Source organism: Oncorhynchus gorbuscha, linkage group LG11 (genome assembly GCF_021184085.1).
Source record: "Oncorhynchus gorbuscha isolate QuinsamMale2020 ecotype Even-year linkage group LG11, OgorEven_v1.0, whole genome shotgun sequence".
Classification (NCBI taxonomy): Eukaryota; Metazoa; Chordata; class Actinopteri; order Salmoniformes; family Salmonidae; genus Oncorhynchus; species Oncorhynchus gorbuscha.
Window position 1 is genome coordinate 76319684 of NC_060183.1, and position 72089 is coordinate 76391772.

Here is a 72089-nt window from a genome sequence, read left to right on the forward strand (position 1 = left end):
GTAGCAGAGAGAACAGTATATGACTTGGGTGGCTGGAGTCTTTGACACCACCTGGTATAGAGGTTCTAGATGGCAGGGAGCTTGGTCCCAGTGATGTACTGGGCCACACACACTTCCCTCTGTAGCGCCTTACGGTCAGATTCCAAGCCGTTGCCATGCCAAGCAGTGACGCAGCCAGTCAAGATGCTCTCAATGGTGCAGCTGTAGAACTTGTGCTCCTTTCATTCAGAACCTAAAATGAACTTCAACGTCTGGAAAATACGTATTTTAGACGTTATTTTGCTTACTGGGCATCCAACTCTCCCCTCCTCTCCAGCGGCGAAATCCCACAGATAAAGCGACAGACAACCTAGTTTGAGATGAACAATTTTATTTGACACAGCAAGTTAATTTACTGCAAATAACTGCCTTTAGGACAGGATAGAATAGCTGCAATAACGTTAGCCGTCACCATCGATATAGATGCTGCAACATATAAAGGCCTACCCATTTTTTTTTAATGCGAATCAGGAACAAACATGATCATTGATTGAGAAAATATCGTATTGGCTACCGGAATCAAGTGATGTTTAAACGCGTTATATGCTAAATGTTCCATCCAGTTTTCCCCGCGACTTAAAAAAAGAACATTCTGAATTCAACAACGCAACTGGTTTCGAACAGATGATAAAATAGGTAAGAGATAATCAACGATGTGTTCTATGGAAAATGCGCGTCATGGAACACACAATCCATAGAGTTGCATTATTTTCTAGCGAACGCATAGAGCCCCGGGTTGATTATTTATGCCATGGCTATAATTTAACATATTTGCCGCATGAAATGTATTGATTTACTGGTAGAAATGTGTTCTGCATCCACTGAAGTAGCTAGCACGTTTACTAGATAGTTAGAGTAGTTTCCGTGGTAACCAAACAAACATACTTGCTAGTTTATCTAACAAAACAATCAGTACTAACTTGCCATTATGACAAATCGAATCCATTTTATATTTAGCAGATGCTCTTATCCAGAGCGACTCGCAGTAGTGAGTGAATACAGCACCAGTCAAAAGTTTGGACACACCTACTCATTCAAGGGGTTTTCTTTATTTTTACTGTTTTCTACATTGTAGAATAAAACTATTTTAAAGAACTATAAATAACACATATGGAATCATGTAGTAACTAAAAAAAGTGTTAAACAAAGTAGCCACCCTTTGCTTTGACGACAGCTTTGCACACTCTTGGCATTCTCTTAACCAACTTCACCTGGAATGCTTTTCCTGGAATGCTTTTCCAACAGTGTTGAAGGAGTTCCCACATATGCTAAGCACTTGTTGGCTGCTTTTCCTTCACTCTGTGGCCCAACTCAACCCAACTCATCCCAAAGCACCCCTACCCCATCACAAATCCTCCTCCATGCTTCTCGGTGGGAACCACACATGCGGAGATCATCCGTTCACCTACTCTGCGTCTGGAACAAAAATGACAGATTTACACCTGTCTAATGTCCATTGCTCGTGTTTCTTGGGCCAAGGAAGTGTCTTCTTATTGGTGTCATTTAATGGGTCTGCAGGTAGCCTAGAGGTTAGTTACCGAAAGGTTGCTGGATCAAATCCCCCGAGCTGACAACGTAAAAATCTGTCGTTCTGCTCCCGAACAAGGCAGTTAACCCACTGTTTCCCGGTAGGCCGTCATTGTAAATAAGAATTTGTACTGACTTGCCTAAAGTTAATTTAAAAAAATTGGTACACACACTTCACCACAGTGTTCTCCACTCTATATAATAGATGTGATGTTGTTTATTTGATTTATTGCTAAAATAAAGGTTCAATAAAATAAGTAATAAACTTGAGTTCTTACCGATTAAAAAAACAAATAATCTTCTGACTGACTTCAAAGAGACCACATTCAAGTCCTTCATCCCCCACTAAGTCTGACTGCTGCTCTCTCTGGCTCCACAACAAACCCCCGCTAGGCCATCTAGAGGTGTGAATACCCAGCCAGCCTACAAGTAGAGGATGGTAAATGCTTTACAGCAGAAAGAGACTTGGGACCAGTAGCACAATCTTGTGTAGAGGGTGTTCTAAATAGTGTAATTGTAAATAGTGTGTACATTTATTTATTTATATATTTTTACTTTGTGTGTGGTTTGTTCAATTATGACATTAAATCAGTGTTGGCTGCTAACTTTGCCCATAAATATTTCACTTCTGTGTTTGGAGACATTGGATCAGCATTCTTGATGCGTCTCCTGTTAGTACATTTTATGTAGGGAAGCTAATGATCCATCATGTATGAAATTGCTGGGAGTGTGTAAACTTGTATTTTTTATTAGCATAGCATTTTTGTATGTTTTCTATAATTATGTTCTTGAAAATGTATCAATTTACCATTTCGGCCACTTGGGTACATTTGGGAAAATCGTGAAGTACACCTGGGTGACTTCATCCTAAATGCTGGAGACTCATATCTCTCTCACTAGCTTTAAGCACCAGCTGTCAGAGCAGCTCACAGATCACTGCACCTGTACATAGCCCATCTGTAACTAGCCCATCTAACTACCTCATCCCCATACTGTATTTATTTCTTTTTTTATCTTGCTCCTTTCCACCCAAGTATCTCTACTTGCACATTCATCTTCTGCACAGCTACCATTCCAGTGTTTAATTGCTATATTGTAGATACTTTGCCACCATGGCCTATTTATTGCCTTACCTCCCTTATCCTACCTCATTTGCACATGCTGTATATAGACTTTCTACTGTATGTTTGTTTATTCCATGTGTAACTCTGTGTTGTTGTATGTGTCAAACTGCTTTACTTGATCTTGGCCAGGTCTCAGTTGCAAATGAGAACTTGTTCTCAACTAGCCTACCTGGTTAAATGAAGGTTAAATAAAATAAATAAATAAACATAAAAAATGTAATGAAGCTTGTGTAACGGATGTGAAACGGCTAGCTTAGTTAGCGGTGCGCGCTAAATAGCGTTTCAATCGGTTACGTCACTTGCTCTGAGACCTTGAAGTAGTAGTTCCCCTTGCTCTGCAAGGGCCGCGGCTTTTGTGGAGCGATGGGTAACGATGCTTTGTGGGTGACTGTTGTTGATGGTGTAGAAGGTCCCTGGTTCGTCCCCGGGTATGGGCGAGGGGACGGACGTAAAAGTTATACTGTTACACTTGCTCATTCTTGAAGTTATCAGTGTGAACATTTGCACATACACTGTTGCCCTCTTGTGGACACCATGTAAACAGCTTCCTAGCTGAATGTGTGACCTTTCTCTTGCATTTCAAAGATAATGGTACAACAAAAATAAAATAAAACATGTTTTTGTATTTTCTTTTCCCATATCTAATCTACAATGTAGAAAATAGTAAAAATAAAGAAAAACCCTGTAATGAGTAGGTGTGTCCAAACGTTTGACTGGCACTGTATATTTTCATATTTGTTGTAATGGTCCCTGTGGGAATCAAACATACACCGCTGGTTTTGCAAGTGCCACGCGCTACCAACTGAGCCACATAATTCAACAATGTCAATAATGTTTTCAATTCGACTTCCGCTTTCAATAGCAGCACAAACATAGAACATGTAAGAATGAACTTTAGCCATTTCATTCTACCATGTAAATGCACTGTCTATTATAGTGAAATGATACATAACAAAATTTCCTTCAAGCAAATCAGAAACAAGTATTCATCAATACCATGGTATAATTAAGCAATAAGGAATGAGGGGGTGTGGTAATATGGCCAATATACCACGGCTAAGGGCTGTTCTTAATCAAATCAAATTTATTTTACAGTGAAATGCTTAGTTACAAGCCCTTAACCAACAATGCAGTTAAGGGGAAAAAAAAGTAAGAGATAAGAATAACAAATAATTAAAGAGCAGCAGTAAATAACAATAGTGGGGCTATATACAGCGGGTACCGGTACAGAGTCAATATGCGGGGGCACCGGTGTCGAGGTAATTGGGGTAATATGTAGTTGTTAAAGTGACTATGCATAGATAATAACAGAGAGTAGCAGCAGCATAGAAGGGGGGGGGGGGGGGGGGTAATGCAAATAGCCTGGGTAGCTATTTGATTAGCGGTTTAGGAGTCTTATGGCTTGGGAGTAGAAGCTGTTTAGAAGCCTCTTGGACTTAGACTTGGCGCTCCGGTACCGCTTACCGTGAGGTAGCAGAGAGAACAGTCTATGACTAGGATAGCTGGAGTCTTTGACAATTTTTAGGGCCTTCTTCGGACACCGCCTGGTATAGAGGTCCTGGATGGCAGGCAGCTTGGTCCCGGTGATGTACTGAGCCATATGCACTACCCTCTGCAATGCCTTGCGGTCGTTGGCCGAGCAGTTGCCATACCAGGCAGTGATGCAACACGTCAGGATGCTCTCGATGGTACAGCTGTAAAACCTTTTGAGGATCTGAGGACCCATGCCAAATCTTTTCAGTCTTCTGAGGGGGAATGGGTTTTGTCATGCCCTCTTCACAACTGTCTTGGTGTGTTTGGACCATGTTAGTTTGTTGGTGATGTGGACGCCAAGGAACTTGAAGCTCTCAACCTGCTCCACTACAGCCCTGTCGATGGGAATGGGAGAGTGCTCGGTCATCCTTTTCCTGTAGTCCACAATCATCTCCTTTGTCTTGATTCACGTTGAGGGAGAGGTTGTTGTCCTTGCACCACACAGTCAGGTCTCTGACCTCCTCCCTATAGGCTGTCTCATCGTTGTTGGTGATCAGGCCTACCACTGTTGTGTCATCAGCAAACTTAATGATGGTGTTGGAGTCGTGCCTGGCCGTGTAGTCATGAGTGAACAGGGAGTACAGGAGGGGACTGAGCACGCACCCCTGAAGGGCCCCCGTGTTGAGGACCAGCATGGCGGATGTGTTGTTACCTAACCTTACCACCTGGGGTCGACCCGTCAGGAAGTCCAGGATCCAGTTGCAGAGGGAGGTGTTTAGTCCCAGGGTCCTTAGCGATCAGCTTTTAGGGCACTATGGTGTTGAACGCTGACTGTAGTCAATGAATAGCAATCTCACATAGGTGTTCATTTTGTCCAGGTGGGAAAGGGCAGTGTGGAGTGCAATAGAGATTGCATCATCTGTGGATCTGTTGGTGTGGTATGCAAATTGGAGTGGGTCTAGGGTTTCTGAGATAATGGTGTTGATGTGAGCCATGACCAGCCTTTCAAAGCATTTCATGGCTATAGACGTGAGTGATGCGGGTCGGTAATCATTTAGGCAGGTTACCTTAGTGATGCTCACAATGCAACGCAGAGTGCCTGGATACATCCCATCGCCGTGGTATATTGGCCATATACCACAAACCCCAGAGGTGCCTTATTGCTATTATAAACTGGTTCTGAACGTAATTAGTGCAGTAAAAGTAAATGTTTTGTTATACCCGTAGTATATGTTTTGATATACCACGGCTGTCAGCCAATCAGCATTCAGGGCTCGAACCACACAGTTTCTTATTAAGTGATAATGCCAGAGAAGCCGGTGTTTGGAGGACATATTGGCACAGGTGTTGTTATATCCTCCAAACATCGGCTTTGATGGCATTATGACTTTTATACAATGGGTTACCAAAATATTCAAATATTGGTTGAAATGTTATTTTGATGAATTTATTCATAATATTTCTTCCTTCCACAAGATATAGTCCCGACACAAATCTAGGGATGCTACCCAAGCCGGCTGGTCGTTCGTTCTATCAGTTCGGTTGCTAGAGACGCGACCCATTTGTACGTGCTAAATGTTCTTATCCTAATGTTCTTATCCCTTGCTTGATAGCTAGCCAACTGCGGCTAACTTACAGTCACATCAAAAAGTCCAGCCAGAATAACAGCAAAGTAGCTGCATTTGCATTTGTTTTAGCTGTTTCTAGTGACATTTATTTGGATACATCCATAACAATGAGCTGAAGATGGGCAATCTTGCCGGTGATAGAAAATGTGCTCACTTGTCAGGACACTGTTGTTCAGAGGAGCGAAAAAAGACTCCAAACTAGCTGCACTTAGTTTTGTTTGACCTTTTTAAAATGTACATTTCTTTGTATAGATCCATAAAAAGGATGCCAGCTGATTAATGATGTCGACTGGCTGAGAAAAGCTGCCTGCCTGTCTGTCTCGTCCCGACCCCCGACACGTTCATTACTATGGGAAAAGCTGGAGATCTAATTTGAATATTGAAACAATTTTGCAAATGTCAGAGACAGATAGCAATGTTTATACAAATCTCCGCTGTTGGAAACTAAATGTTAGTCTAAAAGAAATGTGAGATAATGTCTAGACGCTTTTTATAGTGGAGATCAAGTTTAGAAATTGCCTGGCTGGACTGATGAGACAGTGGATTGCGCAGTCAGATGGAACAGAGTAAATAGGCATTTTAACGTCATAGATTTAGCCGGTGGTAACTTGTGGAATAGACGCTGGCTGGAATGTGGTTGTAACCAATCACAATTCAGAATTAGACCCACCCGTTATATAATTAAGAAATAAGGCTCGATGGGGTGTGGTATATGGCCTGTATACCATGGCTAAGGGCTGTTCTTAGCCACAACGCCACGCGAATGCATTATAAGCTGATTAGGTTCGAGCCCTGAATGCTGATTGGCTGACAGCCATGGTATATCAGACCGTATACCACGGGTATGACGGAACATTTATTTTTGCGTTGTTTATAAGAACAGCCCTTAGCCATGGTATATTGGCCATATACAACAACCCCTTGGGCCTTATTGCTTAATTATAAACCGGTGGTTCTAGCCCTGAATGCTGATTGGCTGACAGCTGTGGTATATCATACCAATATACCACGGGTATGACAAAATCTAGATGTTTTTTACTGCTCTAATTACATTGGTAACTAGTTTCTAATAGCGATAAGGCACCTTGGGGGTTTGTGGTATATGTCCAATATAGGGAAAGGGGGATACCTAGTCAGTTGTACAACTGAATTCATTAAACTGAAATGTCTCTTCTGCATTTAGCCCAACCCCCCTGAATCAGAGAGGTGCAGACGGCTGCCTTAATCGACATCCATGTATTTGGCACCCAGGGAACAGCTCATGAGAAGAATGACAGATTTTTACCTTGTCAGCTCAGGGATTCGATCCAGCAACCTTTTGGTTGCTGGCCCAATGCTCCTACCCGCCAAGCTACCTGCCGCCTCACGGCTAAGGGCTGTATCCAGGCACTCTGTGTTGCTTCGTGCATATGAACAGCCCTTAGCCATGGTATTGGCCATATAACACAGCCCCTCAGGCCTTATGGCTTAAATAACTCCAGGAGTGATTGTATGCTATAATTAAGTAATAAGGCCAGAGGGGGTGTGTTATATGGCCAATATACCACGGCTAAGGGCTGTCCATATGCACGACACAATGCAGAGGCCATATACCACAAACCCCCGAGTTGCCTTATCGCTATTATAAACGGGTTACCAACGGTCTGTTATAAACTGGGTGGTTTGAGCCCTGAATGCTGATTGGCTGACAGCCGTGGTATATCATACCGTATACCACTGGTAAGACAAAACATTTATTTGAGCTGCTCTAATTACGCTGGTAGCCAGTTTATTATAATAGCAATAACAAACCTCAGGGGTTTGTGGTATAGGGCCAATATACCTCCACGTTACATTGTGCCTAAGAACAGCCCTTAGCTGTGGTATATTGGCCATATACCACACCCCCTCGTGTCTTATTGTTTAATTAATAACTGGGTGGTTCGAACCCTGAATGCTGAATAGCTGAAAGCCGTGGTATATTTAAGCAATAAGGTTCGAGGGGGTATGGTACATTGGCAATATACCACAAACCCCTGACATGCCTTTGTAACGGATGTGAAACGGCTAGCTTAGTTAGCGGTGTGCGCTAAATAGCGTTTCAATCGGTTACGTCACTTGCTCTGAGACCTTGAAGTAGTAGTTCCCCTTGCTCTGCAAGGGCCGCGGCTTTTGTGGAGCGATGGGTAACGATGCTTCGAGGGTGACTGTTGTTGATGTGTGCAGAAGGTCCCTGGTTTGCGCCCGGGTATGGGCGAGGGGACGGTTTAAAATTATACTGTTACACCTTATTGCTATTATAAACTGGCTACTAATGTTATTAGAGCAGTTAAAATACATGTTTTGTCATAACTATGGTATATGGTCTGATATACCACGGCTGTCAGCTAATCAGCATTCAGGGCTCAAACCACCCAGTTTATCATTTGTAATAATAACTAAATTAATGTTGTCTTAACATACATCCTTAAAATAAACCATTATATAATTATTTATTCATCAGGTTAGATTAAATTTGTTTAACCGAAATCGGGAACTGTTTAATGACGCTGTTAAAACGCTCAGAAAAGGGTTAGGATATGATGACTGATATATGACTGCGATTTTGTTTCACAAGTGCAGCTAAATGTAGGATCATATTATTATTATTATTCGTTGGCGACTGTAACCAAAGTAGTAATACAAATAGGTGCTGTAATGTTACGTAGATGCAACTCATCTTCCAAAACAGTACGTGGCAGCAACTCTCGAGTATATTGAATAAAACATGTCTACAAATCAAGACGAAGAAGAATACGGCGGGAGTTGTTAGCACGTTTGGCAGCTAACGTTAACTACGCGTTAGATACTAGCTAGCAAAGAATAGACGTGAACCGTCTCTGGAGTTAGCTCATCACCGTGAGTGAGTATGGAAACACATGAACGTAGACAACCATAGCTATCTAGCTAATGCAGCCAGCATAGCATAACATAACATGACGAGTAAACAGTCGAGCAAGTCAACTACCAACGTTTGTTTGCGTTGAATTCAGCAAACGAGCACGGATTCTTGACATTTTTTAAATTTTTATTTTACCTTTATTTTACTAGGCAAGTCAGTTAAGAACAAATTCTTATTTTCAATGACGGCCTAGGAACAGTGGGTTAACTGCCTGTTCAGGGGCAGAACGACAGATTTTGTACCTTGTCAAAGCTCTAACCACTAACCACTAGGCTGAACCCTTGATGTGACAGAGAACCTTATAGTCAGACAGACAGACACAGACAGCCACCTAGCCGACAAAATTGGCAGCTGTTGGATTAACGATGGAAAGTTGGAAATATCTGCTATGACAGGTATCAGCGCATGCACATGTGTTTTAGCCAATGCTAAACAATTTCAGACTGATATGCAAACGTTAGCCTATAATAAAGATGGAAACACGACACGAGCCATGAAAACAGCTGTCATTGTAAAGCGATTTATTTTACACCAGCAACATATTTTGCTGTGTATTTGGCTTGCCAAGGAATACAATCTGATTTTTAAACTGTATTTGCAAAAGAGGAAAATGTTGGAAACAAGGAAGGACTCATGCCACAGTGTTGTATTCTACACCGTAGATGCTGTAACTATTATTAACGCTTATAAAACTCTTTCCCTCTGACAGATTCAAACATGACGGACAGGAATTTACCTGAGTGGATGTCGAAGATAGAAACTACTGAAAAAGATGCACTTAAACAGGTAATTGAAGTTGAGTAAACAGTACTCACATGTATGGTCCAAGATAGTGAACGACGAAACTGATATGGTTAGTAAGCCAGAAGTAGTTCCTGGTTCGTTAACAGATGGAAATATCACCAGCACAGTGTGTAGACAATCCCAGTAGTACAGGCCTACTTGGCCTCCAAATGCCTGCCAACAGCTGTCTGAGGTTGGCTATCAAGGTGTGGTTAATTTTCAATTCAGTGAGACTCTCTAATTTGCTTATGTTTACCTATCCACCTGAGCTGTGCAGGGTCATATGTAAATAAAACCATCACACTGTTTCTCTCAACCCATTTCAATATTCAGTATTGTTAGTGCATGTCATATTTCCTTTGACCACCATCGTTAATTAGTTATAGTTAGAACATTTGAATTAATACCGATTTTGAGTTTAATTCAACCAGTTTATTGATACACCATGCGTTGTATAGAGGTCTATGAGACGAGTCCTGCATCATGCTGTCATTCTTCAACATTTGCATAGGTGATATATGTACTGGAAATGTAAATTTCTGTACATGGAGTAAGAACACATGTGCACGATGGACAATAGTGAATGGCCTTTCATTTGCATATTTCCTTAGACACAGAGCAAACCCAATATGCCCAGTTCTGTGGAGAATAGCTGGTAATATAGTCTCTCTGTGGGGGTAATAAGTAACACTTTTGTTTTTCTCAACAGTTTCAAACAGGACTCTATAAAAGAAATGTCATAGAGGATGACCTTCCTTATCTAGAGTTCACTGGCACAGTCATATTCAGCCAGGAGAAAAATGACTGCTCTTTTCTGTCTGACGAGTTAAGGTAATCAAGACTATCACCAGTCTGAGTCTCATAGTACATTCAGTGTACATGTGATAACACAGAGATTGAGCAGTCAATCGAGTCAGTTGTACAGTGGTAAGCAGGTAGGCCTAGCATGTGGAGTCATAGGTTTAGCGTGCTGTGGCTTTATTCACCACTTTGAGTAGTTGCTTACCTGTTTCCTCAGAATGCATCACGTCTCTGAAGGCGTATCTATAATCTGGAACTCGTTGTCGGTTCGTCTTGATTGTAAAAATGTGTTCACCGCTGTAAAATAAATGTCTGAATCCAAATTTTGGGGCAAACAACATCTCAAAAGTGTTACAACTGCATTGTATGTTAATTATAGTGGGCAATAATAGTTTTTTTACTTTGATTTTGCACCTCATTTACACATCAGTCCCTCTCTTGTTTTTTTTCTTCGTAGGTCTAGTCTTTCACCTGGCTCTGCTGTGGGGTTTGACATAGAATGGCCTCCTTCGTTCACCAAAGGCCAGAAGAAGAAAGTTGCCTTGGTCCAGCTGTGTGCTTCTGTAGAGAAGTGTTACCTTTTTTCACCTCTCCCCCATGTCAAGTAAAGTTCACAGGGGAAATGTTTCGAACATTGACTTATCATTGTATGAATCATTTTCTGCTTATCACTTCTGTTATGCCTATAGTTTATCGGTATTTCGACACACGAGAAACACGTTTAGACCTGTTCTGCAATGGTTTTCTGTATTGCATATCTCTGACTTCTTGCAGGATTTCCAACTGGCTTGAAGATATTTTTGGAGGATGAGACAATCCGAAAAGTTGGAGTGGGCATCGAAGGAGACATGTGGAAGCTTCTCTCTGACTTTGATGTCAAACTGAAGAATTTTGTGGAGCTTGGAGATTTGGCAAATGGAAGAGTAAGATCACAGAATTGTACCCTCATTTTACAGCAATTACACAACTACCAATGTGTTTACTCATGGGCTAATGTATCAAACACTTCCACTTGTTGGTGTGTAACCATATAGTCAAGTCCTAAACAAAATGTCAAGTTAAAAAGGTATCGTTCCAACTACAGCAAAAATACTGGCCTTCTCGAATATTTCACCCAAAATCCATCTGCTAACATGCTATGAGGAATAGCAATAGGACTGTTTGATTGCTCTAAAGCTACTTGCAGTATTATATCCTCACTGACTAGAATTCTCTGTGACTTACAGCTGCGATGCGGTGAGAGGTGGAGTCTGGATGGGCTCGTCAAGCACCTGTTCAAGAAGAGGCTGTTCAAACAGCAGGATGTGCGCTGTAGCAATTGGGATGACTTTGAACTCTCCCAGGAACAGAAAAGATACGCAGCTACAGATGCTTATGTGAGTGGGGGAAAACCTACTGTATCATATTGTGTAATTGGAAGAATAGAGTACTGGTTTTGTGGGAGAGTTGTGCGAGAGATTCTGTATTGGTTTATCAGCCATGTTTTTATTTGTTTTTGTCTTACCTAGGCTGGCCTGATCATTCATAACAAACTGAATACTATGGACCCTGGTGAGTATTGTGTAGATTTCTTTGATGTGTTATGTTTCTCAAATCCCAGTTATTTTATTGGTTTCCTTCATTAAAACCCCCAAAGGTCCATGTCCACGCCCCCGCGGAAATAAAATTAGAAAAATGTTTTTTTTTTTTAAATAAGATTTTTTATAATAAAAATATCCCAATGGAAATCTGTCAGTTTAAGATATCTGCGTCTCAATCCACCGGTTCCGCCTGTGTCGCTCTTCTGCATTTGTGGTGAAAGTAGACCGGTGTTTATCAGACCGTGAGACATCCTGAAAATTGGTCTTCTCACAAAATTGTTGGTAGCGTCTGAACGGTTTGGCCTACAAACTATTATGACCCCTCTATGAAAAGACGAGAATCTCATGAACTCTCTCTTATGCTCTACAACCTCCACAAGTGTCAGGAGACTTGTCTGAAGTCAGTACAGCCAATCTGCCTTCTGTCTGTATTGTCCATACTGTTTGGGTTAACCCTCTGTGCAAAGGTGAGATTCTCACAAACATGTACAGTACCATTCAAAAGTTTGGACACATTATTCATTCCAAGGTTTTTCTTTATTTTTATACACATACTAAGCAGCTCATGTTATAGACAGAAGCGTGCACATGGCATACCAATCCGAACTAGTCTCTTGGTATGTCCAGCCCATCCATTATCTCAGCCAGTCATGGCTAGCTTGAAGGTTCCTGTCTGTTTCTCTGACTAAACCAACTAGGCTCGTAATTTAACAATTGTATTCATAATTACAGATGGTATGCAAGTTTGTTATTAAGGCACATGAAAGTTCTCATGTTCCAGAAGGCATTTCTGCAAAAAAAATCATTTTGATAAAAATGTACGTTCAAATGGCTCTCCTGTGAATTAGTGACGCGCGACATACAACTAGTTTCCAGAAATGAGTCGGATATTTTTTTTACATCTCTCAGATATAGGAGAGACACTTCAGAACACACTTCCTTTTGTTTTATTTGGGGGGAGGGTGGGGCTGGGGCTATCTGGTCCATGTAGTGAATAAGCTAATAGCAGTAAGGACCCCCCCAATAATTATTTATTATAAATAGGGGTCTTAAATGGAGAGATTATCTTTGGTATGACCTTCATAAAATAAGTCCGTATAGTTAGTAGAACCCCCCCCTCCCCCCGACTTAGACTGGTTGGTTAATAGCGGTATTTTTAAACAAAATATATGTCTCTTTGTGCTCCAATAAAGGAGTGAATTCTCAGTCTGGCCTCAAGGACAAGCTGTCTCAAATGGCCAATGAAATTGAGGAATTAGCTGGCAGCATCCCAGAAGAAGTCAATGACATCCAGAGGTCCAGTATACAGACATTACTATTCCAACATCAAGATTGTTGTTCACTCTTTTGTCTGATTCATAAGTACAGTACAGACAAGGTCAGAAATGTAACCAGTCTCAAATGTATTTATTTATTTTCTTTTGTCATTGTAGCGTTGCAACGCTAGTGGAGGACCTGTATGTTAGTCTTACTGCTCTGAGAGATTTGCTGTCAAAGAACAATACCTCAGCTTCTACTATAGATCCAGAACCTTTGTCTCACGACCTCCCAGAGAACAAGCCCCTCAGTCCTGACGGAACAGACACAACCAATGGAACACAGAAGGATCAGGGCTCACCCAGAGAAGATGAGGACCTCAATCACTCCAACATAGATCTCTTTAAGGTTCCTGAACCCATGGAAGAGGCCAGCAAACCCATAGACTATCAAGGAGACTGCATCATGTCCCTGGATATCTCAGAGTATGAGCTTCAAATGCTGGAGAGGCAAGCTAAGCAGGAGGATCTGGAGGAGCAGTCCACTTTGGAGTTCCAGGTGAAGAGCAAATCTATTTCCCCTGATCCAAGACCTGTTTGTGCTGTAATGCGAATGTCTATGGTCATAGTCACACCAATAACCAATAAGACGGGACTAACAGATCTGGAACCAGGCTATATACATTTGTTTTAATGTGGAGGATTCTACATTAGAAGTCATTGTTTAGGAAACAAGCTAAGGATAGAGAGTCCTTGGTTGACCTCTGTTCATTTTGCATTATGCCACCTTCATGCAAATGTCGTAAAAGTTTGTTGGCAGCCATTTATTGTTCCACTGGTGTGGGCCAGAACAACTAATACATTTAGCCCTTATTCAAAAGGGATGGAAGTTTGAACAACTGGTAGTATTTGTGTCACTAGTTTCAATAGAATGTCTTAAGTCTGCATATCATAATATGGCCGGTGTCAGTAAACTTCAGGGGGGAAAAACGTAAATAAATTGTTGCCAGCAGCATTGTTAGTCACCAACACTATGGATAACATAACAACAGCCTAACCAGCTCGGCTATGGCGAGTAAAATGGTCAGAGTGAGCTGTTCTCTCATGTGTCTTGAAGTAGCTACCAACTCTCTGAGTTTACGAGTGCCCAGGGCACACTCTGGCAATCCAGATTGAATTTACGAATACACCCGTAATATAAACCAGCCTTTAGTCTTAATCTTTGGTTGTTTAGTACATTACATGCCCTCACACGTGAATCCTTAAAGTGATGGGTTTAAGAGTGTGTGAACTATGCTGAATGAGTGTCGACCAGGGTTTAAGAGTGTGTGAACTATGCAGAATAAGTGTAGACCAGGGGTTAAGAGTGTGAACTATGCTGAATGAGTGTAGACCAGGGGTTAAGAGTGTGAACTATGCTGAATGAGTGTAGACCAGGGGTTAAGAGTGTGAACTATGCTGAATGAGTGTCGACCCAGGGGTTAAGAGTGTGTGAACTATGCTGAATGAGTGTAGACCAGTGTTTCCCAAACTCAGATCTCTGGACCCCAAGTGGTGCATGTTTTAGTTTTTGACTTAGCAAAACAAACTAATCATCAAGCTTTGATTATTTAAATCAGCTGTGTCGTGTTAGGGCAAAAACCAAAAGTGCACCCCTCCAGAGGACTGAGTTTGGGAAACGCTAGTGTAGATGAAGAAGAGCTCTCCAGTAGGTTTACCAAAACATTCAAGGGCCATTTTCTCAAAAGTGGGGTTACAAGTTTATCAACTTTCAAAGCAGAATTACTTTCCTATTGTTCAACTGTAGTGTATGATATACCATTTTCTAGCTCTGAGTCTCTACTTTTATCCAATGTGGGAAAAAAACACTATTTCAAATGTTGCTTCATAAGATCGAGCTGAGTAGTCACATATAATAATATATTTAGCAGGTGCTTTTATCCAAAGCAACTTAGTCAATATATTTAGCAGGTGCTTTTTTCCAAAGCGACTTAGTCATGCATGCATACATTTTACGCACGGGTGGTGCCGGGAATCAATCCCACTATCCTGCCGTTGTAAGTTGGGCTGTGGCGATACAAGTATCACAATATTTCTTCCATAGCAACAATAAAAACAAGCAGACCAAACTATTTTGGTCCTTTAATAACCTGCTGTATGTAAAATATTGTGTGCTATAGCTTGGGAAATAAATTGGACTGGATGACAATATAATGATGATTGTTTCCAACATTTGGGATGTTTTCCTAAAGAAGTTAAATCCGCTTCGTGTTTTGTTTCCTTGCCACAATACTAAGGAGTATCGCGATACTGGTTTCGTCCCAGCACAAGTTGCAAGAGCCTTGCTCTAACAATTGAGCTACAGTAGACCTCATTCATTATCTTCACCAATCAACTTCACCCACCATATTAGGTTCTTAATGCTTTGCTCTTTTCTATTGAAGGAGAAGAATGCACTGGATGACTCTGCAGACCTTTTGTACAAAGTGGAGCTGGAGAGCGAGATGCTACAGGTAATAGTCTAGATGTCATCAGAGAGAACAATGGATTTCCCCTCTTACGATACATTATCCTTACAGATGTTATCCAAACCTCTCATCAGTCAGTATGCCCATTCTCAATAAGCCAGTTTTACACATTCAAGCACATCTGAGGTGTGGATTTCTCTCATTAACCTTCTTATAGCAGGCCTGGGTCAAAATATGTCAATACCGCGAGTTTCTTAGCCTGATTTTTTTAAATCAAATATGTCAAAACCATGAGTTTGTTAGCTTGGTTTTTTGTTTGCCTTGTACAATTGAACCAATGGATGTATTTATGTTCTGCTTTTATTTAACTAGGTAAGTTATTGAACATATTTTATTTTACAATAACTACCTGACAATGGATTAGTCCCGAAAGTACGAGCTCCAAACTAACGTATTATATTTTCAAGTGTACAAAAGTATATGTGACATAAGCATTTGCCCCAGGTCTGCTATTGGTTAAGAACCAGTGCCTTGTGTGATGATGTGGTCTGGATGTTTCTCACCTCAGTGTGTGGAGGAAGTGGAGAGGTTGACTCAACAGAAACAACCCCAACCTGAGGAAATGCCCTCTGGCCCTGGCAATGAGGAGGATGACATAGAGGAGCTGGAGGAAGAAGAAGAATTTGGTACTGATGGAGCTATTTCTTAGCTGTTTTAGGTTTCAAAGATTGTTGTGTAGAAATACTAATGGACTGACTGACATAGGTAGCCTTATTAGAATCTATTGTGTGTAAAAGGAGGATGCTCTCAGTCTACTGTGTGTTGATTGAAGTAGAGTGATGGTACATTTTAATCAAAGGAGCTAATAATAGCTATAATTTTTTGCTGAAGTCAGTGGTAATAGTGGTGAGCCTTTACACGAATCCCATGACCTATATAGCCAGCATTATAATTAAATCATGCTCTACTCTGTTAAAAATCAATACCAACACAGAAACCTATTCAAAATCACATGTCACAATAGATTTAAGCAATAAGGCCCAACCGGGTGTGTTATATGGCAATATACCACGGCTAAGGACTGTTCTTATGTACGACCCAACGCGGAGTGCCTGGACACAGCCCTTAGCCGTGGCATATTGGCTATATACCACAAACTACTTATTAATCCAATTCCCTCTAGGAGTTTCGCTCGTTGCCAACAGCAGGGTTTTAGAATAGCAGTTTAGGATTAATCTCCAGCTTTGTGTACTCGGGCAGATGTTAACCTCCAGTGTCAAATGTACTCAGGCAGATGTGAGTGTATTTCTGTGTCAGTCTATTGAGGCCTCCTTCCCGTTCTCCACATGCAGATCCATCTCTTCCAGAGCCACTCCCTGAACAAATCAAATGTCTAAAGATGTATTTTGGACATAGTCGCTTCAAGCCGTAAGTCACCCCCTCCCCCCCATATGTTCATATTATAATTTGTCCTTTCTGTCATTTGTACATGAAAGACAAATCCCCTCTGTTTCAGAGTACAATGGAAAGTAATTCACTCTGTTCTGAAGGAGAGGCGAGATAACCTTGTTGTCATGGCAACAGGTAAGTTCCACCCCCCCACTCGCCATCGTGTTAAGTTAATTATGATTGACTAAGTCATCACGGTAATATGAGCATCCATATGGATGGCATCGTATAGTTTAGTTCGTAAATGAATATTCCCCGAAGAGGTACATGAAAAAGAAAAAATGATTGGGCTTTCATCCTTTTGTTCAAATCTGATGTATTTGCACTTATACTACTGCTATTGCACTGCCACCTAGTGGATGGTTTCTTTATGACTGAAATTTTTATGCACATTCCTCAATGCACATGATTTAATCAGACCTGTATGACAAGTAGTGTAAGTTAGTTGTGCTGCGGGATATTCAAGGGTACTGCAAATACATTTGTAGTTAGTCACACAAAGAAACTCACAAAAGCTCTAAGGAAGGTCGTGTGGTCGATACGTAAAGCTTAATAAAGAACAGTGTGCGGGTTTCTTAGTTTTAATCATTTTATTCAACTGCTACTGTGCACCTGCAAAAAAGATAGCTCAGATGTGCGAGTGCCTTTTTGAATTATAGTTACAGATGACAACATCCTTTAATTAGTATGTGACAGAAACAGGCTGAATGAGTATAGTCACGAACCGGCTCGTAACAGAAAGGGAGACGACGCAGAGATCAAGGGATAACAAAAAATACATTTCTTAACTAAAGTAAACTATATTTTAATTAACAATGGTGTGTAGTTGCGTGCAAATATGGTAATAATATGGAGCCAAAATAAACAAACCACAAAATGCCACAACCAAACCAACCTACATTGTGTTTGCATGGAGAGAGTCTCCTCAATGAATGGAGAGGGGAGGTGTATTTATCCCCGGGACACACCTGGGCTTGGGTGTGTTTCGCTGACGACCCTCCCGGCACCGCCTACCAACTTCATATTAAGGGAAACGAGCAAAGAGAAAGAAATTGTGTAGACAGAGTGGGAGGGTCATCACAGTATAGTTGCTATCACTTATTCAACTCACTATTTTCTGTAATGGAACATCTTATGTTAGTAGGTGAGATATGCAACGTGATGTAAAATCAATGAGGATGTCAGCCATTGGTATTCTACTAGCTAAACTGAAGTGTTTGTCTATGTCTCCCTGAAGGGTATGGGAAAAGCCTGTGCTTCCAGTTCCCCCCAGTGTACTGTGTTGGCGTCAGCATTGTTATCTGTCCTCTCATCGCTCTCATGGAGGACCAAGTGCTCCAGCTCGAGTGAGTAGCAACATTTTAGCACCCGTAACCTTTTAAAAATACCATACCTACCAATGTCATCTTCTACTTTGAACATATTTTGATTGTCGTACGCCATTAATAGAAATAATCACATTAGTTTGATTGCTTGTTTTTCCCCATATATATTGAAAAATGTGAAAATGACATGTTTTGCAGGAATAGAAGTATCTGGTAACCAGTAGAGCTCATCAATGTTGATATTCTTCTGAGTGAAACATGTCGTTTTGGGTTATACGTGACACCTAGTCAGCCAGGGGTGCGTTCATCAGGACATAACGTTGTGCAATGTGCAGATAGAAAAACAGCATGTAGAACTAACGCCCCTCTAACATGTAGAATAAGGAATCATGTCGGCTCTATTCATGATCTTTCTATCTGCAACGTTCCACAACCTGAACGGCGTCCAGGTGGGATCATGGTGATGTTCCCCTGCAACAACGTAGCATTTTCTATTTATTTTCCAGAATGTCCAACATTCCAGCTTGTTTTCTTGGCTCTGCTCAGACCAAAAATGTTTTAGCCGGCTTGAAACAGTAAGCTCCTTTTCAAAAAAAATAAATCATGTGATATGTGCCTAAAGGGATATTTACATGCACCCTCTCCTCTGTTCTGTCATGATGTGTAATCTACTCATTTACACTTTTTACAGTCAAGGGGCATTGTAGTTTACCAGCTGTATGGACTGTAAATTGATCAATTAAAGTCGCAATATGTAACTTCTTGGGTGACTCAAATTCACATAGAAATGTAAGTTATAGATCTATCATTCTACTCGAAAGCAAATGTAAGAGGTAGATATGTTCTAGGTGCACTATTTCTATGCTTCCAGTTCTTAAGTTTTGTTTTTGCCTCTTTTTGTACACCAGCTGAAACAACCATATGTTTGGTTATTAAATATATTTCAGTGGTTTGGATGGTACAATGATAGTATAGACAATCTTATTTTGTCACAAACTGAAATTAGGCAAACTTAGTTTTAGCAACCAGGAAATAGCGGTGCGTTTTCTGCATAGTGTTACTTTAAGACTAAACAACATCTAGCAGGACTGTGGAACTGGAAAGCCTGAGTTTTGCACCCCTGTTATAAGTAAAGCCTGCTTATGTACCAACTAGGCAGAAAATAACATGACCTTATTCTGTCTTTAGGGGGCAATACAGAGTTGTATACATGACCCCAGAATACTGCTCAGGCAATATATCTCTACTCGAACAGCTCGATAGAAGTATAGGTGAGTGAACTCTAGGTCCCAATTCATGACTTTCTTTTAAATATATCTCCATATACTGATATATCCCTGTCTTTTTATACATTTAACAGATGGTGTTTCCCAAAAACATCTTTAGAACAAAGATTATCTTAAGTCTGAAGATGATCTTTATGTTTTGGGGAAAAATAACTATTCTGGGCTGAGTTATCTCTGCATTCTGCTGTGCTTGTCCTGCAGGAATCTCTTTGATAGCGGTGGATGAGGCTCATTGTATCTCTGAGTGGGGCCATGACTTCAGAAGTGCATACAGGAGTCTGGGAAACCTGAAGAGAAGTCTACCTAACGTAAGAATATTAGTCTCTCATTGCATACATCATTTGGTGATGCCAAAGAAAAATGTCCATCCTGAATGGACAATAAAGTTTTATTCTATTTTATCATCTTAAACAATATATTGTCAATTAGATCCTCCATCATAATTCTTATGTAGTCATGTCATAATGAGGACATAACAGATGTTGCATAACAGGTCAGCTACATAATTCTATGTATCATGGACAGTTGGCAAACGCTGACATCCTTCTTATGGTACTCTTATGTGCAGGACTTACGATGGTGTCAAGTGAAGTTTTACCAGGATTGTGAATGACTGTGTTCCGTGTTCATGTTCCCCTTGACTGTGTTCCGTGTTCAGGTTCCCCTTGACTGTGTTCAGGTTCCCCTTGACTGTGTTCCGTGTTCAGTTTCCCCTTGACAGTGTTCTGTGTTCAGGTTCCCCTTGACTGTGTTCAGGTTCCCCTTGACTGTGTTCCGTGTTCAGGTTCCCATTGACTGTGTTCCGTGTTCAGGTTCCCCTTGACTGTGTTCAGGTTCCCCTTGACTGTGTTCAGGTTCCCCTTGACTGTGTTCAGGTTCCCCTTGACTGTGTTGCGTGTTCAGGTTCCCATTGACTGTGTTCCGTGTTCAGGTTCTCATTGACTGTGTTCCGTGTTCAGGTTCCCATTGACTGTGTTCCGTGTTCAGGTTCCCATTGACTGTGTTCAGGTTCCCATTGACTGTGTTCAGGTTCCCATTGACTGTGTTCCGTGTTCAGGTTCCCCTTGACAGTGTTCGGTGTTCAGGTTCCCCTTGACAGTGTTCTGTGTTCAGGTTCCCATTGACTGTGTTCCGTGTTCAGGTTCCCATTGACTGTGTTCCGTGTTCAGGTTCCCATTGACTGTGTTCCGTGTTCAGGTTCCCATTGACTGTGTTCCGTGTTCAGGTTCCCATTGACTGTGTTCCGTGTTCAGGTTCCCATTGACTGTGTTCCGTGTTCAGGTTCCCATTGACCGTGTTCAGTGTTCAGGTTCCCATTGACTGTGTTCCGTGTTCAGGTTCCCATTGACCGTGTTCAGGTTCCCATTGACTGTGTTCCGTGTTCAGGTTCCCATTGACTGTGTTCCGTGTTCAGGTTCCCATTGACTGTGTTCTGTGTTCAGGTTCCCATTGACTGTGTTCCGTGTTCAGGTTCCCCTTGACTGTGTTCAGGTTCCCATTGACTGTGTTCCGTGTTCAGGTTCCCCTTGACTGTGTTCAGGTTCCCCTTGACTGTGTTGCGTGTTCAGTTTCCCATTGACTGTGTTCCGTGTTCAGGTTCCCATTGACTGTGTTCTGTGTTCAGGTTCCCATTGACTGTGTTCCGTGTTCAGGTTCCCATTGACTGTGTTCCGTGTTCAGGTTCCCATTGACTGTGTTCCGTGTTCAGGTTCCCCTTGACTGTGTTCCGTGTTCAGGTTCCCATTGACTGTGTTCAGTGTTCAGGTTCCCATTGACTGTGTTCCGTGTTCAGGTTCCCCTTGACTGTGTTCCGTGTTCAGGTTCCCCATGACTGTGTTCAGTGTTCAGGTTCCCATTGACCGTGTTCAGGTTCCCATTGACCGTGTTCAGGTTCCCATTGACTGTGTTCCGTGTTCAGGTTCCCATTGACTGTGTTCCGTGTTCAGGTTCCCATTGACTGTGTTCCGTGTTCAGGTTCCCATCGTGGCGCTGACTGCCACTGCAAGCCCATCCATCAGGGAGGACATAGTGAAGAGTCTGAACCTGGAGCAACCCATCGTCACCTGCACCTCCTTCGACCGGCCCAACCTCTACCTGGACGTCAAACGCAAGTCTGGGGGCGTGTTTCAGGACCTTAATGGCTTCCTGAAGAAGACCACTGGGTAGGCCTATATATTAATTGCTTATAGGTCAACATATATTTAGGTCCATATACTGAATGAAGGTTAATAAAATACTTCAGTAGACCTAGTTATGTGATGTTGGTTTTTAATACAGTATATGTAATGTATATATGCTTTTGGGAATATTGGTGAATATGGAGCCAGCTTTTATCATAGTAATGATATTAATATCCATGTTTTATTTGTATAGGAAAAGATGACATCGAATGTCTTTGAGCAGATGCAGGATATAAAAATGTATTCGGTAGATGATACTCTGCACAATCCTCCCACAACGCTTCGACCAATTAGATCAAAATTGCTTCTTTTTTTTGTGTCTCATTTGCTGTCGGCTATTTCAGGGGGGATTATGAGTTTGAAGGGTCCTCTATTGTGTACTGCCCCTCGAGGAAAGAGGCTGAGCGTGTGACCTCCACTCTGACCTCTCTGGGTGTCACGTGTGGTGTCTACCATGCTGGTCTGGGCATCAAGCAGAGGAGGGAGACCCAGCATCGCTTCATGAGGGACGAAATCCAGGTGTGCTTTTAAATCTTTAAGAAACAAAAACAAGTTTCAAATATTTGAAATGAAATCCAGGTGGGTTAGATTTATTGCTATACTGTGTAGAGATTGATAGTAGCTAAATATATTCCACATTTAGTTTAATTAGTCTCTTCTTTCCAAATATAAATCAGTTTGTGGTTTGCAAATTCTATACAGGCACGAAAACACATTAAAACATTGTCCACCTCTGTATGCAAGCATACTTATATGTTTTTGTTAATTGTTTTCAGTGTATTGTGGCTACAGTTGCTTTTGGAATGGGGATCAATAAGGCTGACATCAGGAAGGTGATCCATTATGGAGCCCCGAAGGAGATGGAATCTTACTACCAGGAGATTGGACGAGCTGGGAGAGACGGACTTCCAAGTGCCTGCCACGTCCTGTGGGCACCAGCAGATCTCAAATTAAACAGGTCACTCTTTTTTGTGATTTATGTTATGAGAATAAATGGTAGACAAGACAGTTCTAATAAATAAATAATACTGTCTTGGCATGAAGCCTTCAGAGTTCAGATTTGTGAAACGCAGACCTGAACTGAGTCTTTTGTTGTTGTTCTGTACAGGTTTCTCATCAACCAGGTAGCAAACAACAAATTCCGGGGCTACAAGCTCAAAATGATGGGCAAAATGGACTTGTATCTCAACTCATCCAAGTGCAGAAGGAAGTAAGTATTGTTCCTGCTCAGTCTTGTTCCTGCTCAGTCTTGTTCCGTAATGAGTGATACATGTTTTAGGTACATATAGTATATTGTGTCAATAGCTACCTGTATTCAAAGTATTGCTTCACATTTCATTTCTCTTTAGGCTGATCCTCTCCCACTTTGAAGACAAACAGCTTCGAAAGGTGACCTCGGGCATCATGGGAACTGACCAGTGCTGTGACAACTGCCGATCTGGGTGGGTGTTTTGCCAGCAATTTTCTATTCTGTTCTAGGTAAAATAACATCCACATGTTATTTTAGCTCCACATCACAATCACTGTTTACTGTGTTCTGTTTCCACCATCTTTGGGTTCTTTTAGACCAGGGCTGCCCAATCCTTTTCCTGGAGATCTACTGTCCTGTAGGTTTTCACTCCAACCCTCTTCCTGGAGATCTACTGTCCTGTAGGTTTTCACTCCAACCCTCTTCCTGGAGATCTACTGTCCTGTAGGTTTTCACTCCAACCCTCTTCCTGGAGATCTACTGTCCTGTAGGTTTTCACTCCAACCCTCTTCCCAGAGATCTACTGTCCTGTAGGTTTTCACTCCAACCCTCTTCCTGGAGATCTACTGTCCTGTAGGTTTTCACTCCAACCCTCTTCCTGGAGATCTACTGTCCTGTAGGTTTTCACTCCAACCCTCTTCCTGGAGATCTACTGTCCTGTAGGTTTTCACTCCAACCCTCTTCCTGGAGATCTACTGTCCTGTAGGTTTTCACTCCAACCCTCTTCCTAGAGATCTACTCTCCTGTAGGTTTTCACTCCAATCCTCTTCCTGGAGATCTACTGTCCTGTAGGTTTTCACTCCAACCCTCTTCCTGGAGATCTACTGTCCTGTAGGTTTTCACTCCAACCATCTTCCCGTAGATCTACTGTCCTGTGGTGTTTCACACCAACCCTCTTCCCGGAGTTCTACTGTCCTGTGGGATTTCTGTCCAACCCTAATTTAACACACCTGATTCTACTAATTAGCTGCTCAACAAGACCTTAACTAGCTGAATCAGATATGCTAAATAAGGGTTGGACTGAAAACCTACAGGAAGATGGATCTCCAGGAAGAGGGTTGGGCAGCCCTGTTTAAGATCATCCATTGGGAATGTGTGTGTTTTCAGGGCGGTGAACAGAGTCGGTGTAAATGACACAGTGGACGGTGGGCGTCAGGATTACGGTGTGTTGGCATTCCAGCTGATGGGAGCCGTCAGTGCTATGGGGGAGCGATTCGGCTCATCAGCCCCCATCCTGTTCCTCCGTGGATCAGTGAGTTTGAGAGTTTTGGGCTGGGTCATGTTCATGAGGGCATACTGGAACAAAACAGAAAAATTAAAATGATTGTGTCCAGGTTGTCCCACTCTGTTTCCGTTAGTCTACTTGGTGCCTAATGAACTTGACCTTGTTCTTCTTCTTCCAGTACTCTCAAAGGGTTCCTGAGATGTACCGGTGCCACCCTCTGTTTGGAGCTGGGAAGAGTGTCTCTGAGCCCTGCTGGAAAGCCCTGGCACGGGAGCTGGTGAATGAGGAATACCTGAAGGAAGCCACCGGCACTAGCAAGTTCTGTGTCCTCTGTAAAATCACCCCCAAGGTACGACATAACATAACACAACAACACAACATATATCACAACCATAATATATTACAACATAACACTAAAAAAAAAATGTTTTTATTTTGTTATACCTTTATTTAACCAGGCAAGTCAGTTAAGAACATATTCTTATTTTCAATGACGGCCTTGGAACAGCGGGTTAACTGCCTGTTCAGGGGCAGAACGACAGATTTGTACCTTGTCAGCTCGGGGGTTTGAACTCGCAACCTTCTGGTTACTAGTCCAACGCTCTAACCACTAGGCTACGCTGCCGCCCCATACAGTGCATTCGGAAAGTATTCAGACCCCTTCCCCTTTTCCATATTTTGTTATGTTACAGCCTTATTCCAAAATGGATTAAAACACATTTTTCTCTCAATCTACACACAATACCCCATTATGACAGTGAAAACAGATTTTTAGACATTTTTGCAAATGTCTTAAAAATAAAAAACAGATACCTTATTTACGTGACTGATGACCCTTTGCTATGAGACTCGAAATTGAGCTCAGGTGCATCCTGTTTCCATTGATCATCCTTGAGATGTTTCTACAACTTGATTGGAGTCCAGCTGTGGTAAATTCAATTGATTGGACATGATTTGGAAAGGCACACACCTGTCTATATAAGGTCCCACAGTACATGTGCATGTCAGAGCAAAAACCAAGCCATGATGTTGAGGGAATTGTCCGTAGAGCTCCGAGACAGGATTGTATCGAGGCACATGTATGGGGAAGGGTACCAAAAAAGGTCTACAGCATTGAAGGTCCCCAAGAACACAGTGGCCTCCATATTTTTTAAATAGAATAAGTTTGGAACCACCAAGACCCATCCTAGAGTTGGCCGCCCGGCCAAACTGAGCAATCGGGGGAGAACGGCCTTTGTCAGGGAGGTGACCAAAAACCCGATGGTCACTCTAACAGAGCTCTAGAGGTCCTCTGTGATGGGAGAACCTTCAAGAAGGACAACCATCTCTGCAGCATTCCACCAATCGGGCCTTTATGGAAGAGTGGCCAGACGGAAGCCGGAAGCCACTCCTCAGTAAAAGGCACATGACAGCCCGCTTGGAGTTTGCTAAAAGGCATCAAAGGAAAGCAAGATTGAATTCTTTGGCCTGACTGCCAAGCGTCACATCTCGAGGAAACCTGGCACCATCCCTATGGTGAAGCATGGTGGTGGCAGCATCATACTGTGGGGATGTTTTTCAGCGGCAGGGACTGGGAGACTAGTCAGGATCGAGGGAAAGAATGGAGCAAAATACAGAGATCCTTGATGAAAACCTGCTCAGGATCTCGGACAGGGGCCATGGTTCACCTTCCAACAGGACAATGACCCTAAGCGCACACAGCCAAGACAACGCAGGAGTGGTTTTGAGACAAGTCTCTGAATGTTCTTGAGTGGCCCAGCATCTCTGGAGAGACCTGAAAATAGCTGGGTAGTGACGCTCCCCATCCAACCTGACAGAGCTTGAGAGGGTCTGCAGAGAGGAATGGGACAAACTCCCCAGATACAGGTGTGCCAAGGTTGTAGCGTCAAACACAAGAAGACTCGAGGCTGTAATCGCTGCCGAAGATGCTTCAACAAAGTACTGAGTAAAGGGTCTGAATACTTAAGTAAACTTGACATTTCAGTTTTTGCTTCGTCATTATGGGGTATTGTGTTCAGATTGAGGGGGGGGGGGACTAAATTAATACATTTTAGAATAACGTGGAAAAAGTAAAGGGGTCTGAAAACCACAACATAACACAACAGTATATTCTATACTATTGTCTCAGGACCGTTTCTCAGACTGGAATCAGTTATTTTGGATACCTGGTGGTAGTGTAAATATTATGTCTTTGACAGTTTGTTTTGTCGACCACTAGGCGACCACTAGGTGACCACTTACTACAGCTTTCTCTATTATGTGTCTTATTCAGGGATGGGTTCAAATCGATTTCAATATATCATTCTTATTCAAAGGGGAGGTGGTGGCTGAGCCGAGCCCTGGATGAGAAACAGAGAACCCTCCTGCTCCAGTCGAGTGACCCTGACCTCAACACCTGGTCTGCACTAAGGTATACACTACGTAGTACACTACCACATTCTACTGCTACTTAGTGTGCACACTCATTAGGGAGAGAACACACTCATCAGAGAGGGAGAGAACACACTCATCAGAGAGAGAACACACTCATCAGAGAGAGAACACACTCATTAGAGAGAGAGGGAGAGAACACACTCATTAGAGAGAGAGGGAGAGAACACACTCATCAGAGAGGGAGAGAACACACTCATTAGGGAGAGAACACACTCATCAGAGAGAGAACACACTCATCAGAGAGAGAACACACTCATCAGAGAGTGAGAGAACACACTCATCAGAGAGAGAACACACTCATCAGAGAGAGAACACACTCATCAGAGAGGGAGAGAACACACTCATCAGAGAGGGAGAGAACACACTCATCAGAGAGAGAACACACTCATTAGAGAGAGAACACACTCATCAGAGAGGGAGAGAACACACTCATCAGAGAGGGAGAGAACACACTCATCAGAGAGGGAGAGAACACACTCATCAGAGAGAGAACACACTCATTAGAGAGAGAACACACTCATTAGAGAGAGAACACACTCATTAGGGAGAGAACACACTCATCAGAGAGGGAGAGAACACACTCATCAGAGAGGGAGAGAACACACTCATCAGAGAGGGAGAGAACACACTCATTAGAGAGAGAACACACTCATTAGAGAGAGAGGGAGAGAACACACTCATTAGAGAGAGAGAACACACTCATTAGAGAGAGAACACACTCATTAGAGAGAGAACACACTCATTAGAGAGAGAACACACTCATTAGAGAGAGGGAGAGAACACACTCATTAGAGAGGGAGAGAACACACTCATTAGAGAGGGAGAGAACACACTCATTAGAGAGGGAGAGAACACACTCATTAGAGAGGGAGAGAACACACTCATCAGAGAGGGAGAGAACACACTCATCAGAGAGGGAGAGAACACACTCATTAGAGAGAGAACACACTCATCAGAGAGGGAGAGAACACACTCATTAGAGAGAGAACACACTCATTAGAGAGAGAACACACTCATTAGAGAGAGAGGGAGAGAACACACTCATTAGAGAGAGAACACACTCATTAGAGAGAGAACACACTCATTAGAGAGAGAACACAAACACACTCATTAGGGAGAGAACACACTCATTAGGGAGAGAACACACTCATTAGAGAGAGAACACACTCATTAGAGAGAGAGGGAGAGAACACACTCATTAGAGAGCGAGGGAGAGAACACAAATGCCTTTCCATCAGGATGGCTTTGAGAGGCTCATCTGGGTCGTGTTCATTAGGGCACACCGTAGTGAAACAACCAAAATGAGCATTCCTTATTGGACAAACAAACTCAGTTTCAGACAGTTTTCTTAAAATGTGTGCATTGTGAACCTAACCCTGTTCTAGACTGGCTTAGCTTCCAGAGGAGCGATTGGGAAAGTGTTCATTTGGTTATGTAATTATGTTATATCCTATTCACACGGAACTAGTATTATTAGAGAACGATGGGTATGTAATTATGTTATACCCTATTCACACGGAACTAGTATTATTAGAGAACGATGGGTATGTAATTATGTTATACCCTATTCACACGGAACTAGTATTATTAGAGAACGATGGGTATGTAATTATGTTATACCCTATTCACACGGAACTAGTATTATTAGAGAACGATGGGTATGTAATTATGTTATACCCTATTCACACAGAACTAGTATTATTAGAGAACGATGGGTATGTAATTATGTTATACCCTATCCACACGGAACTAGTATTATTAGAGAACGATTGGTATGTAATTATTCCTACCCCAGAATATTCATTATTTCAGAGGAACATTCGGACGGTGCTGCTGTAATAATGATTTTTTTCTCAATAAATTGAAGCTTGGAAGTAAAAAAAAAAAAAATCTAGGCATGAAGATATTTCAACATGTCCAGGTAATAACAGGCCACACTTAGAACCTGAGTTTGGGTCCAAAGTTTCTAAACCAGACCACACAATTTTTGGTATAGTGTCACAATCGGTAGCGGTGCGTGGGTGAAATCAATGGTGAAGCCAAGGGGGGGAAAAAGCCATATTACAACCTGTGTTGTGTATAATTGTTGTTTCTGCTCAATAACCCGCTAGTTCATACGCCACTGTGATTATATAAAGCCAAGACAACAGGCAGAATACATTCAACCACACATACATTTGTTTCATCACAAGACCAGAGAGCAACATCTGTCTGAAGTCCTCAAAGCATATTGCTTGATCCCTTCCCCATCCTCTTAGAGGAACGCCAATACCACCATCCTCTTAGAGGAACGCCAATACCACCATCCTCTTAGAGGAACGCCAATACCACCATCCTCTTAGAGGAACGCCAATACCACCATCCTCTTAGAGGAACGCCAATACCACCATCCTCTTAGAGGAACGCCAATACCACCGTCCTCTTAGAGGAACGCCAATACCACCACCGTTCTCTTAGAGGAACGCCAATACCACCATCCTCTTAGAGGAACGCCAATACCACCACCGTCCTCTTAGAGGAACGCCAATACCACCGTCCTCTTAGAGGAACGCCAATACCACCGTCCTCTTAGAGGAACGCCAATACCACCGTCCTCTTAGAGGAACGCCAATACCACCGTCCTCTTAGAGGAACGCCAATACCACCGTCCTCTTAGAGGAACGCCAATACCACCGTCCTCTTAGAGGAACGCCAGTACCACCGTCCTCTTAGAGGAACGCCACCACCGTCCTCTTAGAGGAACGCCAATACCACCGTCCTCTTAGAGGAACGCCAATACCACCGTCCTCTTAGAGGAACGCCAATACCACCGTCCTCTTAAAGGAACGCCAATACCACCGTCCCCTTAGAGGAACGCCAATACCACCGTCCTCTTAGAGGAACGCCAATACTACCGTCCTCTTAGAGGAACGCCAATACCACCGTCCTCGTAGAGGAACGCAAATACCACCGTCCTCGTAGAGGAACGCCAGTACCACCGTCCTCGTAGAGGAACGCCAGTACCACCGTCCTCGTAGAGGAACGCCAGTACCACCGTCCTCGTAGAGGAACGCCAGTACCACCGTCCTCTTAGAGGAACGCCAGTACCACCGTCCTCTTAGAGGAACGCCAGTACCACCGTCCTCTTAGAGGAACGCCAATACCACCGTCCTCTTAGAGGAACGCCAATACCACCGTCCTCTTAGAGGAACGCCAATACCACCGTCCTCTTAGAGGAACGCCAATACCACCGTCCTCTTAGAGGAACGCCAATACCACCGTCCTCTTAGAGGAACGCCAATACCACCGTCCTCTTAGAGGAACGCCAATACCACCGTCCTCTTAGAGGAACGCCAATACCACCGTCCTCTTAGAGGAACGCCAATACCACCGTCCTCTTAGAGGAACGCCAATACCACCGTCCTCTTAGAGGAACGCCAATACCACTGTCCTCTTAGAGGAACGCCATGTTGCCAAAACGGTCTATGACTCTAGCATATAGTAGTTTACATTATTTTAGTTTGTTGTCCTAGGCCTAACTTACTTTCATGTGCAACGATGAGCCAGCTAGTTAACATTGGCCTACCATATCTAGCTACATATGCACAGCGTGAATCTTATGGTTGGGATCAGAATCGCCGGTACACAGAGTCCAAATCCCTATCTCCGTCCATGGCTAATTTAGGAGAGCCACCGGAGGACGTTTTTTAAATTTCAATTACGTTTTGGTTTTGATGTAATGTGATTGGTGTATTGCCAATTCCAAACTGGTTTCCCTTAACACTTTTACATTGCGGTAGTCACTCGTTTTAGCTCAATACTTTCATTAAAAAAATTATCAAGGTGAGCCAAATTCTTGCTGAATTCCCTTGCTATTAAATTCAATTATGTGAGCACCAAATTGTCATACTCTTTTTGACCAGACAGCATCAGATAGATGGGCTACACATACAGAGACAGAGGGGCGCTGTTTTGCTCTCTCTGATGCTTTCTCTGGTGAGATACATTCAGCCACATGCAAATTGAAGGACAATTCCTTCAATTTTTTTTGGTTTGTTTTATTTTCATGTCAAGATGTTTTTGGGAAGCTTGACTTCCCTTGTCATACATGAAAACACTCCACTGGTCAACATAATATTTGAATTGAGGAAGTTGGATCACAATCATTAGGTATTTTATCGATCCACAGTAAAAGACATCATAAATACCCCCCCAGAAAGTGAACTTGTCATTTCTAAAAGTCTAGATCGATGTAATGCTGCTTTATAAACAGCAACGGTTGCTTTAATAAATAGGCTCAATCATTTTTTACTGACGCACTTGGTCGATGTTCAATTAGTTGGCGGCAAAACATAGAAAGAAAAGCATTCACTGTGAAAGTTGATACATGTTGGCCCTTCGTATATACAGTGCCATGAAAAAGGATTTGCCCCCGTTCCGAGTTTCTCTATTTTTCATACTGAATGTTATCAGATCTTCAACCAAAACCTAGTATGAGATAAAGGGAACCTGAGTTTTGTGAGAATTGTTAGTGGGCCAGAATTCCTCCACAGCAATGTGAGAGAGTGATCAACAACTACAGGAATTATTTGGTTGCATTCGTTGCAGCTCAAGGTGGCACAACCAGTTATTGAGTGTAAGTGAGGCAATTATTTTTTTCACACGGGGGCATTGGGTTTTTCATAACTTTATGAAATAAATTAAATAAGTATGTAAATGTTGTGATTTGTTCCCTTTATCTAATATTAGGTTTTGGTTAATCTGATAACATTCAGTATCAAAAAGGTGCAGAGCCATTAGAAAGGGGGCAGCACTTTGTTATAAGCATACATTTATTTGACTTAGTTATTGTTTTCTTGCTCAATCCGCAAGCAACAAACGCAGACATTTCTCTCAATGCACAGGAATGTCGATTCGCACGGGACTCTATTCAGAGGACCTTGGATTTAATCGAAAAAACTGTTGTTGTTTTTTCCCGGTTGGAATTATTATTCTCCTGCTTTGTAAAAATGACCCACATGGCATATTTGGACCGGACTTAAATGACGGATGTGGTGATTTGTGCTTGTGCACATAATTGTACGTCCCTATCCTCCCCAGTAAAACGAATCCTGACCGAATAGGGCTATAGGCGCAACCAGCTGTTGCCACACATCAACAAAACAGTTTGTAAAAACATCAAAGAGATCAAAGTTAACACAACGTTGAGGTGCCAAATGGGGCATATCTCCTGGCATTTGGCATGAAATTAAATCTCTGAAATCTGTACAGTAAATTCACATAAAATACAGCTGGAAAACAGGCTCCAAGACAGCTTCTGCCCCCGAGCCATAAGACTGCTAAATAGTTCATTAATGGTTACCCAAACCATTGATCTGGTACTCCCTGTATATATCTCCACATTGATCTGGTACTCCCTGTATATATCTCCACATTGATCTGGTACTCCCTGTATATATCTCCACATTGATCTGGTACTCCCTGTATATATCTCCGCATTGATCTGGTACTCCCTGTATATATCTCCGCATTGATCTGGTACTCGTACTCGGCTCCCGAGTGGGGCAGCGGTCTAAGACACTGCATCTCAGTGCAAGAGGCGTCACTACAGTCCCTGGTTCGAATCCAGGCTATATCACATCCGGCCGGGATTGGGAGTCATTGAAAATAAGGATTTGTTCTTAACTGACTTGCCTAGTTAAATAAAGGTTCAATAAAAAATATAGTTCCTTTCTTGTGTATTTTATTCCTCTTGTTACTATTTTCACGGTTAAGTCTACACCCGTTGCATGTGACAAATACATTTTTGTTAGATTTGAGAAAAAGCTGTAATTCTAGACGACTTTTGTATATTCTGTTGCATAATGACATGTTTATAATATTTAGTGTAATTCCAGATTTTCCAGGCTTTGGGAAAGGGAAGTTATTTGGGATTATTAGTGTGTGTGGCGCAGACGCGATGCCTCTGGAATGTCATCAGCTTGTCAGCATCACTGAGAGCTGTGTAGTGGAGGTTAGTGTAGCCAAAGCATTATTTTAAAACTCCCTTGTTCTTGACAAGGCCTCCATATTCTTCCCTGGCTCCACCATCCTGCAGCTGTCCTTTTAAATGAGTGTGAAATGGTGCAAATCACCACCATGATATGGCTCCTGGATGTATCAATGTGTTGGCTTTCATATCTTTTTCCTCTCTGTTTCATAGTGCGCCTTTCTGGCTCTACACACACACACACACACACACACACACACACACACACACACACACACACACACACACACACACACACACACACACACACACACACACACACACACACACACACACACACACACACACACACACACACACACACACACACACACACACACACACACACACACACGTGTTTTCTTTGGCTTCCAGTCAAGTTCTGCCCTTGACTTTCTTTTACATTTTTACAGTTCAGTCATTTAGTAAATGCTTACTCTTAGAGCAAGTCACATTGGCTGTGCTATTTTGTGGAGCTGTGTTCTGCTTCCTCCTAACAGAGGAGTGATCAATTATCAAATGCCTCAAAAAATGCAAAGCTCACTAAACATGTTTTAATTTGAAATGTCACCTTTGTCTGTCGTCTGGTCATCTGGTACTGTGTAGGCTGTTTGGTGAACACTCACCAATAGTTCGGTGTCTTCATGTTACAAATAGGTATTCAATCATTGGTGAGTAGTCACAGGGAATTTTGTCAACCCAGTACAAAAATCTCTGTGTGCCTCTGATTTCAGAAGAAAGCAGAACCCTGCAGCCACCACTAGTGCCCCTGACAGACAGTATTCCACCTCTCAGGTGAGTGTGTTCTGGAGGATTGGTACAGAGAGAATGACTAGCCACCACCACTAGTGCCCCTGATAGACAGTATTCCACCTCTCAGATGAGTGTGTTCTGGAGGATTTGGAGGATTGGTACAGAGAGAATGACTAGCCACCACCACTAATGCCCCTGATAGACAGTATTCCACCTCTCAGGTGAGTGTGTTCTGGAGGATTGGTACAGAGAGAATGACTAGCCACCACCACTAGTGCCCCTGACAGACAGTATTCCACCTCTCAGGTGAGTGTGTTCTGGAGGATTGGTACAGAGAGAATGACTAGCCACCACCACTAGTGCCCCTGACAGACAGTATTCCACCTCTCAGGTGAGTGTGTTCTGGAGGATTGGTACAGAGAGAATGACTAGCCACCACCACTAGTGCCCCTGACAGACAGTATTCCACCTCTCAGGTGAGTGTGTTCTGGAGGATTGGTACAGAGAGAATGACTAGCCACCACCACTAATGCCCCTGATAGACAGTATTCCACCTCTCAGGTGAGTGTGTTCTGGAGGATTGGTACAGAGAGAATGACTAGCCACCACCACTAGTGCCCCTGACAGACAGTATTCCACCTCTCAGGTGAGTGTGTTCTGGAGGATTGGTACAGAGAGAATGACTAGCCACCACCACTAGTGCCCCTGACAGACAGTATTCCACCTCTCAGGTGAGTGTGTTCTGGAGGATTGGTACAGAGAGAATGACTAGCCACCACCACTAGTGCCCCTGACAGACAGTATTCCACCTCTCAGGTGAGTGTGTTCTGGAGGATTGGTACAGAGAGAATGACTAGCCACCACCACTAGTGCCCCTGATAGACAGTATTCCACCTCTCAGGTGAGTGTGTTCTGGAGGATTGGTACAGAGAGAATGACTGGCCACCACCACTAGTGCCCCTGACAGACAGTATTCCACCTCTCAGGTGAGTGTGTTCTGGAGGATTGGTACAGAGAGAATGACTAGCCACCACCACTAGTGCCCCTGATAGACAGTATTCCACCTCTCAGATGAGTGTGTTCTGGAGGATTGGTACAGAGAGAATGACTAGCCACCATCGCTAATGTTTTTACAGATCTGATCATTTGTTCCCACTTTAAACAAAGTACAACTTATAAAGGCTACATAGGCACTACATAAATGCTTCGCAAATCTATAAGCGTATGTCATACTCTATAAATGCTGTGTAAAAGGTGACAGGTCCTTCCCACTGTAGGGTGAGCTGCCAAATGTCATAACACACTATGTTTATACACAATTGATAAATGCGCTTATAGATTTGTGAAGCATTTATGTGGTGCTTATGTAGCCTTTATGTAGCCTTTATGTATGCTTTATGTATGCCTTTATAAGTTGTACTTAGTTTATAGTGGGCCTATTTGTATTTTTTGTAACACTTAAGTGCCAACTGAAATACTTTTTCACGCAACAACACTATTGAAGTGCATGTTATTGATGGAAAATGTTTGACGGTCAATAAGTGTTGAATATGTCAACTGTGATTTTTCCTGTCTCTCCACAGAACAGTGGGTTAAATGTCTGTTGTAGGCCAGTCAACAGCAAATCTATCCCGAAGTTGGACATGTCATCTAGCAGGTATGAAGAGGTTGATGTCGAGAATAGAGGACATGATATTTGCGTGTTTATGTGTACTTAGTTTGTTCGGATCCAATTTTGTAGTAAGAAACCTCTGACAACACAATAGGTGAATATTTTAATAAAAGTGTATGGTTTCCCAGATACCAAGTTAAGTCTTGGACGAAAAAGCCCTTTCAATGGAACTTTTCCATTGATTAATGCTTTTTATTCCAAGACCAGGCTTGATCTGTGTTCTGGAAACCAGCCCTTAGGTTATAGGAAGATGTGAATTCTCGGGTTTGATGGCTTTTCGTCACATATTTTTAGTGACAGGACACCATCCAAGTTGTTGACCCAGGTAGCGGTGTCCAAACCACAGCCAGCCCCCATCTCCGCCAGAGAGCTTGAACTGCAGGTAGAGTCAACAGAGCAATAATCCATACTCTCTTAAGGTGCACTCTATTTGATGAAACCAGTCGATTCAATAAATCGTTATCGTCCCCAAAAGGTCATTCGATTGCATCAATTACAAGACAAAGTACAGTGACACACATCACATTTGCACAAAGACTGGCAGACATAAGAAAACAATACAAAATAAATCTTATGTAGAACACTTACAAGATCATTGTCCATAATAAGTATGTAAGTTTCCATCAATGTGCTGCCTCCCATAGAAATACATGCTATGAAACGTGATCTTGCAGAGCCTCTCGTTTCATAGTCAGTAGCTCATTGCATTGCATGTCAGAATTGGTTGATTCTTGCTGATGTTCCTCTCTTTGTTGTTCCATAGACGGCGTTGTACGCCAAGCTGGTTGCTGAACGACAGAAACTGGCCAGTGAGAAGGACATCCCACCGGCCATACTGGCCACCAACAAAATCCTCCTGGAAATGGCCAAGATGAGGTACAGTGTGTTGATGGGGGTCTGCCTTCATGTATGGTGACTCACTTCGTCTTGTTCACTTTTCAGGAGTCGGTAGTCATAATTAGTTTCGAATTTAGTGGGACATGTACAGTACTAGTCAAAAGTTTGGACACCTACTCGTTCAAGGTTTTTTCTACATTGTAGAAAAGTAGTGAAGACATTAAAACTATGAAATGACACATGGAATCATGTAGTAACCAAAAAAGTGTTAAACAAATCAAAATGTATTTTAGATTCTTGAAAGTAGCCACACTTTGCCTTCATGTGAACTGTCATTTCTCTTTGCTTTTTTGAGCTGTTCTTGACAAATCAAATCAAATCAAATTTTATTTGTCACATACACATGGTTAGCAGATGTTAATGCGAGTGTAGCGAAATGCTTGTGCTTCTAGTTCCGACAATGCAGTGATAACCAACAAGTAATCTAACTAACAATTCCAAAACTACTGTCTTATACACAGTGTAAGGGGATAAGGAACATGTACATAAGGATATATGAATGAGTGATGGTACAGAGCAGCATACAGTAGATGGTATCGAGTACAGTATATACATATGAGATGAGTATGTAGACAAAGTAAACAAAGTGGCATAGTTAAAGTGGCTAGTGATACATGTGTTACATAAGGATGCAGTCGATGTTGTAGAGTACAGTATATACATATGTATATGAGATGAATAATGTAGGGTAAGTAACATTATATAAGGTAGCATTGTTTAAAGTGGCTAGTGATATATTTACATCATTTCCCATCAATTCCCATTATTAAATGGCTGGAGTTGGGTCAGTGTCAATGACAGTGTGTTGGCAGCAGCCACTCAATGTTAGTGGTGGCTATTTAACAGTCTGATGGCCTTGAGATAGAAGCTGTTTTTCAGTCTCTCGGTCCCAGCTTTGATGCACCTGTACTGACCTCGCCTTCTGGATGATAGCGGGGTGAACAGGCAGTGGTTCGGGTGGTTGATGTCCTTGATGATCTTTATGGCCTTCCTGTAACAACGGGTGGTGTAGGTGTCCTGGAGGGCAGGTAGTTTGCCCCGGTGATGCGTTGTGCAGTCCTCACTACCCTCTGGAGAGCCTTACGGTTGAGGGCGGAGCAGTTGCCGTACCAGGCGGTGATACAGCCCGCCAGGATGCTCTCGATTGTGCATCTGTAGAAGTTTGTGAGTGCTTTTGGTGACAAGCCGAATTTCTTCAGCCTCCTGAGGTTGAATAGGCGCTGCTGCGCCTTCTTCACGACGCTGTCAGTGTGAGTGGACCAATTCAGTTTGTCTGTGATGTGTATGCCGAGGAACTTAAAACTAGCTACCCTCTCCACTACTGTTCCATCGATGTGGATAGGGGGTGTTCCCTCTGCTGTTTCCTGAAGTCCACAATCATCTCCTTAGTTTTGTTGACGTTGAGTGTGAGGTTATTTTCCTGACACCACACTCCAAGGGCCCTCACCTCCTCCCTGTAGGCCGTCTCGTCGTTGTTGGTAATCAAGCCTACCACTGTTGTGTCGTCCGCAAACTTGATGATTGAGTTGGAGGCGTGCGTGGCCACGCAGTCGTGGGTGAACAGGGAGTACAGGAGAGGGCTCAGAACGCACCCTTGTGGGGCCCCGTGTTGAGGATCAGCGGGGAGGAGATGTTGTTGCCTACCCTCACCACCTGGGGGCGGCCCGTCAGGAAGTCCAGTACCCAGTTGCACAGGGCGGGGTCGAGACCCAGGGTCTCGAGCTTGATGACGAGCTTGGAGGGTACTATGGTGTTGAATGCCGAGCTGTAGTCGATGAACAGCATTCTCACATAGGTATTCCTCTTGTCCAGGTGGGTTAGGGCAGTGTGCAGTGTGGTTGAGATTGCATCGTCTGTGGACCTATTTGGGCGGTAAGCAAATTGGAGTGGGTCTAGGGTGTCAGGTAGGGTGGAGGTGATATGGTCCTTGACTAGTCTCTCAAAGCACTTCATGATGACGGAAGTGAGTGCTACGGGCGGTAGTCGTTTAGCTCAGTTACCTTAGCTTTCTTGGGAACAGGAACAATGGTGGCCCTCTTGAAGCATGTGGGAACAGCAGACTGGTATAGGGATTGATTGAATATGTCCGTAAACACACCGGCCAGCTGGTCTGCGCATGCTCGGAGGGCGCGGCTGGGGATGCCGTCTGGGCCTGCAGCCTTGCGAGGGTTAACACGTTTAAATGTCTTAATCACCTCGGCTGCAGTGAAGGAGAGACTGCATGTTTCCGTTGCAGGCCGTGTCAGTGGCACTGTATTGTCCTCAAAGCGGGCAAAAAAGTTATTTAGTCTGCCTGGGAGCAAGACATCCTGGTCCGTGACTGGGCTGGATTTCATCTTGTAGTCCGTGATTGACTGTAGACCCTGCCACATGCCTCTTGTGTCTGAGCCATTGAATTGAGATTCCACTTTGTCTCTGTACTGACGCTTAGCTTGTTTGATAGCCTTACGGAGGGAATAGCTGCACTGTTTGTATTCAGTCATGTTGCCAGACACCTTGCCCTGATTAAAAGCAGTGGTTCGCGCTTTCAGTTTCACGCGAATGCTGCCATCAATCCACTGTTTCTGTTTAGGGAATGTTTTTATCGTTGCTATGGGAACGACATCTTCGACGCACGTTCTAATGAACTCGCACACCGAATCAGCGTATTCGTCAATATTCCCATCTGACGCAATACGAAACATGTCCCAGTCCACGTGATGGAAGCAGTCTTGGAGTGTAGAGTCAGCTTGGTCTGACCAGCGTTGGACAGACCTCAGCGTGGGAGCCTCTTGTTTTAATTTCTGCCTGTAGGCAGGGATCAGCAAAATGGAGTCGTGGTCAGCTTTTCCGAAAGGGGGGCGGGGCAGGGCCTTATATGCGTCGCGGAAGTTAGAGTAACAGTGATCCAAGGTTTTACCACCCCTGGTTGCGCAATCGATATGCTGATAAAATTTAGGGAGTCTTGTTTTCAGATTGGCTTTGTTAAAATCCCCAGCTACAATGAATGCAGCCTCCGGATAAATGTTTTCCAGTTTGCAAAGAGTTAAATAAAGTTCGTTCAGAGCCATCGATGTGTCTGCTTGGGGGGGGATATATACGGCTGTGATTATAATCGAAGAGAATTCTCTTGGAAGATAATGCGGTCTACATTTGATTGTGAGGAATTCTAAATCAGGTGAACAGAAGGATTTGAGTTCCTGTATGTTTCCTTCATCACACCATGTCCCGTTAGTCATGAGGCACAATATGGACTTGGTCTTTTACCAAATAGGGTTATCTTCTGTATACCACCCCTACCGTGTCACAACACAACTGATTGGCTCAAACGCATTAAGAAGGAAAGAAATTCTACAAATTAACTTTTAACGAGGCACACCTGTTTATTGAAATGCATTCCAGGTGACCTCATGAAGCTGGTTGAGAGAATTCCAAGAGTGTGCAAAGTGGTCCTCAAGGCAAAGGGTGGCTACTTTGAAGAATCTCAAATATAAAATATATTTTGATTTAACACTACATGATTCCATATGTGTTATCTCATAGTTCTGATGTCTTCACTATTATTTTACAATGTGTAAAAAGAAAAACCCTTGAATGAGTAGGTGTGTCCAAACGTTTGACTGGTTAACAACGCTGGTGGTCAAAACGGGTCATAGCTACAGACCTCCCTGGTTCTTTGGCCCGATCTGTGTTCATTCATTCATAAATGTAATTACCATTTCACATTCTGCTGTATTAAAATAACTACTAGTGAGTAATAATCTCTTTTTAAGAATGTAATAATCCTTAAATGTTAACATGGAAAATAGTTTTAAAAATCAGTGTACTCTTTGCTAGTTGATGATGGTGTTGGTGTTTTGCAGGCCGTGCACTGTGTCCAGTCTGAAGCAGGTGGATGGTGTTTCTGAGGCAAAGTCCAGCATGCTTATACCCCTCCTCAAAACCATAGCAAGTTTCTGTGAGCTTCACAACTTGAAGGTAAGTCATGTCCATAATTGAGACAGGCATAGGCTATGATTCGACTATCATAAACCATAAGTTAATCCTACATGATCATAACAATTGGCCTCATTACGTGTTCCTAAATGTGTTTTCCCAGATTCTACTACCAACAACATGGCAAACAACACATTGGCTGGTATTTGTACAGAGTATTGTTGTTGTTGTACATTCAACAATGTCTTAACCTCTTGTCTGTTGTCCAGGTGGACTCCTCGACTCTGGCTTCAGCCCCAGGTCCAGAGAGCGTTAGAGGGGTGGTGACTGGGAGGTCCTCCGCTCTACCTAACAGTATTGCCATCACCTACAGACTGTTCCAGGAGGAGGGCAAGAGCATGGTTAGAGAGCCCTGTTTAGTCCTGGCTACATGAAATGGCCATCTGGTTTTATTTATTTCAATTGGAGATCGTATCCTTTTCACAATGTCATACCATTAAGAAGCACGCTATGCTTGCTGGGAGAATCTTTCTACATGAGCCTTTCTCCTACAGTTTCTGCAACTATGGTGGAAGTCAAACCAGGCCAGTACGGCTCTACTTAGTTTGGTATAATAAAAAATATATATATATTTTCAATTTAGGGCTGTATTCAAATTTGATATACATACCACCACTAACATGCATATATCTGGACATTGAGGACGATGGACGATTTAGGTGCACAGACCTGAATTCAAATTCCACCTACTGTGCTCCTCAACTGACACTGTCCATTATGAGCACTATAGGCATGTAAAGTGTTGTTCTTAAAGATATGTGTGTGTTGTGTTCAGAGGCAGGTGTCTGATGTGCGTAGTTTACCCGTTGCTGTGCTAGAAACTCAGCTGATCCAGGCCTTCAGGGCAAACCACCCACTGGACACAGAGAGAGCTGGTCTAACAACCGCCATACGAACTACTGTCATCCGCATCATCCAGTCACACCCTGTCAACTCTGGTACGGACATGTCACTTCTTGTATCGCTCAAAATTAGATTAGATCTCAAAGTCTCATCTAGGTTGAGAAAAACTCTACATTAAACACTAGCCTGGTCCCAGATCTGTTGTCTCCTTCTGTAGCCTGGTCCCAGATCTGTTGTCTCCTTCTGTAGCCTGGTCCCAGATCTGTTGTCTCCTTCTGTAGCCTGGTCCCAGATCTGTTGTCTCCTTCTGTAGCCTGGTCCCAGATCTGTTGTCTCCTTCTGTAGCCTGGTCCCAGATCTGTTGTCTCCTTCTGTAGCCTGGTCCCAGATCTGTTGTCTCCTTCTGTAGCCTGGTCCCAGATCTGTTGTCTCCTTCTGTAGCCTGGTCCCAGATCTGTTGTCTCCTCCTGTAGCCTGGTCCCAGATCTGTTGTCTCCTCCTGTAGCCTGGTCCCAGATCTGTTGTCTCCTCCTGTAGCCTGGTCCCAGATCTGTTGTCTCCTCCTGTAGCCTGGTCCCAGATCTGTTGTCTCCTCCTGTAGCCTGGTCCCAGATCTGTTGTCTCCTCCTGTAGCCTGGTCCCAGATCTGTTGTCTCCTCCTGTAGCCTGGTCCCAGATCTGTTGTCTCCTTCTGTAGCCTGGTCCCAGATCTGTTGTCTCCTTCTGTAGCCTGGTCCCAGATCTGTTGTCTCCTTCTGTAGCCTGGTCCCAGATCTGTTGTCTCCTCCTGTAGCCTGGTCCCAGATCTGTTGTCTCCTCCTGTAGCCTGGTCCCAGATCTGTTGTCTCCTCCTGTAGCCTGGTCCCAGATCTGTTGTCTCCTCCTGTAGCCTGGTCCCAGATCTGTTGTCTCCTCCTGTAGCCTGGTCCCAGATCTGTTGTCTCCTCCTGTAGCCTGGTCCCAGATCTGTTGTCTCCTTCTGTAGCCTGGTCCCAGATCTGTTGTCTCCTTCTGTAGCCTGGTCCCAGATCTGTTGTCTCCTTCTGTAGCCTGGTCCCAGATCTGTTTATGCTCTTGCCAACTCCATTGTTGTTATTGTGAAGGGGCAGAAACAGACTGACCCAGGCTATATTCAACTTTATTTACCAAGATCAGATTGTTTATCACGTTCTGACATGGTTTAGGGCCAGCAGATTTCCCAGATCAGAAAAAACTCCTGAGAGGTTCCCCCTCTTTTTCAATATGATGTAAAAGTCAAAACCCATCCAAGATCTGTACTTTTACTCTGAGACGCTTCGGCTACATTAATACAGGCATCCTAATCCCCCCCGCCCCTCTCCACACTGACAAACATTGTCGCTCTCGTATCCTCTTTCCCCAGACCTCAGTGACATCAAGGCCATTCGAGCCAGAGTCCCCGACGACATTAGCACCTTCCTCATCCAGTTGACTGTGGAGCTGCTGCAGAGACAGGGGATGCATACGGCCCCACCTGCTGTTTCCACCAGCCGACAGCAGCCTGAGCTCACCTGGATAGAACCCGAGGTCAATATAAGATTTTTGTTATATAATATCTGTCAATTAGCAGACGCTTTTATCTAGGGATGTAACGATTCACAAATACGCATCGGTCCCAGATTCAAGTGTTTAAGATACTAGTGCATCGGTCCACGGACCCCAAACTGATCCAAATGTAGGATACATCGGTCAGGAAAGCAATTCAAACGTTACAAATCGCCAGTTCACTAACAGTCGTTGCTCATTTTACGGTCTGCTTTCCGAAAACATCTTATGTGACATGTGACCTGATCTTTGCCTTCAACATTCAAATGCTAAAATGGCTTGTACGATATACGGCTTTATTAGTTGTGACAACAAAACTATCACATGACATAGGCGTTGTTGGAAATTGTGTTTTTTATGAGGTGCGCTGCATCGCTGATGCGGGAGGAAAGAAATAATGTTCCTTCCGAACGGTCAAAACCAATCCATTTTGAGATGGGGGGAGGAAATTGTAATAAACTCAGCAAAAAATGTCCTCTCACAGTCAACTGTGTTAATTTTCAGCAAACTTAACATGTGTAAATATTTGTTTACAAGATTCAATAACTGAGACATAAACTGAACAAGTTCCACAGACATGTGACTAATAGAAATATAATATAATAATGTGTCCCTGAACAAAAGTCAAAATCAAAAGTAACAGTCAGTATCTGGTTTGGTCACCAGCTGCATTAATTACTGCATTGCATCTCCTCATCATAATAATAAATAATATAATAATAATAATATATGCCATTTAGCAGACGCTTTTATCCAAAGCGACTTACAGTCATGTGTGCATACATTCTACGTATGGGTGGTCCCGGGGATCGAACCCACTACCCTGGCGCTACAAGCGCCATGCTCTACCAACTGAGCTACAGAAGGACCATGGACTGCATCCAGATTTTTCAGTTCTTGCTGTGAGATGTTAACCCACTCTTCCACCAAGGCACCTGCAAGTTCCCGGACATTCCTGGGGGGGAAATGGCACTAGCCCTCACCCTCCGATCTAACAGGTCCCAGACGTGCTCAAAGGGATTGAGATCCGGGCTCTTCGCTGGCCATGGCAGAACACTGAGATTCCTGTCTTGCAGGAAATCACGCACAGAACGAGCAGTATGGCTGGTGGCATTGTCATGCTGGAGGGTCATGTCAGGATGAGCCTGCAGGAAGGGTACCACATAAGGGAGGAGGATGTCTTCCCTGTAACGCACAGAGTTGAGATTGCCTGCAATGACAACAAGCGCAGTCCAATAACGCTGTGACACACCGCCCCAGACCATGTGGTGTATCAAAATGCAATGCCTCTGTCGTGATCGAAGCGTTACACCACTGTATTCCCTTGGTTTATTTCTCCTTCATTGGGGTACAACTGGTGTAAGTGTCTCATGAGGGTCTCGCTCCCCTGTAGTCAGGTCTCGCTCCCCTGTAGTCAGGTCTCGCTCCCCTGTAGTCAGGTCTCGCTCCCCTGTAGTCAGGTCTCGCTCCCCTGTAGTCAGGTCTCGCTCCCCTGTAGTCAGGTCTCGCTCCCCTGTAGTCAGGTCTCGCTCCCCTGTAGTCAGGACTCGCTCCCCTGTAGTCAGGACTCGCTCCCCTGTAGTCAGGACTCGCTCCCCTGTAGTCAGGTCTCGCTCCCCTGTAGTCAGGTCTCGCTCCCCTGTAGTCAGGTCTCGCTCCCCTGTAGTCAGGTCTCGCTCCCCTGTAGTCAGGTCTCGCTCCCCTGTAGTCAGGTCTCGCTCCCCTGTAGTCAGGTCTCGCTCCCCTGTAGTCAGGTCTCGCTCCCCTGTAGTCAGGACTCGCTCCCCTGTAGTCAGGACTCGCTCCCCTGTAGTCAGGACTCGCTCCCCTGTAGTCAGGTCTCGCTCCCCTGTAGTCAGGTCTCGCTCCCCTGTAGTCAGGTCTCGCTCCCCTGTAGTCAGGACTCGCTCTCCTGTAGTCAGGTCTCGCTCCCCTGTAGTCAGGTCTCGCTCCCCTGTAGTCAGGTCTCGCTCCCCTGTAGTCAGGTCTCGCTCCCCTGTAGTCAGGACTCGCTCCCCTGTAGTCAGGTCTCGCTCCCCTGTAGTCAGGTCTCGCTCCCCTGTAGTCAGGTCTCGCTCCCCTGTAGTCAGGTCTCGCTCCCCTGTAGTCAGGTCTCGCTCCCCTGTAGTCAGGTCTCGCTCCGCTCCCCTGTAGTCAGGTCTCGCTCCCCTGTAGTCAGGTCTCGCTCCCCTGTAGTCAGGTCTCGCTCCCCTGTAGTCAGGTCTCGCTCCCCTGTAGTCAGGACTCGCTCCCCTGTAGTCAGGTCTCGCTCCCCTGTAGTCAGGTCTCGCTCCCCTGTAGTCAGGTCTCGCTCCCCTGTAGTCAGGTCTCGCTCCCCTGTAGTCAGGTCTCGCTCCCCTGTAGTCAGGTCTCGCTCCCCTGTAGTCAGGACTCGCTCCCCTGTAGTCAGGACTCGCTCCCCTGTAGTCAGGTCTCGCTCCCTGTAGTCAGGTCTCGCTCCCCTGTAGTCAGGTCTCGCTCCCCTGTAGTCAGGTCTCGCTCCCCTGTAGTCAGGTCTCGCTCCCCTGTAGTCAGGTCTCGCTCCCCTGTAGTCAGGTCTCGCTCCCCTGTAGTCAGGTCTCGCTCCCCTGTAGTCAGGTCTCGCTCCCCTGTAGTCAGGTCTCGCTCCCCTGTAGTCAGGTCTCGCTCCCCTGTAGTCAGGTCTCGCTCCCCTGTAGTCAGGTCTCGCTCCCCTGTAGTCAGGTCTCGCTCCCCTGTAGTCAGGTCTCGCTCCCCTGTAGTCAGCACGGATCCTAACTTCTCATTAGAAATGCACTGATGTCAGGTAGTTTATTCATCCTTTATCAAGCCCAGAATGGAGCCATCATTTGATGTACATATCACTGCTCCTGATGAACGACGCTACTATCTATCTACCGTGCCTTAAAGTATTCACACCCCCTGACTTTTTCCACATTTTGTTGTGTTACAGCCTGAATTGAAAATGAATTAAATTGATATTTTGTGCCAGTGGTCTACACACAATACCCCATAATGTCAAAGTGGAATTATGTTTGGAGAAATGTTTACAAATAAAATGAAAGCTGAAATGTCTTGTGTCAATAAGTATTCAACCCCTTTGTTACGGCAAGCCTAAATAAGTTCAGGTTAAAAAAATGTGCGTCACAAGTTGCATGGACTCACGTTGTGTGCATTGTGTTACTACATAATTCACCATGGATATATTTCATTTTATATTCACATTGTGCCCGTGACAAAGCCTTCTCAGCTAATGTATGCCTTTCAAATACACCTGTGTGACAGTTAATTTCTCAGTGTGGTTGATAACAACTCCCTCAAGGTGAAGGTAGAATGACATCTCCAGCCCTAAAGTTGTGCACTATAGTCGATCTCTCTCTCTTTCTGTACACGCTCTCTTTATCCCTTTCTCTCTTTCCTCACTCTCTTCTCCCCCTCTCTCCTCCTCTCCCTCTATGGCCACTCTTGTCAGTGCAGAGCACAATCTCTCGGGCTGCTCTAGTCCCCATTAAGGGGACAGGATTTAAAGACTGACATCTGGTGCCTTCCTCTCAGACTGATTACTACAGGGGACCTATTTCCTTAAAGGCTGATGCAGCACGACAAGCCCGGCTTCATGACCCAGCCTGGCCCCTGTCCTCAGCCCCACTGCCCAGCCCCACTCCCCTCTCCAGATGTGAAAGCAGCTTGGGAGGTTTTTCACACCACTGGCCCACTTCTACATGGGAGTCATCTCCCTCATTGCTGTTGAGTCCATGTTAGTGGCTCATAGTGATATTTGACACTGTCAATTTGGGTAGGATTTCGTTGCAGTTAATACTAGCTCCTAATGGAATCCAGCTCTCAAGTCATGTGACATCATTCACTAGCACTAAGTAGGCACTTCATTTGTGTGTTTCTTCCAGGACAAACCGGTGAGAGAACCTTCCGTCCACAAGCCAGTGACGATAGAAAAAGACCCAGCCCAGCCAGCCCCATTGGAGCCAACCCCAGCCCAGCCAGACCCCATCAAGCTATCCCCAGCCCAACCGGTTGGTTGGTTAGCAGTCGGACTCCCAGACGAGATGGAGATGAGTATGGAAGAGGATGACCTGTTCAGGGATCTTCCAATGCCCGAGGTAATGTTCAGCTAACAAAGACAAACTGATTTAAAATTAGCCTGTACTTTTTACACCAACACAACTCTGTTGAAACCTATCTTCATTTGTGGACTAACATGATTTGCAGTATGTCTCAGTCAATGTGTCTCCTACTAAAGATGATGTCTTTTCTCTCCCTGGTAGGAAGTGGATCCCGTCTCAGAGTATGTCCTTGCACCTAAGGCTCTTACTGCAGCCGCCAAGGCTGTCCCCCAGACCAGTGCAGTGAAGCTGGCATCCTGGAACCAGGAGCCACTGGATGAGGACACACATGAACTCTTCAGTGACTCCCCTCAGGTAGAATGTATTGACTTTCAGCCTAGAAAAAGTGGATTTCACTTACGATATGAAACGATGTAACAGACCTATTATTTCAGCAAGATAGACACGTTTGATTCACAAACATAACAAGTGTCAATGTGTCGGGTACGTGATGATCTAAAAAATATTTCTTACATTTCAACAAAGGCGATGAATACCTATTATTTTCAATGGATCACTTTTTAAGACATTAACTGTGGATTTAATCATCAATAAGGCAGAGGAGGTTAAATATCTGCTCTCATCAGCATCCGGCTTCCATCAACTTAATAATTGGCTCCCAAAAATCCCTTTCCTTGCATTAAAGAAACGACTCAGTAAGCCTTTTTAAAACCCTGGGAAAACTCCAGTCTGTACTTCCAATGTGTGGCGCTCTCTAGGTCAACGTCAGTACTCTTGTTCAACTGTTGATCTCTCTTCCCAGGGTGTCCACGCTAAGGTCCTCATTTCCACGTATAATTGGATGGAGCTGAACTCATTAGCATAAATCCCGTTGGTAATACCGTCCATCAAGCCCAATTCTATCTCACCCACTCCTGTAGCTAAAGGTCCTCAATAGAAAGCGAAGTAGTGTCATTGGCCCACTGAAAGGAGGCGTTATGCTTCCACTAACTGGTCATTCTGGTGTCCGTCTGGCAGTTGTGGTGATAAGATGGTCGCCACTGGTTCATCTTATTTAGACCCCTGCCAGTTGTGGTTTTCACAGCGCAACAGAGCAGATTGTTTGAGAGCTGTTTAATACCGACGATTGCATGCAACTTAAGAGATCTCCCTGATGACACGGGTGGTGATCTTGTGCTCTGACATGCAGGAATTCACCATAAATCCAAAACATTAACAGATCTGCGCCAGATGAGCCCACAGCAGGATGTCCACCCGCCCCAGTCAGGCAAACACACAGACCCTCTGGTTAATGCAGAGTTAATTGTTATTCGCCACAAAGGGCTTTGTTTATTTGTGACGTTCTCCAGAGGGTCGTGACCCTTGGATCTCGCTAATCCCACGCGGGAGGATCGATGGAAATGCGGTGTCCCCCGTCTAACGAGATGAGTGTGCCCTGGCTTTGCCTGGAGCTGGTTTACGTTTAACCTCTGACCTGGGGTCAGCGCTCAGCATGAGCATCTTGAGCGCCCTTTGATCTCCTTTAACCCCATCAGTCCCGACACCCCTGCAAAAATCGGCTTTTCATTTATCTGACTTTCATGTATCTGCATGTCCAGTCCTTATATTTAGCCTCACAATGAATTGTTGTTCCATGTCCTGTTCAGGACAACCAGGGCTACAAGTAGAACACAACACTATTTGATATAAACTGTTGCATTCATGAGTTTTTTGGACAAATATCAATAAAAATATATATATAAAGTCCACCAAAGCAAAAACCTGATAAATGAGTTTATAGAAGGCTGTAAGTACAGAAATTGTTTTCTCTATGGGAAATGAATATCCAACTAGTCAGTGACTACTGTGTTGAGTTTGACAGCAACTTATTACAGTATATGATTTCCCTTTTTTGAACCCCTTACCATAATGACTCTTATATAACAAAATGTGTATTTGTGAGTCTCAGCTTTTTAATAGATTGTAGCTCAAACCAATCGTTTTTGTCAAAAGACCCGGCCCCCTTCGGGAACCGCCCTTGTCTCATAAACACCCCTCTGGCTCAGCCCTCTTTAGCTCAAACACACCATGTTTAAAAGGGGTTAGAAGTCCAAATGGCGCCAGCGTCGTGGTGAGACTCGTGGGTTAAAGGCCACTGGACACCCCTGCTGTGGCGAGGGTCTGCAGTGGTCAAGAGCTGGGACCAGGTGTGGACAGAATAGTCTGCAGTGGTCAAGAGCTGGGACCAGGTGTGGACAGAACAGTCTGCAGTGGTCAAGAGCTGGGACCAGGTGTGGACAGAACAGTCTGCAGTGGTCAAGAGCTGGGACCAGGTGTGGACAGAACAGTCTGCAGTGGTCAAGAGCTGGGACCAGGTGTGGACAGAACAGTCTGCAGTGGTCAAGAGCTGGGACCAGGTGTGGACAGAACAGTCTGCAGTGGTCAAGAGCTGGGACCGGGCTGCAGTGGTCAGCAGACTGTTGAGTTATGTCTGTCTCTCCACAACTGACTGCATTTCTTCACCATGATCAATTTGAGTTTTTTTATATTTTTTTATCAGTGTTTCTCATCAAAGAAAAACCCTCAATCATTCACTGTTGATTGGAATGTGTACTTGAAAGCTTTATTTTTTTCCACCTTCTCCGCACGCTTCACTGTGCCTGCCTCCTATTCATGGTAACCTGTAGATCAATATGTGCATTAGAGCTCCCTCTAAATAGATCAACAACCGGATCCGTTCTCCCCATCACCGAGCGGTGGCGGTGAGGTCACTAAAGATTTAGCACCAATGAGATTGAGGGAGACTAACAAAAAAAATGCTCTCCTCAAGGAAATTACATTTAGAGGGGTCAGATAAACGGCTTAGGAGGAATTGTGATGGATGGTAATCCGATGTTGGATAGGACGCTTGTGTGTCTTGTATTGATGCAGCTGCGTGCTTGAGGCTCACATAGACCTACAATGGACTGCGGACACTAGACCAAAGGAGGATCCTGGAAGTCCAGTTTAGTCTCCAGGTCCAACCAATTGTAGCAGTCTAGCAATGCATTATTGTCTCTCGGCACATTTGGACGTTACAAATGTGTGCTGGTACATATTTCCTATACTTCATTATGACATGCCCATCAAATAGATTGAAGTCCAGATCCTGTTTTTATCATGCTGTGTGGCCAAGAGATCTATTTCTCATATAGACTTTATACAGTTGTTTTGACACCAGCTTGTTTATTTTATTGTGGTTGGTTTTCAATCACAGGACCAGGACACTAATATGCCAGCTTTGTTTATAGAACTCTTCATAGTATATATCAGAGATGCCACAGATAGGGGATTTATTGTCTGAGGTTTGTGTGCATTCCTCAACCTCTATTTATTTTGTAGCTTAAGTCATTCTGGCCTTCTAAGCATTTTTGTATCTCTGACTTGAGGAGACACAGAGAGTCACTGATGACCCCTGAGCTTTTCAGTAAGAGCAGTGTTATCGGCTGCATGGCGTCTCTATTTACCCAACCAATAGGTCACGTACTGTAGGTCAGACTCCTAATCCAGTGTGGTTTATTCACCAGAGCTCCTTCTTCTAATCTCTGTCTAGCTTCAGGAGACACCACAAACCTCACCATAAAATAACTTGTTCTTATAAAGGTAAATATAATTTTTAAAATTGCTGTTTTTGTTAATTATGTTAACAGCACATACCTTACAACGGTTCTATGGAAAAATAAAATCGGGGCGGGAGGGGGGGGGGGTTAATTGCATCCATCCATCATCCATCCATTTAGCACCAATACAACTCAATTCAGGTGGAAAGATGGAATGTGATTTTATTTGACTAAAGAACTGTGAATTTGATGCAACAACTGGGACCAATTCTGCAGACAAACACTCAATTTAACAAAGACCCACCAGAGCTTTCTACATGATCTCCGTAATAACTTTGGAGCAGGCTTCTCCCTGAAGTACCTTTCCATATTTTACATGACAGCTGGTGAAGCTCTCAGTACCAGAACATTGCCAGAACAAGTGTGAAGTTCACATTTAGTTGGTTGATGATAAGAACTTGAAAGGGAGTACCCAGCAGGCAAAACTGGTTGCAATGGTGTCAGGTTGTATATTGGTTTGATAGGGATGTTTGGTTCACGTCTTTTTTATGAAAAAGAAGTCTTTACAATAACGACGATTTTACGTGTTTTCCACGGAGTCATGAAAGACTTTACCTGGTTGTAATAGAGACCAGTTGGTTGTAAACTGGTTATATGACGTCTCAACCAAAACCAGTTTACCACCAGAGGATTATGTAATTAAGATGCCGTGTGCCCACCTGGTAGACCAGGGCTTCCCTGACCAGGGCTTCTGGGGAAACACTGGGGGGGACCGGAGGTGGGGAAACACTGGGGGTCGACCGGAGGTGGGGAAACACTGGGGGGGGGACCGGAGGTGGGGAAACACTGGGGGGGAGGTGGGGACCGGAGGTGGGGAAACACTGGGGGGGACCGGAGGTGGGGAAACACTGGGGTCGACCGGAGGTGGGGAAACACTGGGGTCGACCGGAGGTGGGGAAACACTGGGGTCGACCGGAGGTGGGGAAACACTGGGGTCGACCGGAGGTGGGGAAACACTGGGGTCGACCGGAGGTGGGGAAACACTGGGGGGACCGGAGGTGGGGAAACACTGGGGGGACCGGAGGTGGGGAAACACTGGGGTCGACCGGAGGTGGGGAAACACTGGGGTGGATCGGAGGTGGGGAAACACTGGGGTGGACCGGAGGTGGGGAAACACTGGGGTGGACCGGAGGTGGGGAAACACTGGGGTGGACCGGAGGTGGGGAAACACTGGGGTGGACCGGAGGTGGGGAAACACTGGGGTGGACCGGAGGTGGGGAAACACTGGGGTGGACCGGAGGTGGGGAAACACTGGGGGGGCGACCGGAGGTGGGGAAACACTGGGGTGGACCGGAGGTGGGGAAACACTGGGGTGGACCGGAGGTGGGGAAACACTGGGGAGTGACCGGAGGTGGGGAAACACTGGGGAGTGACCGGAGGTGGGGAAACACTGGGGAGTGACCGGAGGTGGGGAAACACTGGGGGGACCGGAGGTGGGGAAACACTGGGGGGGACCGGAGGTGGGGAAACACTGGGGGGACCGGAGGTGGGGAAACACTGGGGGGACCGGAGGTGGGGAAACACTGGGGGGACCGGAGGTGGGGAAACACTGGGGGGACCGGAGGTGGGGAAACACTGGGGGACCGGAGGGAGGTGGGGAAACACTGGGGTCGACCGGAGGTGGGGAAACACTGGGGTCGACCGGAGGTGGGGAAACACTGGGGTCGACCGGAGGTGGGGAAACACTGGGGGGACCGGAGGTGGGGAAACACTGGGGGACCGGAGGTGGGGAAACACTGGGGGGACCGGAGGTGGGGAAACACTGGGGGGACCGGAGGTGGGGAAACACTGGGGTCGACCGGAGGTGGGGAAACACTGGGGTCGACCGGAGGTGGGGAAACACTGGGGGGACCGGAGGTGGGGAAACACTGGGGGGACCGGAGGTGGGGAAACACTGGGGGGACCGGAGGTGGGGAAACACTGGGGTCGACCGGAGGTGGGGAAACACTGGGGTCGACCGGAGGTGGGGAAACACTGGGGTCGACCGGAGGTGGGGAAACACTGGGGTGGATCGGAGGTGGGGAAACACTGGGGTGGACCGGAGGTGGGGAAACACTGGGGTGGACCGGAGGTGGGGAAACACTGGGGTGGACCGGAGGTGGGGAAACACTGGGGGGGCGACCGGAGGTGGGGAAACACTGGGGTGGACCGGAGGTGGGGAAACACTGGGGTGGACCGGAGGTGGGGAAACACTGGGGTGGACCGGAGGTGGGGAAACACTGGGGAGTGACCGGAGGTGGGGAAACACTGGGGAGTGACCGGAGGTGGGGAAACACTGGGGTGGACCGGAGGTGGGGAAACACTGGGGTGGGGAAACACTGGGGTGGACCGGAGGTGGGGAAACACTGGGGTGGACCGGAGGTGGGGAAACACTGGGGGTGACCGGAGGTGGGGAAACACTGGGGTGAGGGGGCGACCGGATGTGGGGAAACACTGGGGGCGACCGGAGGTGGGGAAACACTGGGGGGGGCGACCGGAGGTGGGGAAACACTGGGGGGGGCGACCGGAGGTGGGGAAACACTGGGGGGACCGGAGGTGGGGAAACACTGGGGGACCGGAGGTGGGGAAACACTGGGGGGCGACCGGAGGTGGGGAAATACTGGGGGACCGGAGGTGGGGAAACACTGAGGTGGACCGGAGGTGGGGAAACACTGGGGTGGACCGGAGGTGGGGAAACACTGGGGGTGACCGGAGGTGGGGAAACACTGGGGTGGACCGGAGGTGGGGAAACACTGGGGTGGACCGGAGGTGGGGAAACACTGGGGTGGACCGGAGGTGGGGAAACACTGGGGGTGACCGGAGGTGGGGAAACACTGGGGTGAGGGGGCGACCGGAGGTGGGGAAACACTGGGGTGAGGGGGCGACCGGAGGTGGGGAAACACTGGGGTGAGGGGGCGACCGGAGGTGGGGAAACACTGGGGGCGACCGGAGGTGGGGAAACACTGGGGGCGACCGGATGTGGGGAAACACTGGGGGGCGACCGGAGGTGGGGAAACACTGGGGGGACCGGAGGTGGGGAAACCCTGGGGGTGACCGGAGGTGGGGAAACACTGGGGTGAGGGGGCGACCGGATGTGGGGAAACACTGGGGGGGGCGACCGGAGGTGGGGAAACACTGGGGGGCGACCGGAGGTGGGGAAACACTGGGGGCGACCGGAGGTGGGGAAACACTGGGGGGCGACCGGAGGTGGGGAAACACTGGGGGCGACCGGAGGTGGGGAAACACTGGGGGGACCGGAGGTGGGGAAACACTGGGACGGCGACCGGAGGTGGGGAAACACTGGGACGGGACTGTAGGTGGGGAAACACTGGGGGCGACCGGAGGTGGGGAAACACTGGGGGCGACCGGAGGTGGGGAAACACTGGGGGGACCGGAGGTGGGGAAACACTGGGGGACCGGAGGTGGGGAAACACTGGGGGGGACCGGAGGTGGGGAAACACTGGGGGCGACCGGAGGTGGGGAAACACTGGGACGGGACCGGAGGTGGGGAAACACTGGGGGGACCGGAGATGGGGAAACACTGGGGGCGACCGGAGGTGGGGAAACACTGGGGGGACCGGAGGTGGGGAAACACTGGGGGGACCGGAGGTGGGGAAACACTGGGGGGACCGGAGGTGGGGAAACACTGGGACGGGACCGGAGGTGGGGAAACACTGGGGGGGACCGGAGGTGGGGAAACACTGGGGGGCGACCGGAGGTGGGGAAACACTGAGGGGCGACCAGAGGTGGGGAAAGACTAGGGGGCGACCTGAGGTGGGGAAACACTGGGTCTGGGGATAGAAAGGTCACTCAACCAGTGTAGAGCTTTGATAGTTTTCAGTGGACTCATTGTTGTCAATACATGTTCATCTCTCCACAGAATGTCAGCCAGCCGGCGAAGAGAAAACTACCAGACTGGGCTGAACTACCAAGAGGTTCAAGTTCTTTGGCCTGTACAAAGAAAACCAAAAAGAACAAAGGACTTTTTTCGTAACTGACCAGTGACCAACAAATTATTCTTACTGACCAAATGTTTCTGATTTTCTTTATTACAAAATGGCAAACAAGGTGTTGATTTCCAACTTAACAATGTAACATAGCAGACTAATTAATGTAAAACATGTCATTATGTAAAACCTCTTGTAATAAAGATACAACTTGAATGTACAGTATTTTAGAGGAAATCATTGGGTAGTCTGAGTCATGGAGTAATCTTATTTCTTAATGAGTTGCATCTTGTTAAATTAGTACCCGCAAGTGAGAAGTATCTAATGTAACTGTGCCAAGTTGACAAGATAATTATTAGTAAGGTTGTAAAATATGCAACTCATTAACATATGTATCATTGGTAAAATGACCTTTTCACAGAGATCATTCAGTTTGTTGCTGAGCTACGGTATTTGTCATTCATTCAAATCCTGTACAGACCTTCAATAATTACATTTTAAGGTTAAGAGATTAGCAAATACAGGGCTTTTACATCCATGTGGACATTTTAATCCTGGTGCAGATTAGTGTGTCTGTAGACACTGCTTTCTATGGAGAGTAACTGGCAAAACTTAATTTGTCACAGTTTGATCCTGGTGGGAAGAGAACTGTACCAATTATAAGACTATCAAATGCTGATTTCCTGTTCTGGAGGCTCTTTTAAAATTTGAGACCTGACCATTTTTAAAATCAGGAGAGGTTCAGAGTAGATCTGATCACTTAATGTTTCCAGATTATAGTGGTTCTCTTTGCTTCACATTTTGCCTGGATAAAAGACATCACAGTTCATAGTGATTCTTGCAGTAAAGCCACGACAGCATGTGTATCCGTGCATTGGCCAGTACTACTGCAGTTGTTATGACATCTACATTTGCTCAACTATGCAATGTCTAGCTAAACTTAACAAAAGTCCTCTCAATCAAGCTCTAACATAAATGATTATATACTGTATGCATGGTTTATTTTTTAATATCAACTGTATTTGAGCATGTATTTTTGTAGTAAATTATGCATTTAACTTTTTGTTGAGGGTAACAAAAATAAAATCCACCCTCTTCTTGGAAACACAATATAGGGGGGGAAAGGAATCAATTTCACCATTGTGGGCATAGTGCTATCTCAGAAGTGCATCTCATGCTGACCAAAATAGACTTGACTGAATCTAAGTATCTCCTGTACCAATACTATAGATTTCCATTGGGTGCTGTGGCTAAAGTGAAACCCCCTTTGAGGTCATTCTAAACAGCCTGCCCTCTTTGGCTCAGAGTGTCAGAGTCAGCGATTACTTTACATTAGTTAACTGTCTCAGATACAGTGGCTAGTTTGATGCTGAAGCTCTGATGCTGTCAAGTAACATAAAAGTGCAAATCAGGACTCTTTCCCCCCACACCCTACACATTTGTTATAAACCCTCATCAATAAAACCTTAAGAGGAAAAGCCCAGTCAATATAGTGTTTTATAGAGATGGGGAAACGTGTTAAGAGTTTGATCAGAGACCCGGGCTACATCTATAGTGCAGTCGGAACTAGAAGCACAAGCATTTCGCTAACACTCGCATTAATATATGCTAACCATGTGTATGTGTCCAATACGATTTGATTTGAAAAACAGCATTTCAATTACTGATCGATTGTTCTAGCGTCAGGGGGTGCGCCGAGCACAAATGCTTCTCTCTCGGGTGCGTCCTAAATGGTACCCTATTCTATCTGTAGCTACAGTACATGGAACATGGTCAAAAGTAGTGCACTACCTTATGGACCCTGGTCAAAAGTAGTGCACTACCTTATGGACCCTGGTCAAAAGTAGTGCACTACCTTATGGACCCTGGTCAAAAGTAGTGCACTACCTTATGGACCCTGGTCAAAAGTAGTGCACTAGAAAGGGAATAGGGTGCCATTTGGGACATAAGTTCATTGATGACTCCCGTTGTTTCAAGTTGGGCTGGATGTCTGACCAGTGCAGCCACACGAGTCTGCTGCTGGATGTACGTGGGAGCAGCAGGTGACCAGTGAAATTAATTTGCAGGGCCTTTGCTAGGAAATCACTCTAAATTACCGTTGAAGCTTGGATACATCACGTGTACTCTAATATAATCAATACATTTTAGCAGCACTCCCTTGAAGAGTTTCTGCGTCTCTGCGCTGAGATATTTGTGGACGGGCTATCCTAGTGTTTTCCTAGTCAGTGTGTTCGATGGCATAATCCTTGTCTTGCTGTCTACGGCATGAGAGCGTCCACATGTAGAAACAACCCCTTCATGATATTCATATTCAGGACAGATAAATACTGCTTGTGTCATAAAGGGTAGAGTTCAGGTCTTCCAGAACGATGTTAATGTTTCCAGTTTTTGAGATGGAACTCATTGTTATTGTGTCCATGGCATCACATTACTCATGCCACCCATACTTTGCTAAAGAGATCTAACATGTACTTTGGCTAATTTACCCATTGCCTTGGTACCAACATGTTTCCATTGTCAACGACATTTGTATTTTCAAATTTGCTCCTAGACAAACTAAACTTCTTTGCTCGCTTTGCGGACAATACAGTGCCACCGACACGGCCTGCTACCAAAACCTGCGGACTCTCCTTCACCGCAGCCAACGTGAGTTAATGTTGACCATCGCAAGGCTGCCGGCCCAGACGGCATCCCTAGCCGCGTCCTCAGGGCATGCGCAGACCAGCTGGCTGGTGTGTTTACGGACATATTCAATCAATCCCTATACCAGTCTGCTGTTCCCACATGCTTCAAGAGGGCCAACATTGTTCCTGTTCCCAAGAAAGCTAAGGTAACTGAGCTAAACGACTATCGCCCCGTAGCACTCACTTCCATCATCATGAAGTGCTTTGAGAGACTAGTCAAGGACCATATCACCTCCACCCTACCTGACCCTAGATCCACCCCAATTTGCTTACCGCCCCAATAGGTCCACAGACGACGCAATCGCAATCACACTACCCTAACTCATCTGGACGAGGAATACCTAGATAAGAATGCTGTTCATCGACTACAGCTCAGCATTTAGCACCATAGTACCCTCCAAATTCGTCATTAAGCTTGAGACCCTGGGTCTCGATCCCGCCCTGTGCAACTGGGTCCTGAACTTTCTGACGGGCCACCCCCAGGTGTTGAGGATAAGTAACAACTAGAGGTCGACCGATTATTCGGAATGGCCGATTAATTGGGGCCGATTTCAAGTTTGCATAACAATCGGAAATCGGTATTTTTGGACACCGATTTGGCAGAATAAAAATGTACACCTTTATTTTTTAACACCTTTATTTAACTAGGCAAGTAAGTTAAGAACACATTCTTATTTTCAATGATGGCCTAGGAACGGTGGGTTAACTGCCTCGTTCAGGGGCAGAACGACAGATTTTCACCTTGTCAGCTCGGGGGATTCAATCTTGCAACCTTACAGTTAACTAGTCCAACGCTCTAACCACCTGATTACATTTGCACTCCACGAGGAGACTGCCTGTTACGCGAATGCAGTAAGAAGCCAAGGTAAGTCGCTAGCTAGCATTAAACTTATCTTATAAAAAACAATCAATCAATCATAATCACTAGTCAACTACACATGGTTGATGATATTACTAGTTTATCTAGCGTGTCCTGCGTTGCATATAATCGATGCGGTGCGTATCGTTGCTCCAATGTGTCCCTAACCATGAACATCAAAGCCGTTCTTAAAATCAATACACAGAAGTATATATTTTTAGCTAAAAGAAATCCAGGTTAGGAGGCAATATTACCCAGGTGAAATTGTGTCACTTCTCTTGCGTTCATTGCAGGCAGAGTCAGGGTATATGTGATAATAATAAACGTTTTGTTTTCGAAATGATAGTTTCCGGATTCGACCATATTAATGACCTAAGGCTCGTATTTCTGTTATTATATTATAATTAAGTCTATGATTTGATAGAGCAGTCTGACTGAGCGGTGGTAGGCAGCAGAGGGCTCGTAAGCATTTATTCAAACAATACTTTAGTGCGTTTTGACAGCAGCTCTTCGTTGTGCGTCAAGCATTGCGCTGTTTATGACTTCAAGCCTATCAACTCCCGAGATTAGGCTGGTGTAACCGATGTGAAATGTCTAGCTAGTTAGCGGGGTGCGTGCTAATAGTGTTTCGTTCTGAGACTTTGAGTGGTTGTTCCCCTTGCTCTGCATGGGTAACGCTGCTTCGAGAGGGACGGAAGCTATACTGTTACACTGGCAATACTAAAGTGCCTATAAGAACATCCAATAGTCAAAGGTTAATGAAATACAAATGGTATTGAGAGAAATAGTCCTATAATTCCTATAACAACTACAACCTAGAACTTCTTACCTGGGAATATTTAAGACTCATGTTAAAAGGAACCACCAGCTTTCATATGTTCTCATGTTCTGAGCAAGGAACTTAAACGTTAGCTTTCTTACATGGCACATATTGCACTTTTACTTTCTTCTCCAACACTTTGTTTTTGCATTATTCAAACCAAATTGAACATGTTTCATTATTTATTTGAGGCTAAATTGATTTTATTGATGTATTATATTAAGTTAAAATAAGTGTTCATTCAGTATTGTTGTAATTGTCATTATTACAAATCAATTTTAAAAACCAGCCGATTAATCGGTATCGGCCTTTTTGGGTCATTCAATAATCGGTATCGGCGTTGAAAAATCATAGTCGGTCGACCTCTAGTAACAACATCTCCACACCCCTGATCCTCAACACTGGGGCCCCACAAGGGTGCGTTCTCAGCCCTCTCCTGTACTCCCTGTTCAACCTTGACTGCGTGGCCATGCACGCTTCAAACTCAATCATCAAGTTTGCAGACGACACTACAGTGGTAGGCTTGATTACCAACAACGACGAGACGGCCTACAGGGAGGAGGTGAGGGCCCTGGGAGTGTGTTGTCAGGTAAACAACCTCGCACTCAACGTCAACAGAACAAAGGAGATGATCATGGACTTCAGGAAACAGCAGAGAGAGCACCCCCCTATCCACATTGACGGGACATTAGTGAATGTTGAAGGTTTTATGTTCCTTGGCGTACACATCACGGACAAACTGAAATGGTCCACCCACACAGACAGCGTGGTGAAGATTGCGCCTCTTCAACCTCAGGAGGCTGAAGAAATTTGGCTTGTCACCTAAAAACCACTCAAACATTTACAGATGCACGGTGGAGAGCATCCTGTCGGGCTGCATCACCGCCTGGTACGGCAACTGCACCGCCCTCAACACTCCTTCCGTGGCCTCCAACTGCTTTTAAAAGGTAGTAAAACCAAATGCATGCTTTTCAACCGTTCGAAGCCCGCATCCGCCCGCCTGACGAGCATCACCACCCTGACGGTTCCGACCTAGAATATGTGGACAACTATAAATACCTAGGTGTCTGGTTAGACTGTAAACTCTCCTTCAAGACTCATATTACAGATCTCCAATCCAAAATCAAATCTAGAATCGGCTTTCTATTTCGCAACAAAGCCTCCTTCACTCACTGACTATCCTACCGATCCTCGACTTCAGCTATGTCATCTACAAAATAGCTCCCAATACTCTACTCAGCAAACTGGATGCGTCTATCACAGTGCCATCCGTTTTGTTACCAAATCACCTTATCCCACCCACCACTGCAACCTGTATGCTCTAGTCGGCTGGCCCTCGCTACATATTCTGGTTCCAGCTCATCTATAAGTCTATGCTAGGTAAAGCTCCGCCTTATCTCAGTTCACTGGTCACGATAACAACTCCCACACGTTCTAGCAAGTACAGTGGGGCAAAAAAGTATTTAGTCAGCCACCAATTGTGCAAGTTCTCCCACTTAAAAAGATGTGAGGCCTGTAATTTTCATCATAGGTACACTTCAGCGTAGCCTAGTGGTTAGAGCGTTGGACTAGTTGCCGGAAGGTTGCGAGTTCAAACCCCCGAGCTGACAAGGTACAAATCTGTCGTTCTGCCCCTGAACAGGCAGTTAACCCACTGTTCCCAGGCTGTCATTGAAAACAAGAATATGTTCTTAACTTACTTGCCTGGTTAAATAAAGGTAAAATTAAATTAAAACTATGACAGACAAAATTAGACAAAAAATCCAGAAAACCACGTTGTAGGACTTTTAATAAATGTATTTGCAAATTATGGTGGAAAATAAGTATTTGGTCAATAATTGTAATTATTCGCTCCTATGGCCTATTTATTGCCTACCTCCTCATGCGTTTTGCACACACTGTATATAGACTTTCTTTTATTCTACTGTGTCATTGACTTGTTTATTGTGTTATTGGCTTTTTTATTGTTTATTCCATGTGTAACTCTGTGTTGTTGTCTGTGTCACACTGCTTTGCTTTATCTTGGCCAGGTCGCAGTTGTAAATGAGGCTCTCATTTAACTAGCCTACCTGGTTAAATAAAGGTTAAATAAACAAATTTAAAAAACGGAAGGCTCTCCAGAGGGTAGTGAGGGCCTGCACAACGCATTACCGGAGGAAAACTACCTGCACTCCAAGACATCTGCACCACCCGATGTCACAGGATGGCCAAAAAGATAATCAAGGACACCAAACACCCGAGCCACTGCCTGTACAACTCATTATCATCCAGAAGTTAGTACAGGTGCATCAAAGCAGGGACAGAGAGACTGAAAACAGCTTCTATCTCAAGGCCATCAGACTGTTAAAGAGCCATCACTAACAGAGTGGCTGCTGCCAACATACTGACTCAAATCTCTAGCCACTTCAATAATAAAAAATTGGATGTAATAAATGTATCACGAGTCACTTTAAAGAATGCCACTTTATATAATGTTTACATACCCTACATTACTCATCTCATATGTACAGTGGGGCAAAACAGTATTTAGTCAGCCACCAATTGTGCAAGTTCTCCCACTTAAAAAGATGAGAGAGGCCTGTAATTTTCATCACAGGTACACTTCAACTATGACAGATAAAATGAGGAAAAAAATCCAGAAAATCATATTGTAAGATTTTTTATGAATTTATTTGCAAATTATGGTGGAAAATAAGTATTTTGTCAATAAACTTTTGTTATCTCAATACTTTGTTATATACCCTTTGTTGGCAATGACAGAGGTCAAACGTTTTCTGTAAGTCTTCACAAGGTTTTCACACACTGTTGCTGGTATTTTGGCCTATTCCTCCATGCAGATCTCCTCTAGAGCAGTGATGTTTTGGGGCTGTTGCTGGGCAACACGGACTTTCAACTCTCTCCAAAGATTTTCTATGGGGTTGAGATCTGGAGACTGCCTAGGCCACTCCAGGACCTTGAAATGCTTCTTACGAAGCCACTCCTTCGTTGCCTGGGCGGTGTGTTTGGGATCATTGTCATGCTGAAAGACCCAGCCACGTTTTATCTTCAATGCCCTGGCTGATGGAAGGAGGTTTTCACTCAAAATCTCACGATACATGGCCCCATTCATTCTTTCCTTTACACGGATCAGTTGTCCTGGTACCTTTGCAGAAAACAGCTCCAAAGCATGATGTTTCCACCCCCATATGCTTCACAGTAGGTATGGTGTTCTTTGGATGCAACTCGGCATTCTTTGTCCTCCAAACACGACGAGTTGAGTTTTTACCAAAAAGTTATATTTTGGTATCATCTGACCATATGACATTCTCCCAATCTTCTTCTGGATCATCCAAATGCTCTCTAGCAAACTTCAGATGGACCTGGACATGTACTGGCTTAAGCAGGGGGACACGTCGGCACTGCAGGATTTGAGTCCCTGGCGGCGTAGTGTGTTACTGATGGTAGGCTTTGTTACGTTGGTCCCAGCTCTCTGCAGGTCATTCACTAGGTCCTCCCCGTGTGGTTCTGGGATTTTTGCTCACCGTTCTTGTGATAATTTTGACCCCATGGGGTGAGATCTTGCGTGGAGCCCCAGATCGAGGGAGATTATCAGTGGTCTTGTATGTCTTCCATTTCCTAATAATTGCTCCCACAGTTGATTTCTTCCCTGAACAAAGCGGGTCAAAATAAATCAAAAGTAACAGTCAGTATCTGGTGTGGCCACCAGCTGCATTAAGTACTGCAGTGCATCTCCTAATGGACTCCACCAGATTTGCAAGTTCTTGTTGTGAGATGTTACATTTACATTTACATTTAAGTCATTTAGCAGACGCTCTTATCCAGAGCGACTTACAAATTGGTGCATTCATCTTATGACATCCAGTGGAACAGCCACTTTACAATAGTGCATCTAAATCTATTAAGGGGGGTGAGAAGGATTACTTTATCCTATCCTAGGTATTCCTTAAAGAGGTGGGGTTTCAGGTGTCTCCGGAAGGTAGTGATTGACTCCGCTGTCCTGGCGTCGTGAGGGAGTTTGTTCCACCATTGGGGGGCCAGAGCAGCGAACAGTTTTGACTGGGCTGAGCGGGAACTGTACTTCCTCAGTGGTAGGGAGGCGAGCAGGCCAGAGGTGGATGAACGCAGTGCCCTTGTTTGGGTGTAGGGCCTGATCAGAGCCTGGAGGTACTGAGGTGCCGTTCCCCTCACAGCTCCGTAGGCAAGCACCATGGTCTTGTAGCGGATGCGAGCTTCAACTGGAAGCCAGTGGAGAGAGCGGAGGAGCGGGGTGACGTGAGAGAACTTGGGAAGGTTGAACACCAGACGGGCTGCGGCGTTCTGGATGAGTTGTAGGGGTTTAATGGCACAGGCAGGGAGCCCAGCCAACAGCGAGTTGCAGTAATCCAGATGGGAGATGACAAGTGCCTGGATTAGGACCTGCGCCGCTTCCTGTGTGAGGCAGGGTCGTACTCTGCGGATGTTGTAGAGCATGAACCTACAGGAACGGGCCACCGCCTTGATGTGAGTTGAGAACGACAGGGTGTTGTCCAGGATCACGCCAAGGTTCTTAGCGCTCTGGGAGGAGGACACAATGGAGTTGTCAACCGTGATGGCGAGATCATGGAACGGGCAGTCCTTCCCCGGGAGGAAGAGCAGCTCCGTCTTGCCGAGGTTCAGCTTGAGGTGGTGATCCGTCATCCACACTGATATGTCTGCCAGACATGCAGAGATGCGATTCGCCACCTGGTCATCAGAAGGGGGAAAGGAGAAGATTAATTGTGTGTCGTCTGCATAGCAATGATAGGAGAGACCATGTGAGGTTATGACAGAGCCAAGTGACTTGAGAGAATAGGAGAGGGCCTAGAACAGAGCCCTGGGGGACACCAGTGGTGAGAGCGCGTGGTGAGGAGACAGATTCTCGCCACGCCACCTGGTAGGAGCGACCTGTCAGGTAGGACGCAATCCAAGCGTGGGCCGCGCCGGAGATGCCCAACTCGGAGAGGGTGGAGAGGAGGATCTGATGGTTCACAGTATCGAAGGCAGCCGATAGGTCTAGAAGGATGAGAGCAGAGGAGAGAGAGTTAGCTTTAGCAGTGCGGAGCGCCTCCGTGATACAGAGAAGAGCAGTCTCAGTTGAATGACTAGTCTTGAAACCTGACTGATTTGGATCAAGAAGGTCATTCTGAGAGAGATAGCGGGAGAGCTGGCCAAGGACGGCACGTTCAAGAGTTTTGGAGAGAAAAGAAAGAAGGGATACTGGTCTGTAGTTGTTGACATCGGAGGGATCGAGTGTAGGTTTTTTCAGAAGGGGTGCAACTCTCGCTCTCTTGAAGACGGAAGGGACGTAGCCAGCGGTCAGGGATGAGTTGATGAGCGAGGTGAGGTAAGGGAGAAGGTCTCCGGAAATGGTCTGGAGAAGAGAGGAGGGGATAGGGTCAAGCGGGCAGGTTGTTGGGCGGCCGGCCGTCACAAGACGCAAGATTTCATCTGGAGAGAGAGGGGAGAAAGAGGTCAGAGCACAGGGTAGGGCAGTGTGAGCAGAACCAGCGGTGTCGTTTGACTTAGCAAACGAGGATCGGATGTCGTCGATCTTCTTTTCAAAATGGTTGACGAAGTCATCTGCAGAGAGGGAGGAGGGGGGGTGAGGGGGAGGAGGATTCAGAAGGGAGGAGAAGGTGGCAAAGAGCTTCCTAGGGTTAGAGGCAGATGCTTGGAATTTAGAGTGGTAGAAAGTGGCTTTAGCAGCAGAGACAGAGGAGGAAAATGTAGAGAGGAGGGAGTGAAAGGATGCCAGGTCCGCAGGGAGGCGAGTTTTCCTCCATTTCCGCTCGGCTGCCCGGAGCCATGTTCTGTGAGCTCGCAATGAGTCGTCGAGCCACTGAGCGGGAGGGGAGGACCGAGCCGGCCTGGAGGATAGGGGACATAGAGAGTCAAAGGATGCAGAAAGGGAGGAGAGGAGGGTTGAGGAGGCAGAATCAGGAGATAGGTTGGAGAAGGTTTGAGCAGAGGGAAGAGATGATAGGATGGAAGAGGAGAGAGTAGCGGGGGAGAGAGAGCGGAGGTTGGGACGGCGCGATACCATCCGAGTAGGGGCAGTGTGGGAAGTGTTGGATGAGAGCGAGAGGGAAAAGGATACAAGGTAGTGGTCGGAGACTTGGAGGGGAGTTGCAATGAGGTTAGTGGAAGAACAGCATCTAGTAAAGATGAGGTCGAGCGTATTGCCTGCTTTGTGAGTAGGGGGGGTAGGTGAGAGGGTGAGGTCAAAAGAGGAGAGGAGTGGAAAGATGGAGGCAGAGAGGAATGAGTCAAAGGTAGACGTGGGGAGGTTAAAGTCGCCCAGAACTGTGAGAGGTGAGCCGTCCTCAGGAAAGGAGCTTATCAAGGCATCAAGCTCATTGATGAACTCTCCGAGGGAACCTGGAGGGCGATAAATGATAAGGATGTTAAGCTTGAAAGGGCTGGTAACTGTGACAGCATGGAATTCAAAGGAGGCGATAGACAGGTGGGTAAGGGGAGAAAAAGAGAATGACCACTTGGGAGAGATGAGGATCCCGGTGCCACCACCCCGCTGACCAGAAGCTCTCGGGGTGTGCGAGAACACGTGGGCGGACGAAGAGAGAGCAGTCGGAGTAGCAGTGTTATCTGTGGTGATCCATGTTTCCGTCAGTGCCAAGAAGTCGAGGGACTGGAGGGAGGCATAGGCTGAGATGAACTCTGCCTTGTTGGCCGCAGATCGGCAGTTCCAGAGGCTACCGGAGACCTGGAACTCCACGTGGGTCGTGCGCGCTGGGACCACCAGATTAGGGTGGCCGCGGCCACGCGGTGTGGAGCGTTTGTATGGTCTGTGCAGAGAGGAGAGAACAGGGATAGACAGACACATAGTCGCTCTGGATAAGAGCGTCTGCTAAATGACTTAAATGTAAATGTAAATGTAAGAGGCTACGCTAATGCAAAGGAGATTAGAATGACAAGTGGACTACACGTCTCGAATGTTCAGAAATTTAAGCTTACGTAGCAAGAATCTTATTGACTAAAATGATTAAAATGATACAGTACTGCTGATGTAGGCTACCTGGCAGTGGCTGCGTTGTTGACTTTGTAGGCTAGCTGGCAGTGGCTGCGTTGTTGACTTTGTAGGCTAGCTGGCAATGGCTGCGTTGTTGACACTAAACTAATCAGGTCGTTCCATTGAGTGTAATAGTTTCTACAGTGCTGCTATTTGGGGGCTAGCTGGCTAGCTAGCAGTGTTGATTATGTTACGTTGCGTTAAAAGAACGACAATAGCTGGCTAGCTAACCTAGAAAATCGCTCTAGACTACACAATTATCTTTGATACAAAGACGGCTATGTAGCTAGCTATGTAGCTAGCTACGATCAAACAAATCAAACCGTTGTACTCTAATGAAATGAAATGAAAATGTGATACTACCTGTGGAGCGAAGCGGAATGCGACCGGGTTCTTGAGTTCTATTCGGTAGACGTTGGCTAGCTGTTGGCTCCTACGTTAAGGACGACAAATAGCTGGCTAGCTAACCTCGGTTACCCCACTCTTCCACCAAGGCACCTATACATTTCTGGACATTTCTGGGGGGAATGGCACTAGCTCTCACCCTCCGATCCAACAGGTCCCAGACGTGCTCAATGGGATTGAGATCCGGGCTCTTCGCTGGCCATGGCAGAACACTGACATTCCTGTCTTGCAGGAAATCACACACAGAACGAGCAGTATGGCTGGTGGCATTGTCATGCTGGAGGGTCATGTCAGGATGAGCCTGCAGGAAGGGTACCACATACGGGAGGAGGATATCTTCCCTGTAATGGACAGCGTTGAGATTGCCTGCAATGACAACAAGTTCAGTCAGATGCTGTGACACACCGCCCCAGACCATGACAGACCCTCCACCTTCAAATCGATCCCGCTCCAGAGTACAGGCCTCGGTGTAACGCTCATTCCTTCGACGATAAACGTGAATCCGAACATCAGCCCTGGTGAGACAAAACCGCGACTCGTCAGTGAAGAGCACTTTTTGCCAGTCCTGTCTGGTCCAGCGACGGTGGGTTTGTGCCCATAGACAACGTTATTGCTGGTGATGTCTGGTGAGGACCTGCCTTACAACAGGCCTACAAGCCCTCAGTCCAGCCTCCAGCAATTTATTTCCCTGGCCACATCTGCATGGGAAACCGTGTTTAAACCCTTTACAATGAAGATCTGTGAAGTTATTTGGATTTTTACGAATTATCTTTGAAAGTTTTTTAACCTAACTGGTTAAATTTGTCTCTGTGGGTAACTTGGTAACCAATTTAACAGCGCTGCAATAAAGACACTAGTCCTTTTTCAGTATCAGCCTACTGCCCCTCCACCAAATGTGTGTGTGTGCCAAAAATGTACACACACACACAGGGGTACAAGAACATCATAGTTGTTCATATTGTGGCATTTCACTACATTTTCAGTAGTGAGGAAACATCTTACCTGGCTGGAAGTATACAGTGCTTTCAGAAAGTATTCACACCCTTTGACCTTTTCCACATTTTGATCTGTTACAGCCTTATTCTAAAATCGATTAATTATTTTTTTTCCCCTCATCAATCTACACACTAAACCCCCTAATGACAAGCCGAAAACAGGTTTTTAGAAACCTAGGCACTGTATATTTCATTTTGATGATGGACCAGTGCTTTGCTCTAACAGGGTAGCTACTTAAAGGTCCAATGCAGCAGTTTTGACCTCATTATCAAATAATTTCTTGGTAACAATTAAGTACCTTACTGTGATTGTTTTCGATTCAAATTGTCAAAAAGAAAATTGCTTCTGGGCAAAGAGCAATTTCTTAAGCAAGAATTTAGCTAGGACTGTCTGGGAGTGGTTTGAGTGGGGAGGGGAAAACTAAACATTTGCTGTCATTGGCAAAGAGGTTTGGAACTTTTTTTCCTTATTGGTTTATGAACTGATTGTCACCATGGGAGAGCAAAACTTCATCCCACCACCAAAACAAATTTCAGGTGGTCTTTTCAAACAGCTCATTACACTAAAATGGCCTTATTATTTAATCAATTTCACAGTTTTTTTCCAACTTCAGCGTGTGTAAATATACACTGAACAAAAATATATAAATGCAAAAATTTCAAAGATTTTACTGGGTTACAGTTCATATAAGGAAATCAGTCAATTGAAATAAATTCATTAGGCCCTAATCTATGGATTTCACATGACTGGGAATACAGATCTGCATCTGATGGTCACATATACCTTTAAAAAAGTAGGGGCTTGGATCAGAAAACCAGTCAGTGTCCGGTGTGACCAACATTTGCCTCATGTAGTGCGACATCTCCTTCACATTGAGTTGATCAGGCTGTTGATTGTGGCCTGTGGAATGTTGTCCCACTCCTCTTCAATGGCTGTGGGAAGTTTCTGGGTATTGGCTGGAACTGGAACAGGCTATCCAGAGCATCCCAAACATGCTCAATGGGTGACATGTTTGGTTAGTACGCAGGCCATGGAAGAACTGGAACATGCTATCCAGAGCATCCCAAACATGCTCAATGGGTGACATGTTTGGTTAGTATGCAGGCCATGGAAGAACTGGGACATTTTCAGCTTCCAGGAATTGTGTACAGATCCTTTTGATATGAGGCTGTGCATTATCATGCTGAAACATGAGGTGATGGTGAATGGTGCAACAATGGCCCTCAGGATCTCATCACAGTGTTTCTGTGCACTCAAATTACCATTGATAAAATGCAATTGCATGGTCTCTCAACTGGAGACATCTGTGATATTGTGTTGTGTGACACAACGGCACATTTTAGAGTGCAGCTTTATTGTCCGATGTGCACCTGTGTAATGATCATGCTGTTTAATCAGCTTTTTGATATGCCACACTTGTCAGGTGGATGGACTACCTGGGCAAAGGAGAAATGCTCACTAACAGAAATGTAAACATATTTGTGGTCAACATTTGGGAGAAATAAGCTTTTTGTGTGTATGGATAATTACTGGGATCTTTCATTTCAGCTCATGAAACATGGGACTTACACTTTACATGTTGCATTGATGTTTTTGTTCAGTGTAGATAAAACACAGGAATATCACATTTTTTTACTGGGCCCTTAACCTGATTTGGTCAGCGTTTAAAGGAAAGTACTGAGAATTATTATTACTTTGTATTATTCACAATATAATCCCGAGGGCACACCAACCTAAACAAACAAGTAATGTACAGTATGTCCAACAGTTTTTACTAAACCAACATTGAAGTATGTTATCTACTGTAGCTATCTACTCCATTTTATAGTAAACTTAAAATTACAATTTTAAGCAAAACTGCTACTTATACTGTGCCTTCAGAAAGTATTCACACCCCTTGACTTATACCACATGTTGTTGTGTTAAACATTGATTTAATTAACATTTTGTGTCTGCTCTACACACAATACCCCAAAATGCCAAAGTAAAATAGTTTTTTGACATTTTTACTAATGAATTAAAAATAAAAAGCTGCAATGTCTTGAGTCGATAAGCTTTCAACTCCTAAATAAGTTCACATAAATTGCATGGACTCACTCTGTGTGCAATAATAGTGTTTAACATGCTTTTTGAATGACTACCTCATCTCTGTACCCCACACATACATACAATTATCAGTCGAGCAGTGAATTTCAAATACAGATTCAACCACAAAAACCAGGGAGGTTTTCCAATGCCTCGCAAAGAAGTGCACCTATGGGTAGATGGATAAATAAAAAAGAAGCAGATATTGAATATCCCTTTGCACATGGTGAAGTTATTTATTACAGTTTGGATGATGTATCAACGGCCAGCAACATACCGGCCAGCAGCATACCAGCCTGCATGCAACTGCTGGCGTGCCTCTGGTTCTGGTCGGTCCCTGGGTGGCAGACCAGATGCTGCTGGAAGTGGTGTTGGAGGGCCAGTAGGCGGCAGTCTTTCATCTGGTCTAAAAAAATATCCCAATTCCCCAGGGCAGGGTGCTGTCTTTCGGATGGGACATTAAACGGATGTCCTGACTCTCTGTGGTCACTAAAGATCCCATGGCACTTAATGTAAGAGTAGGTGTGTTAACCCTGGTGTTCTGGCTAAATTCCCAATCTGGCCCTCATACCATCATGGCCACCTAATCAACCCCAGCTTCCAATTGTCTCTTTTGTCCTCTCCCCAGTAAATGTTCCCCAGGTCGTTGCTGTAAATGAGAATGTGTTCTCAGTCAACTTACCTGGTAAAAGAAATAAATACAAATTAAACCCCCGGTCACTAGAAAGATGTAGGCGTCCCTCCTAACTCAGTTGCCGGAGAGGAAGGAAACCGCTCAGGGATTTCCCCATGAGGCTAATAAATATGTGGATTATAGTGATATTTCAAACAAATTTGTTTTTTAAATTAGTATCGCGTCTCCAATCTTGTAATCAGTCATTCAGCCTATTTAAATGGAGAAAAGTCGTCACTGTGTTGTTTGGTGTCATTGAGTTCACCACACTGAACACGAGAAAGCAAAGCAGAGATTTGTCTGATGAGAAAATAATAGACAAGCATGGTAAAGGCCAAGGGTACAAGACCATCTCCAAGCAGCTTGATGTTCCTGTAACAACAGTTGCAAATATTATGAACAAGTTTAAGGTCCATGGAACTGTAGCCAGTCTCCTTGGACACGGCCGCAAGGGCACCCATCAAACCTGAGACAGCTGGAGCAGTTTGCTCAGGAAGAGTGGGCCAAACTACCTGTTAACAGGTGCAGAAGTCTCATTGAGAGCTACAGAAAACGTTTGATTGCAGTGATTGCCTCTAAAGGTTGTGCAACAAAATATTAGGTTAAGGGTCCCATCATTTTTGTTTATGCCATTTTCATTTGTTTTTTATTATTTACAATATTATGTTGAATAAAAAGTCTAAAGCAAAGTCTGATTTCTATTAAATATGGAATAAAAAATGGTGGATGTCAATTACTATTGTCAGTTTCAAGTTATTTCAGAAAATTGTGTATTCTTTGTTTTTTTGTGGAGGGTTACCAACAAGTTTGAACATGTCTGTACATCCTGTTTGCAATAAGGCACTAAGCTAAAACTGCAGAATATGTGGCAAAAAAATGTACTGCATCTCCTCAATACGAAGTTTTATGTTGGTGCCAAATCCAACACATCACTGAGTACCACTCTTCATATTTTTAAGCAGGGTTGTGGCTGCATCATGTTAAGGGTTTTCTTGTCATCGGCAAGGACTAGGGAATTTTTTAGGATAAAAAGAAACGGAATAGAGCTAAGCACAGGAAAAATCCCAGAGGAAAAGCTGGTTCAGTCTGCTTTCCAACAGAGACTGGGAGACAAAACCTTTCAGCAGGACAATAACCTAAAACACAAGGCCAAATATATAGTGCATTCGGAAAGTATTCAGAACCCTTGACTTTTTCCACATTTTTTTTAGGTTAGGGCCTTAATTCTAAAATGGATTCAATTGTTTTTTTCCCCTCATCAATCTACACACAATACCCCATAATGACAAAGCAAACTATTTTTAAAATATATATTTTTTTGCAAATCTATATAAAAACTAAAAAAAACAAAATATCACATTTACATAAGTATTCAGACCCTTTACTCAGTACTTTGTTGAAGCACCTTTGGCAGTGATTACAGCCTTGAGTCTTCTTGGGTATGACCCTGCAAGCTTGGCTCACCTGTATTTGGGGAGTTTGTGCCATTCTTCTCTGCAGATCCTCTCAAGCTCTGTTAGGTTGGATGGGGAGCATCGCTGCACAGCTATTTTCAGGTCTCTTCAGAGAAGTTCGATCAAGTTCAAGTCCGGGCTCTGGCTGGACCACTCAAGACCATTCAGAAACTTGTCCCAAATCCACTCCTGCGTTGTCTTGGCAGTGTGCTTACGGTCATTGTCCTGTTAGAAGGTGAACCTTCACCCCAGTCTGAGGTCCTGAGCGCTCTGGAGCAGGTTTTCATCAAGGATCTCTGTAGTTTTCTCTGTTCATCTTTGCCTCGATCCTGACTAGTCTCCCAGTCCCTGCCACTAAAGAATATCCCCACAGTATGATGCTGCAACCACCATGTTTCACCGTAGGGATGGTGCCAGGTTTCCTCCAGACGTGATGCTTTGCATTCAGGCCAAAGAGTTCAATCTTGCTTTCATCAGACCAGAGAATCATGTTTCGCATCCTCTGAGAGTCCTTTAGGTGCCTTTTGGCAAACTCCAAGTGGACTGTCATGTGCCTTTTACTGAGGAGTGGCTTCCGGCTTCCGTCTAGCCACTCTACCATAAAGGCTTGATTAGTGGAATGCTGCAGAGATGGTTGTCCTTCTAGAAGGTTCTCCCATCTCCACAGAAAAACTCTGGAGCTCTGTCAGAGTGACCATCGGGTTCTTGGTCACCTCCCTGACTAAGGCCCTTCTCCACTGATTGCTCAGTTTGGCTGGGTGGCCAGCTCTAGTAAGAGTCTTGGTGGTTCCAATCTTCTTCCATTTAAGAATGATGGAGGCATTGTGTTCTTGGGGACCTTGAATGTTGTAGAAATGTTTTGGTATTCCCCAGATCTGTGCCTTGACACAATCCTGTCTCAGAGCTCTACGGGCAATTCCTTCAACCTGATGCCTTGGTTTTTGCTCTGACATGCACTGTCAACTGTGGGACCTTATATAGACAGGT

The 72089-nt window shown here is 44.9% G+C and overlaps 1 protein-coding gene across 1 annotated transcript; it reads left to right on the forward strand.

Moving 5' to 3' along the window:
* The first annotated feature begins 8703 nt into the window (after nucleotides 1-8703).
* On the forward strand, nucleotides 8704-54339 carry wrn (WRN RecQ like helicase). The gene is given in 37 exon segments (XM_046290525.1): nucleotides 8704-9106; nucleotides 9421-9497; nucleotides 10204-10325; nucleotides 10753-10876; nucleotides 10878-10899; nucleotides 11070-11218; nucleotides 11522-11671; nucleotides 11804-11846; nucleotides 13069-13171; nucleotides 13309-13690; nucleotides 15576-15644; nucleotides 16168-16285; nucleotides 16952-17027; nucleotides 17116-17183; nucleotides 18286-18394; nucleotides 18880-18948; nucleotides 19562-19644; nucleotides 19861-19967; nucleotides 21634-21821; nucleotides 22184-22358; nucleotides 22616-22797; nucleotides 22948-23049; nucleotides 23189-23281; nucleotides 24196-24340; nucleotides 24492-24662; nucleotides 26629-26723; nucleotides 33488-33548; nucleotides 35090-35163; nucleotides 35473-35560; nucleotides 35942-36054; nucleotides 39918-40032; nucleotides 40260-40391; nucleotides 40826-40988; nucleotides 42275-42438; nucleotides 46341-46553; nucleotides 46719-46871; nucleotides 54015-54339. Coding segments are annotated over 37 exon segments (4419 nt in total). The 5' UTR covers nucleotides 8704-9099; the 3' UTR covers nucleotides 54129-54339.
* Nucleotides 54340-72089: the final 17750 nt, after the last annotated feature.